This window comes from Geospiza fortis, unplaced genomic scaffold, assembly GCF_000277835.1.
Source record: "Geospiza fortis unplaced genomic scaffold, GeoFor_1.0 scaffold229, whole genome shotgun sequence".
Classification (NCBI taxonomy): domain Eukaryota; kingdom Metazoa; phylum Chordata; class Aves; order Passeriformes; family Thraupidae; genus Geospiza; species Geospiza fortis.
The window spans coordinates 113,828-185,916 of record NW_005054357.1 but is presented as its reverse complement, the minus strand read 5'-3'; positions in this window follow the sequence as shown (position 1 = coordinate 185,916).

Genomic DNA, 72,089 nt, shown 5'->3' with positions numbered 1-72,089 from the left:
TGAACTGACTGTGCCCTATATGTCTTTGGTGAAGCTGGTTGAGTTGTTGGCAGGTGTCTTGGAAACTCATTCCAATGTAACTGAACATAAGCCTTCCTAGACACTCCCTGTACTCTACAGTGTCCATTCAGCAGCTGAAATTAACTCCAGTTTCTGGCTTGGATTCCCTGCAGAGCTTTATAGTTTTTAGGCTTTCTCATTTCAAAGGACTGATAAATAAGACTTTTTTTGTTTGCATTAGACACTGTGCTTTGATAAGTGTTTTTGAATGTTTTTTTAATCTTTGCAATGAAAGGCCACTTGGCATTGCTGCTGATGAGCTCTAAGAAGAAGCCAAGAGTAATAAGTTTGGAGAAACCACTGGCTAGCTCAGTTCCTGAGGCTGCAGACATGTTGCCAGGCAGTGTGCTGTATGGTGTGTGAAATATTTGGGTGTTTTTGAGCATTTTCCCACTTAGCATAGAGGGCTGCACACAGCAGTCCTGCAGCCCGAGGCCCCAGGAGCTGCCCTGGGCTTGTGTTGGCCGGAGCTGCCTGGGGCTTGTTCCTCGTGTTTGGTGGCTGTGGCCTTTTGGGGCTGCTGTGGGACAGCCCTGGGGGCTGGAGGAGGCTGGAGTGTGCCTGCCTGGCTGTGCTGGGATCCAGTGGGAAGGCAGCAGGGTATGGTAAGAAATTTTGTGAAAATGACCTTCAGGTGGTTGAGATGGAGCAGGAAGAGCTGTTCCCCACTGGTTCCTCCTTGGGCCATTGGACATGGCCAGCAGGGATGGGGAATGCAGGAGGTTGTCTTTGCATAACACCCAGACCTCTGTAAGGCCTTATCTTACCAAACAGAATGGATTACAGCACCATCTAAAAGTTGTTCACTTGTACCCGTATTAAGATTTTCTTTAGAAACTCCTCTCTATTGAAGAATGTTGAGGAAATAAGCTACTCCCAGTGTTCACTCTTTGCATGTATCTAGTCTTTTGGTACAACAACCAGTTTAACTGCATTATTTAATCTTTAATCAATGACCTAATAATTTTCTAGTTTCTAAAGAGATGGTTCTTCCATGTTACTATTTTTTTTCCTTTTTTTTTTGTGAAATAAGCCTGCTATAGTATAAATTCTCAACTATTTTTTATTGAAATCTAATAGTTATCAGAAGTTATCAGTTCTACATTGTCCTTTCAAGCTTTTTTGTGAAATATTTGTGCCATACTTAACACTTCATCGTTCATTAAAACTTTTAATAATTATATGCATTTTTAAAGTATTTTTTATTTTATGTACTATCATGAAGGCATAGATTTGTGGGAGGAATTTTAGCATTTTGAACTAAATCTTTCTTAACCCCAAACCCCAAATGAGTTCTTGAAGGATTTAAGGATTTGGATTATCAGAATACAAAAGGATGAAAGACAGGGTGACAAATACTAAGGATAATAACAAAAAAGTGCCATTTTAGCTTTTTAATTCATGTCTGTTTTTAGGTACTTTATACATGCTGCTGTGAAACAGATACTACTTATTGTATAATAATAAGCATATTTAAAGAAAGGAAAAGAATAGCGTGAGTCTATCTGTTGAAACATTTAAAGGTGTACGCATTTCTGACTATTGGCATAAGAATTTTAAGTGAACTGCTGTGCTGGAAAATTACAAAATAGACAATAGTCAAAGTTTGTGTATTCCTTCTGAGACGTTCAACACCTATTTACAAATGCAGTTTGGCCAGAGCTCTGTCTTGGTGGAAAAATGTGGCCCAACGTGGGGCTACTGCAGTGGGAAGCTCTTGTTCAGTTCATGTATGAGTAAATTATGCAAGCCAGTTCTGTAAAGACAAGATTTCTACGTTGGGCTTGTCATCTGAAAACAAATGAGCAGAAAACAAACAAGGGTTTTCTGATTAACTGTCTGCACTTCAGTATATGCTCCATATTCCTTTGATTTGAAAAGCTTTGCAGTGACTGTGTTCTTACTCCCCAGTGAGCGGCAGACCTCCTGGTGTTTATGTGTTTGTTACTGTTTATGTTTTCTTTCTATTTTAGTTTGGACAGTGCATGTCAGTCTTTCTGCATTAGTAATTCCTTTCTCTAAGAATGAGAATCAGCATCTAAAGAAAAGGTGGAATGAAATTTAGTGCCTCGCATGCATGCCTGTATGCAGGCTGAGGAGATGGGCTGTCAGGAACCTGGTGGAGTTAGGAAAGAAGCGCAGAGTGCTGCAGCTGGGAAGGAGCAATCCCATGCCCCAGTACGTGCTGGGAGCTGTGACACTGGAGAGCAGCTCGGCACAAAAGGACCCGGCAGTCCCAAGGGCACCAAGCTGAACGTGAGTCTATGGCATGCACTTGCTGCAAAGGTGGGCAGTGTCCTGGGCTGTATTATGCAAAGGATTGCCAGCAGGCCAGGAAAGGAGATCCTTTTCCTCTGTTCAGCACTGGTGAGGCCACATCTGGAGCACTGCATCCAGTTCTGGGCTTTTCAGTACAAGAGAAAGGAACTGGACATACCGGAGCATCCTGAGAAGGGTCAGAAAGATGCTGAAGGGACTGGAGCACCTCACACATGAGGAGGGCTGATAAAAGCTGGCACTATTGACCCTAAAGGAGAGTAGACTCAGGGAGATCTTATCAATCTATGCAAATACCTGACAGGAGGGTGCAAATGCAAAGTGGTGCCTAGTAACAGGATTAGAGGAAATGGGCACAAAATGAAACATCTGATTCCATCTGAACGTTTGGAAACACTTTTTTTCACTGGTGAGGGTGACTGAACATTTGAGCAGGCTGCCCACGAGAGTGTGCAGAGTGTCCATCCATGCAGATACTGCCAAGCCCCCTGGACAGAGCTATGGACAGCCTGCTCTAGGTGACTCTGGACAGAGTCATTTGACTGCATGACCTCCAGAGGAGCCATGAGATTATGACATGTGAACCTGATATCAAGTCTGTTGCAGAATAAATGGTAGACAGTTTTTTTACTCTTATTTAATTTCTGGAAATAGGTAACAGTTTTGCTAAATGTTCTAATCAAATGTTATTTGGCATTCAAATTAAAAGTTGGTGATAAATTTCTGCAAGGATTATTAATGCTCAGCAAGTGTATCCTATTATGCTTCTGATTGTATAACATATTTTAGCTTTTAAACATGCTCTAAGTGCTGCAGAAACATGACTTTCTTCTATGAGTTTGCTGGTGTTTGAGCCTCCAGATGATAGCAATGATTCCAAGTCCCTCAGGGGCAGTTATGCAAGTCTTATTAGCTGTGAGCAGTAATAAATACTCTTAATGCATGCAACCAGCTGGAATCCTGAAAAAAATCATTCAGGGTATTCCTGCCATAAACTGATAAGAGTGATTGAAATTCCTTTATATACGTGTCAGGTTTAGTTTAAATAAATTGATAACGTGTTAGTCACAGCACTGGGAGTTCTCCACAGAATGGAGGACCCTTAAAAAATATATGGACTTTTACTCTGAGGTGGAAGCTGTTGTGATTACACTGCTATCAGGAGAGCAGCTGGCAGGAGTAGTTAACATGAACTCTAATAGAGGATATTTGCTGCAGCAGCACCTTCTTCTCTAGACCGTGCATGTAGTGTTTCCAGTCACCTTAAATTCCAGGATGCCCTCTCTGATATTTTAACTTGAAACAACTCAGAATTAGTCTAGTGGAGCTTAGAAACTGCACTGCAAGAGACAAAATTTGTAAACAAACTTCAGGGAAGTTCCAGTTGTTCTCTGTTTGTCAAGAACTACAACTGAGGCTTTCTTAATTTATGTATATAGCTAGAAAGATATAAAGGAGAAAATATGGTAGCAGTTTCAAGGCACATCAGCTTTCCAGCTGTTTTGAAGAGTCATGGAAGTAGTTTGCAAAAAATTGTGTGGAGCAGGGAGTAGTAGGTTTCAAGTTAGCTGCAAGTGTCTTCAGTTTTAATAATACAAAGCAAACCTGAAAGTCCCCTTGAGTTGCTATTTTGCTATTTTTTAGTTGCAATGAATACATTGCTCTTTCAATGTATTCACCCTCAGGATGCATTCAGTCAAGGCAAGATTTTTAGAACACTGAGCAAAATTATAGCACTTGGGCATTTATTTTCTCAAAAGGTTTCTGCTGGTTTTGACTTAAATTTTGGCGGTAAAGAGCGCATTATTAGAGCTTCACATTATGACTGATTAAATATTTATGTTAGAGTTTATGTACCTGCATAGAAGTAGCAATTGAAAACAGTCTTTCTCTGGCTTAGTCAGTACATGCCTACCAAGGGAGCATCCATGGGGAAGAAGGGGAGTTGCAGTTTCATCCACTAAGTAGAACTTTTTCCTTTATCACTTGATATTAGAACTAAAAGGGGTAAAGGACAGGACTTTTGCCGTTAGTGTAGGCTTGTATTGTCCTGAGCAGGGTCCCAAGAAGCAGAGTGGAATAAGAAAAAGTGTGAAGTTCCCACATGGGAGATGTTCCTCCAGCTCTGCTTAGGGACAGCTGAGACTGTCAAACCTTTAACCCTGGGCAATGTGGGAAAGGAGAGCACAGCATCAGAGAATTAGCTGATGCTAGGAAGTTTTTTGAATAATTTATCTGTATTAGTAATGAGACTTTTTAATATGCATATTGGCAAGGAAGTTGCTTCAAGTCCTGTAATGAGACTGCAGTTTGGACTATTTGGCTGAAAAAACACTGTTGAAGTACCAGCATGTTCCTGGGTGTATTTAAAGAATGCATTTTCTATTGCAAGGTTCTGAGTAACAAAGTGCAAAAGACATGTGACAACATACTGGGGAAAGTCATTCCTGACCTGCACTGAGTGAAGCTCAGTAGTTATGACTAACTCTTGCAGTGTTTCCAAAGGTATGTGGAATAGCTGGTCCATCCTTGAAAGGTCACCCTTCTCTGCCTTCATATGTATTTTTAATTTTTTATAGTTATTTTCCATTCAGATTGAAAAATAAAAGCTGTTATGCCATTTGTTTTAATTTTTGTAAAAAGGAAAAAAATACTGTGAGCAATTTCTAAGGAAAATAATTTGCAGCAGTTGACATATTTTGTGTCAATGAGTACTTTTAATGTTATTAGAAGTGGTTAGCTTATCTTAACAGTGGTAACCTACTCAGTAGGAATATGTACTACTGCCAAGTAACAAATGCATTGCTTTGCCACATTGCCAACTTTTAATTTCAAGCTTTCAGTGGGAACTAATCCCCCCTTTCCCAGTAGTGCAACCAAAGAAAAGTTATAAACATCTGTGTGAGAAATCTAATGTGAGGATGCTCAGGTCCTGATGCAGTGTGACATCAAAATATGTGCCTGTAGGATTGCACAGCAGCAATCACTTCGTGAAATTATGCTAATGTGATGTATTAAACTTTCAGGAACTGGTGTTTAGCTAAGCACTCAGCACTATTAAAAAAGACTTGAAACTAAGCAGTCAAGTACTGCATTAGCATCGGCTGGACAACTTGCAAACTCCGTCCTCTACTAATAGATTGCTGAGAGAGACTTGAAAAGTTTGTGAAGCTCATTATTACAAAAATGAATTGAAATTCTGTCAGTCCTTATCTCCTCTCCCTGTTCTCATCTGAGCAGCACCTTCCAATCATGGCTTCCAGTGTAGTTTGCAAATGACAGCAGAACAGCAGCAGCCATCTCTTAAACTGCTTTAACCTTTACAACAGTGTGTTTGTTTGGAGAAGGCAACCAATTCATTTCTCTGTTGCTCACAGAATATTAAGGTTGCAGTCAGAGGAAACAAAAGGAATGGCCAACGACTAGAATTTGAAAATTTTGAAAAGGTCAATATAGCATGGTTTAGGACTGTAAGTCTGTATGCTTGCTTCTCAGCAGGTGACAACTGACCAAATACCAATAAACTATATATACATTTTTAAATATCAATACAAAAAGTGTCTCAACAGTCAGCTTAAGTAGCACTATTTGTTAGGTTTTCAGTTGTTGACACCCAGAAGTTATTAAATTTAATAAAGTCATTTTGATTTCTTTACTGCTGTAGGGTTTACTGCCATTTCATTCTCTTTGCACATGCATGTTTTTATATAGCAAATGTGGTATTGTAGCAAACACTTTTGGGATTGCATTGATTCTAAGGGCAGCAAATCACCAGCAGGCTGCTTGCCCATCCAAATACTGGGCCTCAGCTAGACAAGTTGACCCATGTGAAATAAGCATTCAGTGTACACATTCAAATGAGAAATGCTTTTGAGGGAAAAAAATTCAAGAACAAATTGTCGTGAAATTGATGGACACAGAATCTGCTCTGAAGATATCCCTCTGCAGCAGGTGTCAGTTATATCTAATGGACACCTAATACCTCACAGTATGTGGAGCCTCTCTAGATAATGTGTCTGGCTATTGACCTGTTTATTAAGATCTCAATGTTTTTTGCTTTGTTATCCAAGCTCTTGCAACAGCGAAATATTTCCTTTTCTGTGCATGGTGGTCTATGAAAACTATTTACTTCCTTCATTGAGGCAGTTACCTTTCTTTTTGTTTAGACATGGTGCTCTTTCCTCCAGGTGAAAGCTGCCCTGGAACTATATGCATTTATTTTCTAATGATTAAAGTATGACCTCACCAGAGTTTAGCATTTAAAACTTTGAAGTCTTATGCTAAAGTTTGTCTTCCAGCCTTTTATTTTCCACAGACAGAAAAAGATGTCTTGAGGAGGCAGTTTGTTGCATTTCCCTGGGGTTGCTGTCTCTCTTCACTGGCGTGGAGGAGAGACTAAACCAGGAGCAATGAACTTCCTGGACCTTTTGGGATGGTTATAATCATATGAGAGTAGTTTCTGTAATGTAGTATGAAGATGGGAAAGTATGAAGGAAAGGAAGGTGGTGTTATGGACACCTTAAAGCTAATAGGCATAGAACAAGTTCGTAGACCCTTAATTGTTATTGCTCTAGATTCTTTTAAACCTAGTAGCCTGAAACAATTGTGAATTAGTGATTGTTACTCCTTTAGATATTCCATCTCTGAGAGAACAGAAACAATTATATACTATAATTAGTTCCATGTCACTTAATCAGTTTACAGCAGAACCTATCGTGGGAAAGAGATTATTGCTCCCTTCCAGTTAGCAAAGCAGTCCTCTGACAGTGTGAAGGTCTCTGATGCATAAAGAATTAATACATTCTTCTCAATGAACTCTATCCAACCCTGCTAAACTGCTGACTTGATTTTGAATGTGTGGCCTTTTACCTTCTTCAGTGTCTGCTCACTTCTGTGTTGAGATGAACAGGAACAAAGCCCTAATAAGAGAAGGTCATTAAATGCAGATGCTCTTCTATTTAAATACAAACATGTGAGACAATAGCCCAGCTCCCACCAGGAAAACCGTGTTGTCAGGGAAGAGGTTACCTTGGCAACAAGGTCACCCGGCAGGACCCTCGGTGCTGAGTGATGGGGCAGCACGGGATGGCAGAGCCTCCAAGATGATGAGAGAGCAGGAGGTCAATCCCTCACACTTCTCACTGCCTTGGCTCAGCTCAAACTGAGCTACTCCAGGAGTTTCATAAACCTGGCTTTCTGAATACAAATGGTCTGTGTGAATTCTCAAGGGCATGGAGGACTTTACACTCCAGAAATTATCATCAAAGACTTTTTTAAGAAGGAAAGACTATTTTTGAAGCTTGTTGATGGCTACTTGCTCATAGCACTGAACTGTATGCTCCCTGAGAAGGATCACAGACTTTAGGTGTGGACAGGGGAGATGCAGGATGCAGCCCAGGGTGCAGGACAGCTGAACCGACAGCGGTTCCAGTTCATGGCTGTTGGGGCTAGGCAGGTGTCTTGGATTGTCTGGCAACCTTAAGATGAGTTGAAGCATTGGTATTTGACAGTGAGCTCGTGACAGGCCAGCAGTGTGCTCAATCAATTTATCAGATTTCTCCAGAAGCTTAGAAAGAGTGAGGAAACCTTGAAAGCTTTTAAGGTTACTTGGGTGCTCAGTGTGCTGGATGGGTTCTAAGGCAAAGAAATGCAAAGGCTGTGGAGAAGTTGCTAAGCACAGCTGGTAGACTGAATGATTCCTCATCCTTACAGGATGGGTAAGAGAGATGGAGACAGAAGTCAGAGAGACCAGAGTGGGGTGTTTAAAGCTGCGTGGGCAAAAAAAAAATTAAAAGGATAGTTTCTATCTCAGGAACAAAGGAGTGGTTTATAAACAACAATTTGCACTACTCCAGCTTGCTCCTTTTTTTTCATGCTGTGAGAAAAATTAAATAGGGATACTAATAGACAACCTACTGAAAGCAGATAAATCAATTCAGGACTGTAATTAACAGGTGGATCTTAATCACTCCTTATGGTTCTCTTTTACCTGTTTGCATTTTCTTTACCAAGCCATTAGTTTTCTGTTGCTCTTTGATTGCTGGGCCCTGTAAGAAATTCACTGCCATCCTCAAGGCACTTTTCTCTTGGTGCAGGCTATTCAGTGAGGTAGACTCATTGTCTCGTCTCTTTGTAATTAGCATGCCTGCTAACCATGTCTGCAGTCTAAACTGCTCAGTTGGAAGCTAATGAGACAGCGTAGTGGTGTTATTCTGTATTCAGTGCTCAGGTCTGGGTCTGTTTTTCAGTCAAAGGATTGCCAGCTCTTTCCATTTTGAAGGCAACATTCTGCAGAAGTGTAAATGACACCACCTCCTCTCTCTCATCGTGCAAGACTGCATGTCTAACTGCAGTGACGGAGAGAGCCGAACTTGTGACTTTGTTAGTGAGGAAATGATGTTCTTGATACTTTTCTCAGTCCTCCTCACCCATCACCTCAGGCAAAACTAACCTACTCCTCCACGATCCTGTTGTTAAATGAAGATACAGCAGAAAGACACGGTGCTGATAACAGAAAAAGCCAACACTCTTTAGGTACTGCTAAATTATTCTATGCTGCTCTTAAATTTTAAGGTCTATTTCCTGTTTGTGCTGGAATTAGTGATGTAGCTAAAAAAACCCCACCTCCTGAGATCTACTTATTCTTAACTGGTGTGATGAATATTTCTTTCTCAAGGAAGGTAATGGTCATGATTGCAAAGACCTCAAACATGTTTGAAACTGTCTATTTTCACCCCTATGCTTTTACTTTTGCTACATTTTTGGGGAACAAAGGAATTATATCACAAAATTGATGTTGATTACTGTTCACTGAGGAGGGTTTAAACCATTCATGCCAAAAACGCTTGTATTTACCTATTTCCTTCACATTTGTTTGCTGAAAAAAAATAGCTGACTATTCAACTGCACTTGCTATGTGTGCAAATTGGATAGAAGCTCATGTTACTGTATGTGCATGGGCTGTTTGGGAAACTAGAAATCATTGAGGGCTACTCTGAAAGTCATAAAAAAAAGCGAATGTGAATACTGGAAGCTCTAGATGGGAAATTATTACTAAGGATGTAGGAGTTTAGGCTCAAGAGGTTAGAGGTTTTCCTTTCCATCTCGTGTATTCATACATGCTAATCAAGGCATAGGGCATAACCCAAGCTCTCAGACACATCTGTCATTTGTTCATTCTGAGAATTCAAGGAACACTGGTAAGCAAAGCAGCAGCAAGAACTATCCAAATGTGACAGCTGATTTTGTCTAAGTAGTGTCTTCAGCCTCAGTTTCTGTGGAGGAAAGGCTCGTGAACTGAAGAATTCGATCTCAGAAAGGGTAAGCTGTGACTGCAGATTCAGCAGCAGGTGTGCTACAATTAAAGAGAAGGCTGGTTCTTAAATGAGTAGAAATAGTCTGTTCTTTCTCCAAATGAGCTGCCACTGGTATCCCAGTTATAAAGATGGTAGTCTCTTAAATGGCATTTAACAAAATCACTAAAGCAAGAGAATAAGATAAAAATGTATTGCTAAAATACTAATTGATATTTTGTAAAGCTGTAACTTCCTTGCATAAGCACTTTTGTCAGATTCTAATTAAATACGTAGACATTCACTTGCAAATTTAATTTAATAACTTAACAACATCTATTGCTTCTCTAGTTTTAGTAATGGCTTGACTGTGGTCTGCAATATACTATTCATCCAGAGTACATAACTTTCTGATAATTGATTACTATGCTCTGTGCAGCCAGACTAAACAAAACATGGCATCAGGGGGTTTGTCTAAGTGCCCCAATAGCACCACTCACATAAAGGCTGATGGGCAAATCTGATTGTGAAGCTGCAGTCATCAACAGAACGCCCAGCTAGGCACCACCAGGCAGGCTGCCTGGTGAGAAATCCAAAATTGCAATAGCCAGTTTTCAATGAGGGCAAGGAAGAGTAATATCCTTTCAGTTAGAGGTATTTAGAGGCCTGAAATCTCCCGACTGTGGCACGCTTTTCTCTGAAGCCACTTGTGCAGGACCCAATTAGAAGTGCTGATGATCTTCCCACCCCCATTACTGGCTGTAACTGACCCTTGGATCATCTCTCCCTCCCTGGTGAGCCCAGGATATGTCAGGGGCAGCCAGCTCCCAGCTTGTGCCTTGTCTGTCAGTGCAGGTGAGGCTGCGCTGGCACTGGGTGTGTGCTGCAGCTTTTCTGCAGAGCTCTGCAGTTGGTGCCTCTGAACTGGCTCTGGGGCTTGGGCAGGGGTGTCAGGTGGGGCACTGGCCTCCAGGCACTGACACGAGCTGCCTGGTGGCAGTGAAATGTTTTTTTAGGATCCCAGCTTTGCTGTAGGTATGTTCATGTCTGTATGAGCAAATAGCATGAGGGACAGCTAAGAGAACAGCAATGTGAAGAAAGGAGCAGATACAGGGTTTTTTTAAGGTAATGCTATCAAAATGAATATATTTTGTTCTAACACGTTGGAAAAAATAAAATAAATGTTACCATGTAAAAGAATTTATAACTTTTTCCCTTTTGTATGCTAAGTCTGAGTTTTTGCATGCCTATCTCAAAGCTTCTTAATAGGTGGAGAAGTTGATATAAAGGCCCCAGTGCAGAATGCCTGAGAGGTGGGTAAATAAGTGTAAGCATTAATTTAAGTAAAAGTTGTGAGAACTGATTAAATGTCCACATTTATTGTGAGTTATGATTTCTGCGTATAGACTTTTTTGCTGGGTTTTAAATTATAAAATAATGGCCTTATATAGTAAAATAAGAATCTTTTAAAGAAGCAGATCAAAAACTTGTAGTAATGATTATGTAATAGCTGAAGAGGGATCTTAATATTTAGCCCATCTAAACCTTGTTGGGCTGTGTCTTAAGGAGCTTTCTATGCTATTTATAGAATATTTAAGTAACATAGGAAAGCAAAATATGCTACTTTGAAATGTCATGTTTTTCACCATGTTTATAATATTTTTTATTCTGTGGGAGCTTGGGTTGAGGGCAATAACATAAATATAAGTGGTAGCTGTTGACAGATGTGCATTTAAGTTTTGTAATTATATTCTCACAATACCTTTAGACTCTCTTCCTTGGCAAAGGTGACTTTTATACAAGACTGCTAATAATTTCTTTTTGAGGTTGCATACTAAACACAACAGTAGAATGCCTTTGTAAGCATATTTGCAAGGAAAAATGTCTGTAATTTTTCTTATTGCGTAATTACTGAAAACACTGGGAAGCTTCAAATGTGAGTTAGGTAACTTCATGTGGATTGAGAAAGATTGGATTGATTTGTCCCTTGAAAAAGAAAATATTGCTTTTACGTAGCTGTATAATATTTTTTTCATCTGCTGCTAGCTGTACTTTCACTCTTTGTTTTGTGTTGTTAACAGTCCCCATTTTCATGACTGTAACTGTGGCTGCTCCTTCAAGAGCCTCCCAGGCTGGGAGGAATCTCTTGCCTGTGACAATGAATTACTGTTCTGTCACTTGTGAGTGCTCTTTTCTCTGTTGTGAGCTGGTGCAGCACCTTCCTTCTCCATGTACACCATTAATCTTTTCCTGGTGAGAAGCAGGGTTGTGGCTGTTAGAGATCTCCTGCAGCTTTGTAGCTTTCCAAGGTTTCTGGGGCAGTCTAAATCCCCAGGATAGGGCTGCAGTATCCCTACAAGTCTGCCACTTGTCTTAAAGGCTCCCTGTTTAGACTCTGACCATGTGCTTAGTGGAAGACCTTTTCAAGATTATGTAGGTAATTTTTAGGAAGAGTGATATTTAGAATAAAGTCAAATTACTATATATTCAGTATCCATGCACGGATGTGTGCAGGGAATGTATTCCCTCTTGATTTGGGGTGATGATCTAGGGGGTGGTTTTTGGAGCTGTATCTAACTTTAACTTGAGCTGCTGTGGGAAGTGGTTCAGTCAATCTGTGTTTTTGTTTCCTCTGGCGGTCTCTTGGCTTTCTCCATTTGCAGTATCCAGCCTGGGGTAACTTCCTGCTTAGACACCTGAGACAACAAACACTTTTATGTCTTTTGGGCCAAACTAATTTTCTTATATCAAGTCTGAAGCAAAAATTACCTTAAATATCTGTGCTTTGTGAATGGCCATGATTTTGGTTTGATTCAGCTAATTACACAAAATAACTAAAGGTTACTGAATTCTTCTGATTGAATGTTAACTGCCTCATAATTTCTTTTTTTTTGTGGTATTAATTGGCTGCTTGTTTGTCCTGTAATTCACTGATAGAGAAATTGAAAGTTATTATTTTTCATTCTTCAGAATGTATTTGACTACTTTGCAGCAAGTTGTAGTTGTTTCAAAAGCACTAAGTGATTGTGTCAAAATTCAAGTGCTGTATCACTAACAGTTCTCAAAGAATCAGTTTACACTTCTGAAAGCAAGATCATTTGAAATCCTTTAGAAGCAACAAAGCAGTCCACTTGAGGATCTATAGCATTCTAAAACTTATAGAGAAAAACTCTGCATTGTCTTCTCTGCTGGAATGGAACTTTTCAGGGGCAGTAGAAGATTCACCATCCCTCAATAAAAACTTCATCACCCAAATTGTTTTTCTTTTAATTTTTCTGGATTTCTACAAGATGTCTTAGTGTCCTTAAAACTTCTGAAAGAGCAGACAGTGGCAATGTCCTGAATTCATGTAAATCAGCTGCAAGATCTTTTGGAGAGTCAGAACTGCAAATTATTGGTTCAAGAAGTTAAAGAAAATGTGCAAAATGTTTAAAATGAGGACAAATGCTCAGGGCATTGCATTTTTGCTGCTTCTTAGATACAGACTTTATGGCTGTTCACCTTGAATTTGGCAGTTCTGGAAGTAACCTGTGCTTCTGTGTATGTTTCTTTTAATGCCACGTAGCCAGAAAAGTTGTGCTGGGCTTGAGTCAGAAAACCCACTGGCTGTGTGGTTAAAGGACCAATTCCAGCATCCTTGCTGGCACTCTGAGATGCAGGGTACACAAAACCACTCAGCTGCCATGCTTCAAAGCTGGAAGTCTTGCTGCTTAAAGCAGTATGGGCACTGCAGTTGTAAATCTAAGCTAATTAAAATACCTACAAAATTCTGTCTTTAACCTTCCCAGGATTAACTCTAGGGCAATGTCCTCTTAGTTCTCTACCAAGAATGCTCTAATAAAACTCTTGTTGCTTATGTTAATTTTCCATCCATTTTGTGAAGAATTCATACTGTGTACAGAAGTTTGTCTTCTACCCTTTAGAAATATGGAAGAAAGAAAAAGATAATAGCTTTTTACACTAGATTAAGTATCGAAGGAGCCCTTTTCTTTTTTTTTCCTGTTTCAGACACTGACACATGTAATTCCAAGCAAACCTGAGAGATTAAGTCCCCTGTCAGTTGAAGAATAATTCATGCTTTATTTATGAGAAAATGCAAATATGCTAATAGAAGATTATTCATCTTGGGATGAATATTTGATCTCTGATGTACCTTAGGACAGGCAGAGCTTTTCATCTAGAGGAATTGCACTGAAGTAATGGTCAGAAGTTCAAAATTTAGTTATCCCCAGATGTATAAATGAAGCATTTTTAAATTTGCTTCATTTATGTCCAAAATAGCATTCCTGTTAGTTGTCCCACAGGTTGTATTTGACAACTATAGAAAACAAAGGTTTTTCTTGTTATGTTAGATATCTGTGCTTCAAAATACAGGTTTTAGGTGAAGGGCAAGTGGTTACCTTCACCCAAAACTAAGCGAAAGAACCTTTGCTAGGTGAGTACAGAATATACAAAATGCAACTCTGTGATGGATGCTCCTTTCCAAAGCTGAGCAATCAATGAAAGTGTACCTTGTACAGCTTCTCTTGTGCTTATTTGTACATTGGGTTAGGATTTCCTTGGGTCAGAAGAGATGGATTTTGGCTGTGAGCATGTTCTGTTGGCCTCCCAGCTGCTTGCATGCTGGTTGTGGTTCTTGCCAGTGCTGGAAACAAGACCCCATGTCTGTTAGTTCAAGGGCTGCTTTTGCACTCCTTATTCAAATAACAGAGCTTGATTTCTTAAAGCATGTCATACGACTTCTCTCCATTAGGTGTGTTTTACCAGGTTCCCCTGGTTTGAAGAGCTCTAACATAGGCTCTAGAATAGAAAACTTTTGGTTTCTCTGCTTGGTTTTTTGTTTCTGTGGATTTTTGTAGCTGTTTGTGAACTGCTATTCAAAGGATTTAGTTTTTGTTTCTCCCCAGTCTTTCTCCGTGGCCTCATGCATGGATATCAAAGAGGCTTCACACAGATGGTGTGGATTTCATGTGCTGTGTATGAATGACAGCTCTTCTATACCTTTCTGCTATCCCAGAATACTGTGTGCGAAAGGTCACAAGCTCGTGTATCATAAGGAAAGAAACAGAAGATACATTCAAGATAAATATATGTTCATATGTATTAATAAACTGCAGCTAGCTGACATTTGAATCCAAGCTGTTGTGCTCCTGAGAACTTAAACAGTTAAGCAATTACTTTATAGTGAATAATCTTTATGACGAATTTCTTCTCTTTTCCTCCTAACAAATCTATGAAAGCACAATGTCTCTTCTGAGATGTACTTATTGTTTTAATTGATCTTTTTTCATTCATTCTGGTGTTGGTTTTCAAGCCATGAATTGCTTGGAGATTATTAGTGTTTGAAATGCATTGATGCACCTCAATTGAGCTTTGACTTTGTTATATGGAAGGATAATTTTTTGATGTCCAGGTGGAGATGAAATTAGTTTTTGGTGTGACCCTGTTATTTATAAAACCAGTTTAAGTGGTTTATGTTCTCAGTGTGGGAGAAGTAGAAATGTGCACAAAAACATTTGGAACCACTGTAATTCATGGCAGAAACATTAAATATGCAGCACCTTTCTGCTTCACCTACTTGTTAATTGTTTCTAATTCTTTCCTTAAAATAAGTGTTTAAGGTTACTGGAGCAAAAGATTACTCTACATTTCTGTATAGCTTGCTATTTTTGGGGATATCCTTTGGCAAAAAACACATTGCTTGTTCCAGGAATTAATCTGGTACCTGAGAGACACAAAATAAACAGAACAAGAAATCAACTGTTTAGGAAATAATATCAAGGGATTCCTGTGAATTTTGTTTTGGTAACACTCTATACATTTTTCTATAAGGGAAAAAATTCTTATCCTTCAGTTTAAAGCCCTTCATGGATTCAAAAGTTGATTCAGTTCTAATGTTATGAAGTGTCCATTGCACACAGGAAAATCCCTGGGGAGGGCAGGAAGGGGAGGGGGAAGTAAATGAGAACAGGAGTGTATTGATTGCATGTGTGTAAATAAAACAAAAAATCCTGGCCAATAAACAGCAATAACAAAACCTCCATACTCAAAAAATGGCAAAAAGAATTTTAAGTACAAAAGATATATTGAATATAGGAGCAGCCCTTTCGCATTGCCCTTAGAATGCTGATGTGAAAGATGATGTAAGTATTTAATGCCAGATAAAAATAATTCAGAAGATGAAGTTAGTTTTATGGGCTGTTGTACTTCCCCCCCCATTCCCCTCTGCCTCCCTCGCTCACATGCAAACGTGCACAGTCTGCAGATCTTCAGAGCCCACAAAGTTCATCTATTCCCCTTTATGCTGAAAATGCTGACCAGAACTCAAAGGGGAATAGAGAGTTCAGGCAGGGAAGCTCCATCTGTGTCTCGCTGGTTTTCATCATGTAAAGCACAAAATATTATCCCAAATTTGAAGCCTGCATTCATACTGAGGAGTAAGAGATGAGATATGCAGAGATCTGCATCCAAATATCTGAACTTGCTTGCTGTTAGATATTTTTTGTTTCTTTAAAGGAAATGTTTGTGAATTTGCTTAGTTTTTAGGGGAAAAAATATGTCAACAGAGAAAAAAGTGGTTGCAGTTGGTTTTGCCATTTGTTAAGCTAATGGGATTTCTTTTGGTGGTATTCTTCATATGTATTCTCAGCATATCCCATTATAAAGTCCCATGGAACCATTTTAGTGTGTGCTGCAAATGTTTATTGCCAATATGATGAATTGTTTAACAACGCTCAGACAATCATAACAGATTTACTGAACAAGTTTAAATCTCTTATTTTAACAAAAGCCCTCCTGGAACTCTCAAAAGAAGTAAACAGACCTTAGAACCATTACAGGCTCATTAAAAAAAAAAAAAAAAAAGACTGCGCTTAGTGTGACTGATATTTTTATATTTGTCCCATGATAAAACTTGGAAATCATACAAGTGACCTATTTTTAAGATTTTTCTAGAGTTTTTTCCTAGTATTTCCATAACACATATTCTATAAAAAGTCCTAATAAAGCAAGGTTGATCATGCACGAGGAAATTTTTTCTAAATGTGGTCTGTGAAAGCTCACAGCTTTTAATTCATGCCTGTTTATATTGTTTCTTGTGATTGCATTGACACCTTTGGGATGGCAGGAGCATTGTGCTAATTCATCTGTTGGGGCTTGTAAGTAATTGGAATTATTTTCTAACTTCAGAATAAAATGACAAAGACTGTGTGAACCTTGGGAGCCATGGGCTGGATAATGGTGGGCTGAAGAGTGACTCTCCTCTCAGGCTGCAAGGGCTGCTGGCCAGCCATGAGCAGAATGCCCCAGGAGCTGATGTAGAGCCCAATTTTTTCCCCAGGAGTTGTAGCATCAAAGAATATTGGTTGCAAGAGACTCTGTCTGGAAGTCTGAGCTCCATCTTTAATGCTACCATCCAAGCTTGGAATCACTTTTGAATTGCTGCTCTTCTCAGACTGAGTGAGTTTAAGTGCCTCAAGCTCTCCTGGTAGTTCACGTGCTGGAAGTGCCTGCCCACAGTGGTGGTGCTTGCATGCTCCTTCCCAAGCTACTGAGCATTCTTATTGAATTAGGCCACCCAAAATTATGCCCTGTGCTACAGATCCGACTTCACCAGGGTTGAATAATGGCTGTAAACTGTGTTTTGAGAGGTTTAGGTAGAACTCTAGGGAGATTAAAATAAAACTTGCTAGAAGAGTAGTGCAGCCCAGGGAGAGATTACCCAGATGTTCAGGAGTCTGTGTACTTGGAGGTTCTCAAGAAAACTGAGAAGAGGCTGATCAGATTTAGTGGTGATTATGCTCTAGTTCATAGTGGGAGGTTAGACTAGATAACCTTTTGGGGTCCCTTCCAATAAGCATTTTCATGATGGCATCATTCATTCACTCTATGAGAGTTGATTTTGATTTTTAAATTCAAGGTTTCTACTTAGAATTTTTCTTTTTTCCATATTCTTAAGCAATACTCCAGAGAACTTAATGATAGAACTAAAAGATCTGTCTAAAAATGATGTTTCAAACTGATACTGTTAGGTAACTTCTGACAGAAAAAGATTTCTTGTTTGAAAACTTGTATCAGATTTTTAAAAATAACTCAGGATGTTGTCACCATTCATAATTCAAAGTCTTGTCTTGGGTGGGACAAATTTTACTAAAATAATCCATATTTTCTAGGACCACAAATCTGAAAACAGTTTTTGAGAAAGGTGGGTGCCAGTTCACAGGGTGCATACAGGCTTTGCTATGCTGGGGATGTGTTAAACTTTTCTGTAGTTTATTTTCTTTTTACAGTCCCAGTTGAAGTCTCAGTGTTTAGTTGTTATTGGTTTGTTTGTTTGTTTGGGTTTTTTTTTGTGTTTTTTTTTTTTTTTTTCTTTCTCAAAAGGAAGGACTAATTTCATTATAGTTGCAGGAAATCCCACATTGAAATCATTAGGCTTGCAGGGAATGGAAATTAAAGAAAAATTTGGTCTGGAATACTTTCAAATTCTCCCCATCCTCATAAATAAATGAATAAAAAGAAAACTTCAGAACTGTGCAGAAGTCTGTGTGTGTCTGCTTCTGCAGGAGCCAGCAGGGCTGGGGTTTTCCAGCTACCAAGGCAGAGAATTCAGTCACTGGGAAAAGTGCATGAACTGTGCCATGCCTTGGGCAGGGGGCTGGCCTGGAGTCCCTGCCAGCCTTGGCTCTTCTGCTGTGCTCCTGTGGAGTGAGCCAGGCAATCTGTTGTCTCTGTGGCCTCTTGGGGGTGAATTCCTACTGCTGTGTACCTTGGAGACAACAAACCTTAGGAGGTGAAAGATGAAAGTGGCCATTGAACTGTCTCACACCTTTTGAGTACGTTCTGCTTTACTGCACCAGGGAGGGGATTCTTGACCCTGCAAAGCAGAAGGAAGCAGCAGCTTTCCCTGGACTGTTTGTTGGGTAGGACTTGAAATACAGCACTGAGTGGGAAAGAGCAAAGTGAAGTGAGACTAAAGCAGGACTAGTGGTAGCATCTCAGGAGCAATTTAGATCAGGGTACCTGTTTCTCTTTAAAAAATAGAGCATCTTCCATACACCTTTTGGAAGTAAAGATACTGGGGGCCTTTTGTATGGGGAGTGATAATGCGAAATCTTAGCACGTTTTTGGATGGAACATGAGAAAAGACATACCAGGACTGCCAGCTTCTGGAAGAGGGAATTTGTGAAAATCAGCTAAATGGTGTTGCCTTGTTCCAAGCCTCCTCCAGCTGTGCATTGTGGGTGCTGGGAAAGCTGTAGGTGTAGAGAAAACTGCATATACCTTTTACAGATCACCTTCAATTTATACTTCTATTGTTTAGCTATGTTTCCTTATACATATTTTTTGGTTATAGTACATGAACTCGTATATGCTGCAGTTCCTTACCGTCTGTAACCATTTTCAGACTAATTTACACATACCCTTGGGGTTCCTTAGCACAACAAACCAGCCTGCCTAAAGATCTGCTTTTTGGGCCTACCTGTCTATAGAAAAAAGCAAGTTGTAGTCTGATTTTCTATGTAACAGTCACACAGTGTAAATGGAATGGGAATAATTTATTTTTCCTTTGCTGAACAAAAGATATTGTGTTTGTTCAGGAACTTCTTATTAAAAAAAAGCATATGCCAAGGAATATGTAGCAGTGAGATAACACATGCCTCAAGGAACTCTGTGAGGTACATACTTTTGAAAATATTTTATTTCTGTATTCCTTTTTGAAAAGAAGTGTCAAAATATGGAAAACCAACAGGGAGCTCTCACTAATGCACCAAACAGATTTTCTTTGCAACATATTTGCACATAGGACCTTCCAGTCAAAAAAGACATAATTAATTCCCTGGAACACTGGTTATAAGTTTCAGTAGTTTTGAAGGCAAAAAATCCAACAGGATAGAGGTAAAAATTGTAAAGAAGGATCCTTGTGTGTAAAGACTTGCACACAAAATCTGTTCCCATACATATGCTCCTATATATATTGGATTGCAGGAATGTGACCCAAATATGCATTGTCTTTATTGATCTGGGGACAAATTGCTTCAGAATTTTAGAAAAAATCTTTCACCCTGAAGTAATAGGGAAAACATCTGCATATATTAAGTATATCTTTATTCACTGTTTAGCTATTATGGAGTCATTTAATCTCATCCTTTGATGGACATTGGCAATAACTCCTGTCCTTGATGACCTTAAATTTGCATTCAGATGTTTCTTTGGCTAACCCTGAAATAACATTTTATATGGATCCAGGATTTTTTTCCTTCTTTTTTTCCTCCCTCATCACCAATATAATTTTGGTGCAAGCATGCAGCCATGTTTCCAGAGAAATCCTCTGGGATATCTTTGTTCCAAAGCAGTGACTACAAATCATTCACCTTGATCATGAATATCTCAGGTGCCTTGTAAAACAGGAAGGGCATAGACAGATGTAGATGTATATAGATAGCTATAGATGTATGGGTGGCTGTAGGTGTATCTAGATGTATATAGATACAGGCACTGATCCATGGTGCTCTTTGCTGTTCCTTAGCCCAGCTGGTGGCACTGGTGGCCCCTGGCCCTTGCTCTGTGTCTGGGCAGTGGCAGCTCAGCAGGAGCCCTGGAGCAGGAGCCTGTGCTGGCTGCTCCCAGCTGAGCTGTCGGCCCAGTGCCAGTGTTGTCCTTGTCCTGTCCAGCCTTGCCTGGCTGTGCTGCCTCCTCGCACCTTCAGACACTCGGTGGTGACCGAAGAAGCAGAAAATGCCTTTGGGTCTTTGAGACTGCCTGAAAGGATCCTACCAAGGTGTGCAGGAGGGAAAGCCACGGCTACAGATGATGGCAGTTTTCTTATTCAGATCTTACCCAGGACTTCCTTACAGCCAAGGAATACGTCATAAATAGTGTCTAACATACTTGGGCCTCCTCTGGAACATCTGAAATATTTTGTAATGCGGATGTTTAGGATTTTCTCTTCTACCTATCTCATTTTTTGGGGGGGTAATAGCTTTCTTGGTGTACTGATCTCAGACATAAGATAAAGAAGAAATGATATTGTAAAATAATTCTTAGACAACAAGAGAGAGTTTCTTAACAAGTCTGTTTTGCAAGGCTGACTTATTTTTTTCTCCTTTCCCTAAAAAATATTATTTATATCATTTTACAAAGCCCAGGTAGTTTTAAGCAACTTGACAGTTCTGATACATCATCGTCAATAAAATAGCTGCATTGCACTCCAGTTCTCAGGGCTTTTTTGCATTTTATTTCATGTAGCTATTTATAATTTTCTGGTTTATATTTTTTTTTGTGAAGCTGACCAAAGTGTGTGGATTTTCAGTTTGTTTGCTTGTTTGTTTTACCCCCAAGCCTGGACAGTTCAGCAGTTTGACCTTATATTTCAATGTAAGTTTTTTCTTTGTTTTGACTTACTCATCACCACAGCCCTTTGGCTCTAAAGGCAGCATCTTTAAAGAAAGAATTTATACAACTGGAGGTAAAGGCTTTTTAGAGATCTCTTCTGGTACAGCACTGAGAAAAGTATCTGCTTTTCACAAACCCCTACCTGCTCTGGTAGATTCTGTAAGGCAGCAATTACTGGTCTTATTTTACCCCAATGAAACACCATTTTGTAAGATAGAATAAGACCTGGTAAACAGCAGCTTTCTTCAGGGAAAAAAAAATAAAAAAAGAACATCTCTTACACTATTGCCAGTGAAGGAAAAATAACTCTTTCATTCCCAAAGTTATTTTGCAGGAGATGTCTGAGGAAACTTCTGAGATTGCAGGATGAAGCAGCTCACAGAATTGTATTTTTGTAAGTATGATTTCAAAGTAGAGAAAAGAACTCTTCCTTTCTTCAGACTTGGCTTAGAAAAAGGAGTTGCTGTAGCTGCTCTGCAGTGTGTTCTCCAAGGATGCATCCAGCAAACTCTGAAGTTATCCTCTAGCTCCTCCTGTGCCAGGAAACTGGGGTGCAAGGAGGTGAGAGGAGCATGAGGTGTAAGTCTATTTTTTTTCCAAAATACCCTAGACCATATAAATTTGCCTCTTTTGAGCCATCCCCATCTCCAACTACTATCCAGAGATGGGAAATCTAAGCTCAGTTGTTTCAGTTCTTGAAGGAAAACAGGAAGTAATGAGTTATCCTGCAGACAGTCTGGGTCTCCTGGACTTGGTTTACCTGGTAAGCTGCAGAAACTGAGCCTGGAATGGAGGTAAATTTCCAATCACCTCTGTCAGTTTCCAAGTGTGCTCCCTCTTGCCATGGTGCTCTGCCCTACTGCCTTGGCATGGACAGAGACATCGCTGATCCTTGAGGCGTGCTTTTAGGAAGAGCTGAACACTTGTGGGAAGTGTGGCATGAAACCACACTGATTAACTACAGCTACCTTTCCTCAGTTATGATCTGATTTGTATTAACAAAAAAAAGTGCAGCCAGTTCTGAAGCTTGTTGCTGATTAAAGTGCACAGTGGAGTTGAGGGGGAAGAGTTTCCATACTGGAGGTAGAACCTGTGCATGTAAGAAAAGCTCTCTTACTGGTGTTGAGTGTAATGGACAGAGGTGTGTGGTGAAATCTTCCCCATCATCTCCAGATTTCTAAGGCGGTTATGAAGGTTCCGTATAGCCTTTACTTTATGACAGAGATTCTTGAGTACCTTAAAAGATGAGAAATCCTTCTGAGTTAAATGATGTATTCAAAAGTTTAAATGTGGACGTGTTCAGGTTCAATAATATTTTCTTGACTGTGTACAACTAATAAATGCACGCAATATTCATACTGCTAATGTGTTAAGCAATATTTAACAATCTTGCCCTTTATTTGGTCTCTTTGTTTAAATCTTACGCCTGTTCAGCAGTTTAAATTATCTTTAAATAATGATTAAAATTCATATTTGGAAAACAGACTTAGGAAGAAAGCTTGAAAAGAGGAGGTAACTTTTTTTTGAGATTCTTATGCCTTCTTTTTTCTGTTGTTTTCATTTGCCTCTTATTTTCTTATTTCAAACTAGCTGGACCTGGTTCAAATACTCATGCTATATTGATGATATTTATGGATCAAAAGAAAATGATTTCCATGGCAACTGCTCCAGGTTTTGAGCAAATATCAGCTTTGAAAGTGCTTTTTCTCATTTTGGTTTTTATTTTGTGATTATTAGATTAACCCCAGGAGGAGTTTAGGTCTCGTTTATAAACAGATAACTTAATTTGAAGAAGAAAAGCAAATTTCAAAATAGAATGGAGTGTTCAAGATATCAGATCCAGCAGCAGAGTTCTATCAGATTCTTGCTTTGTCCTTGAGTGTTTAAGCTACTACAACTTCTAAAAAGCAATTTTTAGCATAGAATATGATGTTGTTTATAATCATGACATTTCATAGTTTCTGAATAAGTGTTCTGAAAGAGTTATTCATATTTATAGTGTCCCCTGGCTGTCCATTTGCTGGTGCTGCATACGGTGTGGGTGGATTGAGGGTGACAATGTAGCTGTGAGGTGAATTGAGGGATAAGTGCTCTGAATGGGGAGATTGCTCTGTAAGCACTGATGATAATAACTGAACCTGATTGTTGCTTGCATGTAGCAAAATGCTCTGGGACAAAGTTTTCCCAGTTTGAATGCCTGCTCTGCCTGCATGTTAGCTCCTGCCTCTTGCAAATCTCAACCCTGAAACAGCTGTTAATAGCCCTGTTGTCAGTGCACACAGCATTGGATTCTTCTAAACAGTTGGCATTTATTGCCTACTATTATAAAAATGCATCTAATTGAGACATTCATGAAGTACATACTGAATTTTGATAATTTAATTAATTGCCAAGAAGTTATCAATACTAAAAAATGATGGACCCATGACTTTAGAGAGGAAATTATTCATGCTAAGTCTCAGTTTTTACGACTGTGGCTCAGAACTGCTGCTGTGTGTGTGTGTGTTTATGCATTTACACACACGCACCTGCATGATTGTGGGAATACCCCAGTTGTTCAATGTAATATCAGTTCATTATTCCTTGGCAATGGTATCTCAAGGAATGGGGTAGGGAACTCCTAGGGCACAAGCGAATGTAATTATCCCACGAGTAAGTTTCAGCTATGTGTCACAATACATGGTCATGAGAAAGCAAAACTCAGGCTGCACAAGCATTTCCTCATTCTCTTGTATGTAGCGAAAAATGTATTTTAGAGAAAAAAAATAGGGCATTGGTTATGAGCAGCAGAACCTCCCCATGTGTTATTGGCAGGGTTAGAAATCTTAATTTTGGGCATAATAATAAAGCAGAGCCAAGGACAGGGGGTTTGATCTCTTCAAGGATCCAGTCTATAAATATGCTGCTTAGGTTGTGGGGAGCTACAATATTGGCTAATTTGGGTCACCAGCCTTTAAATACATGTGGTATATGCATGTGGTTTATAGGATATTAGGGGAAAATACTTAGAATACTTTTCTCCATATTTTTCTATATCACCACCCACACTGTCAGCTGCTGTCATATTTTTCTGGCTTTGATACTGTTATTCATTAAAGAAAATAACAGATTAAAGTAACTTTGGCTACTCAGCTTCTGTAGTCTTGAAGTTCCTCTGTTTGTGGTATCATGTGATGGGGAAGTCCTGGCTGCTAACACTAGTGTTCTCTGAAAAGCCAGACAGCAACAGGCCTTTCCAGTTTTGGTTTCTAATTTTATTTATTACTCTGTTCCTCAGAGAGCTAGAGCATGACTATATTTACAATGCATTTATTTTCTCATACTTACACAGAAGTGGAAATGGTAAAAAAATGCCATGAATTTTTCTCTATTCTCTTTTGCTTTGTGTGGATGAACCAGGCTGTTGTGTTCCTATGGGGGAGCCTCCGGTACTTACAGAGCATTTTGTCTTTGCTAGACCCAGATCCTGCTTTGAATGCAGTCAGGTTACACACACCACATTGTAGAAGCTCAAGCAGATTGCAGCTAAGAACTGAAAAAACTGACCCTAGTGTTTTGGTTATCACTGTTTTACTAAATTTCACATTAATTATGGTATTAGAACAAAAGATAATCAGAGGAAGCTGTCCAAGATTTTAACTGGAAGTGTGAAATCAAGATGACTAACGTCTCAGGTGTCTGCAGTCAAGCCCCACACTGCACTGAGTACCTTATGATTTTGACCCATCCATGCAAATATACTCTGATTTGGTGCATTCTCAGCAAAAGTTTTATAAACTCTAGTCAATCTATTAAAGATCAAGAGTTAAAAGGTTTTACTAGAATGAAGAGGCAAGAATTTTCTTTTTTGCAGATTCTTCACTGATAAGCATGTTTCAAGACTCTGAACAGGATAAAATAGATTGTGTTTCTTCATGTGACTATGTGAATACTTCTCATAGTTCTAGTTGTGAACTACTTCTGGCTTTTTTCAATAGGTTACTTTCTCATGCTTTGTAAAAACAAGAGCAGGTTTTATACAGCTTTTTTAGGATGTCTTCTTTAGAGATGTCTTTTTAATATTTGAGAATTGTAAGTAAAATTATGCATAGACATACCTGGTTGATTCAGTCTGTATATTTTGCATACTAATTTTATCCTACCAGAGCTATTTTATTCTACTGAATTACCTTTGATGTTTGTAGAAGTGCTGAAGTAAAACTGCTCTTTCCTATCTCAGGAGCTCAGTAACTTCCACAGGGATGCTCCATGGGGTGCCTGCACTTGTAGCTCCTTGTAGGATAAGGGAGAATTACACACCCATAGCACCTTGGTCATGTCAGGGATACCCTGGTACTCCTCTTTTTTCCAAAGTAAGCCTAATTTGTTTGTTTCCTTGCTACAGGGTAATGGTTTTGAATCTTTTTGAAAAGGTTCCCTTGTTCCCCAAATACATACAGATGTCTTGTTTTCTAAGACATCTGTAAACTAGTTGTTTCACCCCTTGCTAGCTTCTTGTTGAGAAACTGCCATTTGCTCACAATGGAAAATGTTAAGTCATTTTGGATTTGCCAGATGAGGAAAGGGAAGGGAGAAAGCCCCATAACAGAAATAACTTTTATGAGGGTGAGCCAAGACAGGCATTTAACTCCTCTTCATCATATGGTTTTATTATGTAATACCTTAAATACAGAAAAGGAAAGCAGGTGGCAGTCAAAGAGCAGGAGAGGACACCAGCCACTGGAGAGCAGGACCATGTTGTCCTTAGTGGAGATTATGAAGGAAGGAATACAGCCACAGATCTCATACGATTAACAGAGGAGTACAGGGCTCACCCAAATTTGAGATTGTTAAGAGCAGATAGTAGGTTCACACCTTATGGCATCTTCTTTCCCCTGCTCTATATCTCTCTCTCCATGTTGTTTCAAATACATTTTCCTGTGTGGCCCAAGGCCTTCTGTGATTTCTTTCTCCCAGGTATTGGCTTTTCTATTACTTTTTGCTTTCTCTTTTGTTTTAGGTTTAATGTCATCTAGATGTTAGTGTAAAATAGGCTGAGATGGCTGTGTTTTTATGAGTCATAAATTGTTACTTGTCCTGTTTATGGCAGTGATGAGGGTATGACAGTAGGTATGTTAGACAATTATAGACAAAATTGTTTGGATTCTTGTTGGTTCTGGCAATGTACAGGTTTAAATTGCTATCAGTAGGTCATATGAACTAATAGTTCAGAATTTAAAAATAAATAATATTAAAAGAACATTACTTAGAGTTCTGGAATTACCTGGAGAATCTGACTGTGGAGGTGCTGTTTCACATTGACAATATGTTCTCATTTACAGCCCGACAAGTCTCCAAGTTACCATGTTTTCAAAAAGGCAATATTTTACTGGCTTTAGATATTTCTATGTGTTAGATTGAGGTTAGCTTCATGTGAGATAGCCAATTGTTTGAGCTCTTGTGATGAGGAGCTAAGGACAACACAGTTTGTTTAGTTATAATAGCAGCAGTGATACAAGAAACATCAGCTCATGGAAGTCAGTGTCAGGTCTGCATTTTCAACACATGCCCTGGAATCTCTGCTGTCTGTCTTTGCATTTACTCTGTGTTTGTGCTATTGAAAATCCCTTTACATCACTGTGTTGTTTTACTGGTAAGGTTGCAATGAGGCCAAAGGACTTAATTCTCCAGGCTGTTAAGCACTTTTACTGTTGTGCTATATACCCTCAAATTCGATTGCTTTTGAAGTTTCTATTTTTTTCTAGTTTTGAAGATTCTGTTGCTTTATTGAAGTACTCAATGCCATGTGAGATCCTACCATTCTAGAAAGAAATGCACTCAAAGTGTTTTTCAGTTCTCTGATAAAAGTCTCTATGGCCCGTGGAAGTGCCAGGTACAATTATTATTGATATTCAGGCACCATACCAGTAGCATCTGCTACTGCATTTCACATTCCTGAAAAATGTAGACAAATGGTTCTCTGTCACCAGAGAACAGAAGGTTTTTACGGTCTCTATCATCACACACTTTTTACCTGTTACTTGGCTCTTTGTCAAAAATAATACTCCCAGCTTCATTCTGAGACCTTGATAGGTGGAAGATTTTATTTAAGAGCTAAACCTAGAAACAATGATTTTACAAAGATGACATTCCTATTCACTTTTCCTTCTCCTAAAGCACAAAGTCTCCATGAATAATTATCCTAGTAATAGTTTTCAGTTTTGACATAGCTGGAGGTTGTTGAAATTTATTTGAACTTTTTGCAAGAAGTAGCCATGTTTGAAAATTTTAAATTAACTTTCTCAATATGATCTAGACATGGAAATTGTGTCATGCTGTCTTTTGTAATACAGGTGAAGACAGTAGTCACCTTGTCAGGTCCAGCTGTGAAGCCAATTTTTTTGCAGACCGAACACTGATAAAAGGGACTTTGCAACTCAGTTATTTCACTCACAGGAAAATTGAGCCACTGCCCCAGACTCTTTCTCTGGTCAGTGGAGACGGGAAGCAAGTCCACAGGGCACTTCATCCCCTACAAAAAGACCTTTTCTAGGATGGAGTGCACTCCTCTTCCTAGAGGAGTTTTCCATGTTGAAATATAATCAGAGTTGGCTCTTAGCCTAAAATCATGTATTAACTCAACCAAATTATATGTTTTTGGCACCCTAGTGGAAGTGGATTCTAACTAGCCTTTATCTCTGAATTGTTACTCAAGCAAACCTTTAAGGGAATTGTTCCTGATTAATGGTTGCAGGACCAAGATCTGTAAGAATCTTTGTAGGAGAGAGTGTGATCTCTGCTGCTTTAATGAGTTTTAGTTCTGAGATTCATTATAGCTGAGCTGGCCTTATGAGTGCCCCTGAAAAATGAGTTCTCTCTGAGTGTGCTGCCAGCATGGAGCTGGATAGGTATTTGTGTGGGGCTCCTGAAAAGATACTTCTCTTTTTTTTTCCCTCAAAGTGGACTCCACTTTTGTTTCTTTCAGCATGACTCTTGGTCTTCCTTTTGTAAAATGTGTGAGAAACAGGGCTAGAAAAATGTGATTATATTTTTGGCTATGTAAATCAGAGTAACTTCACTGAGTGAAAACACTGTTCTACTGTTTCATTAAAAGATAAAAGGCATGATTGAGGTCTTTCTTTACACTTCTATGTATCATTCTCCAGCTCAGGAGACTTGTTCTTGTAGCAATACTGTAAATAGGGAATCCTCTGCACATCTACTTTCTTCTGTTGATAGAGCTGAAGTAGGCTTGCCAAGAGGATGTACAAATAATTTGTTAGAAATGTTGGATGTTTGAATAGAAGGTAACTGAGAGTTTAATCCAAATTTAGAATTTATCTGTACTGTAAGTGTAGTCAATTTATTAGAAGTATGTGTGAAAATTAGAAAAAGGAAAAAGACAATTTTCTTAGAAAATGGTGGGGAATTTTGTTCTTTAAGGTGCTGACCTTTTCAAAGTAGCAACAAATCTTCATGGCATGGCAAGTTCTTAGATCTCCTGAGTTTTATTCTCTTTTTACTATTTCCTTTTCTTTTAATAGGTGTTTTGGATCTTAGCAATAGGGTCTCAAATGTTAGTTTTCATTTCAGAAGCAGTTGGTCTGGAATGAGAAAGACGAGAGGGGTCACTCTAATTCCTTTATTCCTCTTGTACTCTCCTGTACTCCCTCTCTCTTTTCTTCCCCTCCCCACCTAGTTGTTTCCTTCTTCAGAATCACAGAAGGACTAGGTTGGAAGAGACCTTCAAGATCGAGTCCAACCCATGCCCTAACACCTTAACTAAACCATAGCAGCAAGTGCCATGTCCAGACTTTTTTTGAACACATCCAGGGATGGTGACTCCACCACCTCCCCCGGCAGACCATTCCAATATTTTATCCTTCTTTCTGTGAAAAACTTCTTCCTAATATCCACCCTATATTTCCCCTGTTGCGGTTTAAGACTGTGTCCTCTCGTTCTGTCAGTTGCTGCCTGGAGAGAGGGGCCAATCCCACCTGAGCACAGCCACCTTTCAGGGAGCTGTAGAGAGTAATAAGGTCACCCCTGAGTCTCCTTTTCTCCAGGCTGAACACCCCCAGCTCCCTCAGTTGCTCTTCACAGGGCTTGTGTTCCAAGCCCCTCACCAGCCTCCTCCACTAGAATTGCCATTCTCTCTGAAAGAACACTGACAAGGAACTTGCTGATCATCTTTCTGCAGTACATAGCCTGTTGGAGATGTCTCTGATTCAGGCTTTATACCATGAAGCACAGTGGGGATTTTCAATCTCTAAGGGCTTGCTGTCTGCTGAAAGCAAACAATGTGTTTGTGTGCACCTTGTTTTTTTTTTTTGTTTTTTTTTTTTTTTTTTTTTGGTATCATTTTTTTTTGGTGGTTTTTTTTTTTTTGTATTTGTTATTACAGCGTGCTTTTTAGCACAATGTGTTACTGTTACAGCTGTGTGAACTTGACTTTTTGAAATTCTCTTTTATTTTTAAACATCCTGTCATGAACAACTTCATCCTCCATCACTTAGTCATGTAAGGATGTTTTGGGTTTTTCAGCCTCATTTAACATCAGCTTAGCACTTAGTTTGTACAGGATCTGTACTCCTCTATCAGGAGACAATCGATCTCTCCTGTCTCAATGATGTTTTGCTGAGATTTGAAATTTGGATTTACACTTGAGTAAAAATGTCAGCTGCTGAGGGCTGGGAGAGACTTGGGTCCTGCAGCTTTCTAGATGGAGCCTTTCTAGGTTTCTAGAGCCTTTATAAAGTTGCCTACTGCAATAATCACGTTCACATGGTGCTTTAAATAGAAATTAGATATTTACTTTCTTACTCCCATCCTCTTGGTTGTCTTTTATGTCCAGGGAGGCTGTGTGGCCAAACTCACTTTGCAAAGCAGTACAGTTAATTTCCCTTAAAAGAGTGAATGGAAAAGATTATTCTTTTCCCTTGACAGCTGCCTATAACAATGTCTTTCGTAAGGTTCCCTTTATTTTTCACAGAAAACAAAGACTCAGTGCTCAGAGCATCTCAATCACAAGATGTAGATGTAGTGTTTTGAATGGGATCTTAGCTCTGTCCAGTTCTATTTATTGCAGTGGTTTCTAGCTGCTTCCCTCAAAACTATTCTAGGTGAGAGTGGCATAGTTAAGAAGCACCTGTGTGTGTAAAACTAGAATTTGTAGTGCTGTTTGCAATTTCTTGGCCAAGAGACTTGTAGGAATATCTTTGTATGTACACATGAACAGAAACACACACATGCATGCCCAGTCTCTGCTCCCAACTGTCACTCCTTAAACTTGGGTTCTTTCTGTCCTCCTTTGTTGCTGTGTTAGAAATGTCTGTTCTTCAGCAAACTGTCAGGAGTGTCATTTTATAAGCTAATTGGAGACTACAGAAAGGAAAAAAAAAAAAATCTTTAAACATTGATGGACCTAGATGGTCAAACTTCAAGTCTTTCTACCTGTATTAGTCTAACAGATGACTTCATTTTTCTGGACAGAAAATTAAATGCTTCTTCACCCACATAATTTACTAAATTGACAGAGACACCAGAGGGACAGTGTGTATTACCTAGTTAAGAGATGCTGAACAGAAAGAATTACTTTGAAAGGTGTTTCAAACAAAATAATGATGACATACCAGCAAACCTCAAATTGTTCATGGGAAGGAATTATCTGGATCCCTTTATTTTAATACTTATTTTTTAAAATCATGTTATCTCTCTGCTATCAGTGCTATACATAAACCAGGTATCTTGTGAAGGATGCTGGCTAACTGACTTACAGGAACACTCTGAACTCAGGTTTGACTAGACTTTCATCAGTATTACTATTTATTCAGATTGTTGTTGTCCTAGTCTTACACTTTGCAAATACAAAATTTGATATAAATGAGAGAAATCCCTGAACATTTAATTTTGTCTTCTGATTTTAAAATACAAGATATTTATAGAAGTACTTCAAAAGAACTATTATTTCTCTCCTTCCACCTCACCTGTAGTAATAGTATGTAATTTAGTGTTAATCTAGGGAAATCTTGAAGCTGTCTGATTTTTCAGAGAGCAAGTGGCCTTCTTTTGGCACAAATGTGATATCCATGCATCGCCATCAGTCTCGAAAAGTCTTAATCATTATTTAGAGTAGCAAGCAATTTGCAGTGTTCATACAGTTGTAGCATAAAAACCTGTAAAATCAGGTATGGTTCACAAGATGTGAGCTGTGAAAATGAGCAGTATGATATGAAAGAATAAAAATCCTTGTATTTCGCAGTTCATCTGTCTTCTAATGAGCAATTCAATTAAGTCTGGCCTTGTTAAGTAGGTGCTTGAAAAATAAGTCAAGTGATGCAGTAATTAGGAACAGAGAAAAGCAAATCCCTCCCTCTTTTAAATGAGAATCAAAATATTTGTGGAGAAGTTACTATTGTGGAGCTTTTTATACATATTCTAAAATCCTCAGGTAGCTAAATTGAGGAAAAACCCAGAGTGCAAAAATACAGGGTTGTAAGCCTTGAGAAGGCATTAAATGCAAATCCATCAGTATCTCAGTTTCAAGACTCCACAGGGGAATGATTTAAAGAATATGTAAGTTTATAATAGGAACAAATTATACTTCTTCCAGATTGTAAGCAAATTGAGCATAAAAGGTGAATAATGGCATTTCACACTGGGTATTTGTTTCCAATTAATGCAGAAAACTTAGCCAGCTCTAAAGTAATAGATGATATTTAAGTTAGACATTAATAATGAAACTGATTTCTGGACAGTGCATCTGATCATGAGAGCATTTGCTTTATTTAATTGACAGCTTACTGGTTTGCCCCACACATTTGGTTTTGCTCGTGGTCAACAATTTTTTCTCTAGGACAGCACCATTAAGTTAAAGAGCAAGAGCAGAATGCAAGAGGCAGCGCCTACAGTGTTTGACAGAGTGGCATTTGGTTCAGCTTGAGCAGTGTCACAGGAGCTGAGAGCTCATTTACCGTTGCCATTTGGAATTTGTAAGGCAATCTGTAAAGAACAGCTTCTGTCCAAGTAACTTGTCTGTTTTGTAAAATTCCACTTTCTTCACCAGTGAGAGACTTGGTCTTTAGTTTATCTGCCTTTGTCTTTCTCACTGTCACTAGTGTCTGCTGTGGAACACTCTCAGTCGAATTTATACCTGTGGAGCCTGTCCCTGTCACAGCTTTACTGAGCATCACCTTTAAAAACCTTGAAAAGGCTGTCTTGTGTCCCAGCAAAGAGTTACCTGGTGGAAAAAAGAAAATTAGCAGGTCTTGATATTGGACTGTTCCAGAGACTCCCTCTGTCAGCTCCTGCTGTGCATTGACCGATTTATAAGAACAAATTATGTGTTTAAATGTGTTGATTAACATACTGGGTGCACAATCTGGCAATTCCAGTGATTTCTCTGCAGCAGGAACTGCCTAGAATTGACCAGATTGAACATAAATAATACAAATTAGTCAGTAGAAACTGTTTTTTGCAGGAATGGGGAACCAAAAAAAAAAAAAAAAAACCAACTGCAAAACTCACCCAATGCACAACAGCTTTCAAAGACAGAAAGTAAAGTTTTGTTGTTGAAGCCTTTGGGAATCACTGTGTCAGTAATTTCAATGAGACAGAAAAGCTTGTTTCATGTAGATGAGAAACAGCTCAAGCAGCTTGACTTGTTTCCTCTGTGAAGTGTTTCAGATTACTTACATTTTTATGGGCGTTCTCTTTTCCAAATGTATCTTGCACTACCACTGTGATGGTTGACTTCTGATCCTTTGGGAAGAAAATTGCATAAAGTCTCTTATTATTAACATCTAATTGATATTTTATTCATATCATTTATTTTAATTGCAGGGCTTGAATGGCATTTAAGCAGCCATTGTTCTCCCCATGCTGTGTGTTATCAGGTACATGGGCATGCTACATTACAGTGAGTTCATTTAAAGGAAGATGATTCCGAACAGGGAAAGAATGTTTGCAGAATAATTTGGTACAGTGGGATTGCCAAATGGATTGTGAGGTGGTTTGGGTGTTTCTAATCATATGAAGTCAATGTAATGTCATTAAGATGCTTAGGATAATCTGTACTAGAGACTTAATAAGGAAATCATGTATGGTGTGGGACTTAGACATAACACAGTCCCTGACTGCTGTGCTAAAGTGTTTTGACACTACACTGAAGCATCAAATCTATTTGATTCTTGCTCTTTCTTCTGAAATTATTACAAAATACTATTAGTGATTATTGTACTCTGAGCACTTTGTTGCTAGGCACTGCCTTGAGCCTGGTGGTAAATTCCCCATATATCATCAGCTAGATGAGATTTTTATTTTTTTGGAAAACATAGTCCAATTTGTAAAGCAGAATTACTCTGTAGAGTAACTCTGTAGTGATCAAAAATTGGAAGCATCACCATTATTGGCTGTGCTTTTCTGTTTTCTTTGTGGACAGATCTTCAGTTTCCTTTTCTACTGGGAAAGAAGAAAACTGCTTAAAAGATAAGAACTTGATTGTAAGGTTCAGATTTGATTGCAAAACTACTTAAAACAGCAACATAATGGCAGTGACAGAAATGCCAGCAGCAGTGATAGAATAGCTGAGGAAAAGTGAATAAATAGTTGCTACTCTCCTGTTTCTTTTTGAGATTGAATTAATGATGGCATCATCATGCTTCTCAGGAACAAAAGGTGGAAGTTCTGTGTTTCACTGTGATGCTGATAACCCAAAAATAGTAAAGGGAGTGGAGTGTCCTGGAGTTGCTGTAAATGGCTCACCTGTGCAGGTGAGGTGGGCAGCAGGTAAATAGCATCCTGCTGTCCCTGGCAAACTTCTGTGGTCACATGCAAGTGGTTTGTGTGTTTGTGAGTGAGCTATCCTTGGGCACAGTAATCACCCCTAGGCTTTGCACTTTGTAACCATACCTCTCTGAAAGAGGGTGGTGCTGAAATGACACCTTATCTTTGGATTTTAACACCCAGTTTGTGCATCGTGCCTGAGGTTGATTTTTCCCTCTGGCAGCTGGTGAGGCATCTGACCAGAATGCCTTTTTCTGTCAACCCATCCTTTTGTTTTTTAACTTCCATGAGCAAAATATGCTGACATTATGAAAATGATAAAATTTTTCGCATGAGTTATTACTGGAAGGTGATAATTGTTTTATCAATACCAGACACAGTCAATTGCATTTCAAATGCCTTCAGAGCACATTATCTGATCACTCTGTCAGGCAGCTTTGGTTAGTGTGTGTGTGTTATTAGCAGCAGATGTGTAATCATGAATAACTTCCTTTGCTCAGGAGTGTCTGAGCTTTGAGCTCAGCTCCCAGTGTGAACCAGGTTGTGGTTTGGGAAAATGTGTAGGAAAATTACTGGGGAGGAGGACTTCCCTATGGTCCACAGCTGACACTGCAGCCAGTTCTGGAGGTTGTCTGAAAAAGTGTCCCTCCAACAATAAAATGGGAAGGTTGTCAAATAGCTGAGGAAATGCTGACATTTCTGTCACTCCTCCTGCTCATTCAGATTTGTGTATTTGGCAGAACTGAGTGGTTTTCTTTGTTTCCCAGTAAAATCTTGATACTCCTTGACTGTTTCTGAAGGCTTGCCCCAGCATGGGTGATGTGCAGAGACCCTTTTCTAAAGGTTCCCACTGGCTGATGTATTGGCTTCTAAAAAATGTCTGTCTCTGGTCAGTTCTTGGTTGTTAGAGTAGCAAGTATGCTAATGAAAGTGAAGTCTCCCATCCTTTGGCCAAAAATTATGCTTTTTGAGGGCAATAACCCTCAAAAATTTATTACTCTGCTAACTGTCTGTATGTGTATACAAAAAGAAAGTCTCTTGTAAGGTAGTGAATACTTCATGCGGTGGGGTGACAATGAGCATGCTCTTGTCTAGACAAATACTCTTCTGTGGTGCTTCAAAGAGCAACAATGTAAAGTAACCCGTTCAAAGTATATGTGAAAATTTAAAGCCAGTTAGGAAGCTTAAGGAATGAATTTTTAATAGAATTAAGTACTGAGAGCATACTTAACAAAACTAACCTTTTGCCCTAGCACAAAATAGCAGTGTCAGATAAGATCACTAGAGGTAGTGGAAGACAGTGCCCAAAGTAATACAGGATTTTGCATTGTAAGGTAAATGGTTGGTTTGGGCTTGTGGTGGTTGTGTCATTGATTTGGTGCCTGCCCAGAGTGACAGAATCCAAGCTGGCAAACAGCACTGCTGCTCTAACAGCCGGGCAGGAGAGGCTCTCTCACCTTCTCTGCTGTGCTTGAGAGCTGCAAAGCCATCTGCCCTGGACCATCAGAGTGCAGGCTTAAAAGAAAACTACTTTTTGTTTGTTTTATTAATAAAGCAGGCTTTATTAATCTGCCACAGTTAAATGCAGATGCTTCCAGACTTACCTGCAGTGCTGTGTTTCATCAACCACGTAGCAGCAAACACATGTGAGGAGCCATAGACTGGTGGTGTGTACTTGTCTCTGAGTGACTGCACTTAGAACTCTGATGTGCCCGCACCTGACTCTTTGCTTAAGCAGTGCTCACTGCACTGTTGAGGGATGTTTGTTTTCTTTTAGACTACTTTACAAACCTTAATTAAATGCCTGTAAATTGTGATTATTTAAACTTCAGCCAGAAGATTTAGGCACAGATGGAATTTGAGCTCTTTGGGCATACTAAATTTATTTAAAGTTTTGGTTTTATTTTTCTGTATTTCTTGCACTCAAAAAGTGGAAGACTGTCTCTGAAAAAAAAAAGGAACAATCTAAAGTGCAGTCTGGTAAAATTAAGGCTGTCTGAAACTAAGGATAGAGCATGGCAAAGCCATTAATTTTCTGTGTCTAGTGATTCCAGTGTTCTTAGTGATTTTTAGGTGAAATCTGAAAATAATATGGTGTTGTATTTGCAATAGATATCGTAGCCTTTTCTTTTCATCAAAAAAGGAAAATAGACAGCAACTCATCATCTAAAATTTGTGTGGCATAGATAGAGGAAGTTTGACCTGATTAGGTTATATTTTATACTTTATGACTCAAGAACATCAGCAGCTATCAGCCTCTTGTTTTCAAAGTTTCAGCTCTCTCAATTTAAAAATTAAGACCCATGTGAAAAAAAACATAAGTTTCATTTTAGTTATTTATATAAATCAGAGCTCCTAACAATCACTTGCAACCCAGGGTCATTTCCAAACAACTTATTGTGTGAGTCATGAAATTCTTTCTTTTTGAATTATTTCAGATTTCTTTCAGAAAATTAAGGAAGATGTACTCTCTAAATTAAGTTTACATAGAGAGTTTGGAGATTTTTCCAGGGGAAATATCACAGTAGTTTCATAGCAGAGCTCCATGCATAATACCTACTTTTAGTGCATGTATCTATTAATTTTATAGACTTCTAGCTATTATTTTGAGGAATATACAGTAAAATGTGACTATGTCTCTATGGATTGCATTTCTGCTTTTCACATTAGATTAACTTTTCAACATTAGCATGGATACATCTTTATGCTTTTGTTCCTTTACTTACTGTGTCCACACAATTAAAAAAACAAAAAAAAAAAAACCAAAAAAAAAAAAACCAAAAACAACTCAACGAAACCAATAACACTTAACTGCAATCTGAATACAAGAACTAAAAGAACTAAAAGATGTGCTGTGCTTCAGTAATGGCTGGAATTTTAACTGATTAGATTCCATGTATTTAATGAAAAATAGAGAAGGTGGATACCATGACACTGGTCACTTCAGCTGTTTCACCAAATAATTACCATGACAAAATCAGAGGTTTTAAACAACATAGGAAATATGTTCCTGGGTCATCTCAGTGCACTCCTGTGCCCCAGTGTGCTGTCCCCAGAAGTGCCATCAGAAAAGGTTATTCAGTGTTTTGTTCTGGATGCTTTCTGCAGCCTATTTCCTCATAGTCTTGCAGCATCCAGTAAATAGCTTTAGCAGACTGAAAATTTGAACAACATTCCTAATGTTTGAAAACCAAAACTCACCTCCCAGCTACTTTCCTGTGCTTGCTCTTGTTTGTTTTTTTAATTTTTTTTTTATTTTTTGATGTTTCATGGTCCTTTGCTGTCATGTAGAGATGCTCCCTGTTCTCAGGGAGGGAGAAGACAACAGCACTGGGGCTGTGTACCCTGGCTGAGAGTTATGGGGTGCAGTTCAGCTCTCAGTTTGTGTGTTTGTCTCAGCATCATGGGGCTAATAGAAATTAGCTTTACTGATAAAGTATTTAGACATTACTTTTACTTAGAAACTCTATAATAACAGGGACAAAGAAATGCAAATGGTATCTCATTCTTTTCCAATATTTCAAGTAAATGGATCAGTATTCCAAAGACATGAAAACATTAAGCTGTCATTATATTGAAGTGTAACCAGGTCCTTCACATTGGAAACATTTAATATATTTGAATGGGTACAGATACAGATAAAGCTGTAACAGAGAAAAATGCGATATGAGGAGATAGAAATAGGAAAATGACATTAAATATTGAAAATTAAAAGAGGAGAATTAAATATGGAGAAAATCCCCTTTAAAGAACTGCCTGTTCTTAAGCAGATGGGAAAAAAATTGGAGAAAGACAACTTAGCTGGCTCCAAAATATCAACTCACATCCTCCTTTCTGTCATGAATAAGGAATATTTTATTCATTTTTTTCTAGGAAAGCTACCTAAAAATATGTAATGCTTAGGCTTGAATATATAGTTAGGAAGTACCATTCTGTGGAGCCTTTCATGGACTGGGTGCTCTTAATGAGTCCATGCAGTGCTGGTGGGGTGACAGTGCTGGCAGGATGAACTCTGTGTCTGGCTGAAGGCCTGAAATAGTCTGGTGTTTTAGCTGTGCAGTGGGAATATGGGAGAAAAAGGAAGTGACTGATAAGCAGCCAGATAATAGACTGATGATCACAATGCCAGAAATCCATCAAAAAGAAAGCAAAAGTTTGCACTAGGCATGTGTGGTCTCGAATGAGAAGCAGCGCAGGAAATATCTAAACATGACAGGAAAAGAAGCATGAATTGATCACATTGTGCTTTTAACGACTGGAGTACACCTGCATGCTCTACTTCCAAGCAAAATTAACTGATTTAAAGATGTGTTTCAGTTCAATTGTAGAATATACAGGAGAAGTTTTAGTTAATGAAGAATTTGTGATTAAAGAATTGATTACGTTATATAGACGTGAGGTGTGGGCTGGATTCTTTACATTTCTATACTGTGTAGTTAATTTCCCCTGAGAGCAACTGAATGACTTCTCCAAAGTCATACAAAGTAACCTTCTTTCTGTCACAATTAACACTTGGTTTAAGCATGACGCTGCTTTGGTCTGAAGTAATAGCTGACTTTCAGAAGTTAAAAGATGACTATAGATTTGATAATATTTTGATTTCTACATTCATAACAATCAATTTCTGTTCCTCTACCTCTCCCAGGGACTGCTGTTTTGATGTTTTGGGATTTGGCAAAGAGAAACAGGAAACTGAATAATGGTGTGTACCCATTTTTGTGAGGCTGCAGTTCCTCCAGCCCTCATTGAGAAGCACCACCAAAGCTGAGGTTAGGTCAGGCTGCTCAGGAACACTTGAGGTAGGAAAACTCCAAGGTGGGTCAACATCACCTCCCTTGGCACCTGGTTCACTGTTTGTCAGAAAGATGTTTCTTAGTTGTTAAGCAGCCTAAGGAGGACATTACAGGTTCTCACAGCGTATTCCAGTAGTTTTCATTTTGTGGCTCTCTCAAGGACTTCCTGGGTAACAAGAATCATTTAAATGTTCGGAGTATTTTATGTTGTTTGCCCTTTTTATTAAATGTCTTCCCTAAACAGGTGTATCCCTACCCTGTCTATCTTAAGCAATTGGAAATCAGCTCATGCCTGCCTCTTTTTCACTGGTTTAGTTGGAGGGTTGGAACAAACAACCTTTGGTGAAATAGGATTTTCAGACTTTTATTAAAACTTTGTAGTTATGCAAGCTAAGAGAGGGATAATCAAATTTCATACTTAATGCCAATATGCTGATCATGACAGGAGTTGAGGAGAAAGTTTTCTTTGGATTTAGGCACGAAAGATCTTGCTGCTCTTCAGTTTCTGTGTAGACTTCATGGAAAGGTTAGGTTGCTAATAGATGAAAGCTACTGGATTTGAAGGATCTCATTACCAAATCCTGGACACTCTTCCTCAAGTCCTCTGCTTGTTCACAGCAATACGATGGAGTTTCCTGAGCTTCACAGAGGTCACTTTTACATTCTTTGGAAGTGAAGGAAGTTCAGAGTATGCTTTTAATGAGCAGTGCTGCAGTAAGACAGGTGTAGAAAGGAATGCTCAACACATGTCAGATACTGCTGTGTTTTCCAAGCAGACATCTCCAGGAGAGGGGAAGGAGGTGATCAAGGCACCCTTCTGCCTCCACAGTGGGCAATGAACTTGCTCCATTCTTAGTGTGGAAAAAAGGGTTCCTATGACCCCTAGCATCACTGCATGTCATGAATTGTGCGTTGGAATTTGAATTACAATCTTGAAACCAGTGACGTTCTCCAAAAGGGGAAGTGGCAGATCAATATTGATTGAGAATTCAGAATTCCATCACAGACAGTGATGTCATCTCACTAGGTGGTGCTACAGAATCATTTTGCCTAGAGAGAGCAAAAATGTGCTTTGTGTGATGATTAATGGCTACTATATTTCTGAGAAAAAGCTGAATTAGATGCTAGACTTCTTAGCTGAGGAAGTTATGGGGTTTATACTTAAAACTTTTGAATACATAGAATCTGAACTGTAATAAATTATTTTAGCTGAGAAAGAGTTTAAGAAATATAAGATGCCTATTTTCAATCTCAGATTAAGGAATAAGGTAAAAGATAAAAAATAAGAACAACAAAGAGAAGGCAGAAAAGGGTGAAACCATGCTTGCTATGAGCAAATATTTTCAAGGTTTTGATGGCACTCATTGTGGTGTATCACCATGATGGAGACTGACTTTTTGAAATATTTTGCTTTGGAAATACTGTTGATTTGAATTACGTCTTGCTGTTTTGCTCTTTCCTGAATATTAATGGTCAAATTTAAGAATGAGGTTTTTTTAATAGACATTTAACTTACAAAATATTCATTCATATTCTTATAAAATATGGGATGCAGAGAGCTCATTTACAAACTGGTAGCAGAGTCTGAAGAATCATTGTCCAAATCTGAAGTAGCTTCAGTACATGATGAGCATAGAAGACATATTCCCCACTGTTATTCCAAGTTCCTACCCTTATAGTTCCCAAGGGGCAGTACAACTCCCCTTGCTCTTGCCCTGAAATGACAAGGAGGAAATCTTCTGTTGCAATACAAGATTAAATGACAGGACTTTAGTTTAATCCAGATCTCTGCAAAATCAAGGGACCTAGTGCAACACATGAGCTAAAAATCAAGTACAGAAACAGGGAAAAAGTGCTTAGCAATATTATTGGCTTCAGTGAGCACGAGCCCATCAGTAATGCCACCTGGGTATGTCAGATGGATCAAACACCAAGTCAAAATATTTTGAATATAGGTCATAAGTATTCATGGCTACCTGCAGAACCTCAAAGTTCATGGACAGAATTAGGCAAAATGAGCTAAAGAGGTTGAATACTGAGAATAACACCTAAAGCTTTCATTGCAAATCCTCAAGGAGCTGGTATATTTTAGTCTCCAATCTGAATACAGCTACGGTCATAATGAGACAGTTTATCCCTTTGAGGACTGCTGCTGTGAATGCTTGGCATGCAGAACAGTCTCAGCTTTGGGTCAGCCATGACTGATTTCTATGAACCCAAAAGCTGTCTGAGGTTTCTCTGATTTAAACATGCAAACCACCCAGTGTGTTGCCAGGAGTGATTGGTATGCTGTCCTGTGTTCTCTCCTGAGAGCTCCATAAGAACATTAAGTATAGCAGAGCAGAACTAGGCAAATAATGGATTTTTTTGCTTGACTGCTGAAACAAAAGGAAAGTAAAAAGAAATTAAGATAAATAAATCAATCTGACACAGGTTTGTGGGGTTTTTTTAGAGGCACTTTGAATAATATGACTTGGAGGGAGAAATAGAACTACTTGGCAGAGTATTCTTTTTAACTCTTTAATTTTTATAAAATTAAATTTGACATAATGCTATTTGAAAGTGAAAAGTTGTGAAGTTTTATCTTGGAAGTATGTAAAATTGCTGGTATTTTCCACTATTTTTTGTTTGAAAATGGATGACATGCTTCATATAAACACGTGACATTTTTATAGACAATTCTTGCCCTTGCAAGGAGCTGCTGCTCTGTCTTGTAATGAATATGATATTCATTAATGGAACTAGAGCAGAATTCAGAATGGGAAATGGGCTATTTGAGGCAGAATTGCCAAATGGCTAGCAGTGTTCTTTCCTGCTTCATCATCCTGCTCTTATGGCTCATGCACATTGATGCATGACATGATTTCTGTGATGAGAGAAACATAGAAGTAATTTGTGTAAATGGTGTAATCTTATTGTTTAGTATATAGCTTTTTTCTCTTAAATACTCCTCTTTAAAACCAGAATAGTTTTTATTGAATAGTTTAATGTTGCACTTAGTGTTATTGATGTTGTCATAAATCATAACTATTTTGAGTTAAATATGAGGGTTTTGTTTATTTCAGTGAATATGATGTTCCATTTTAATAATCTTTTCACAAATAATCTTGCTTGTTTTTTTTCTGGGTGAATGAAGAACAACTATTCTCAGGGGAAACTGTTTTGATCTCTAGGATGTCTGGCATATTGTGCTTAAATATTTGTTTATGAACAGAATTTAGTGGAAGTACTGGAATTTAGCTAAACATTAAGATAAAGCTGCCCTAATTTTCAATTCCATTGTAAGGCAGAAAATCAGTAGAATTGGATAGAAGCCTTTATGAAGTTTAGTCACCAGGGCTAAAAGACTGGTACTCAGTGGTCCCAGTATTGGCCTTTTTAGAGATCCTGGTTCAGCCTGTACAGCTGCTCTGATGGAATATATCCTCTGCTGAAGGGGAGAAGATGATCCCAGCAGGATAATAACCTGGGCTGGTGACAGCTCATGTTACCAGAGGTCTGTCGGGTTTGGTCTGGTCTCTGCTGTGCTGGCTCAGGGAACCCAGAGAGATCCAGCTCCTGCTCCAGGCTGCTGCTGCTGGCAGTGTCCCCAGGCCAGCACAGGAGCCGTTCCCTGGATAAGTGCACCTGGATAGGTTCAGCCCTTCACTTCAGGGGCAGGTGCTTTGCTGGCTGCAGAGGAGCAGAGAGCCCAGCAGAGCAGGGAAACCGAGTCTGGGGCTGGGCCAGCCCATGTTTGTGCCCTCTGTGTGCCAGAGATGGTGACACTGACCCAAGCTAGGAACTTCACAGCAGATTCCAGTCTGAAGGGGAATCTTATGCCTTCAAAGCCCTCTCAAATCACAATTTCTTTTCTCCACAGCCAAAGCATCAAGCTAATGATGCCAAAGGAGGAAGATTTAGCTTAGTTGCTATGGCAAAACTAGAGAGGACACAAAGCTGATAGAAAAAGTGTGTCATCCTCAGTGGCTACTCCATCTCTCTCCTTTTGTTCCCCCAGCCCAGGAAAAATTTGGAAAAGAGAAGAAGGGGCTATATATATGCTCTATCTATGTTACATATACACATTACTACACATTTTTGTTGTATGATGTAATATATACATACTAGCATTTAATGCAAATTAATAGACCTCTAAAGAATTAATATTCGCTATGAGATTTACTCATAATGAATTCCCATTTGGCAGCCTCCTGCAGTGCTTAATATTACATCTGCTTAATAAGCAGGATGAAAATTCTGCAAACCATATCCAGATTATTTGCTAAACCTTGGAGCAAGTGGCTGTGAAAATAAATATATTACCAGAAAGGAATACTGTAGTACAACATCTGCATTTTTGTATTATAGTTTGTTTGACTTGGCTTGTTGTCTGCTTTAAGAAAAAAACAACAACCACCAAAAAAAAAAAAACCCAAAAAAACCCACCACCCACCCCAAAAAACAACAACAACAAAAAACCCAAACAAACCCCTAAAAGTTTGTTTTTCAGTAAATGAAGTACTTAATGTCACTTTTTGTGTGTAATGAAAGTTCTTGCCAGACTTTTTTAATTAACTTTTTGCCTTGCTTCAAATTTCTGGTAAAAATTGAGCTTCAACAGGACTGTTAATTTATGCTTTGCTGCTTAACAAATCTGAAATCATATTTTATATGTTTTCTATCCTTAAAAGAGCAAATCTATGTGACAATTTACAAGTCTTTTATTTACTGAGTGTCTTGTTGCTTAGCTCACAGGCTTGTATTGCAAAACTTAAGGCAAACAAGTAAAACTCAGGTAGTGTCTTATAGGACAAGTTAATTATATAAATATGTCTTCAGAAACAGATTTTAGTTTTTCCATCCCCAGTAAATTTTGTTAAAAATTATTTAACTGGAGAAATTATTTGATCTTGCTCACTTGTGCCATCACTTATATCTAAACTGAAGATATTATGTTTTTAAAGCTATTGCTACTGAGCTGGGAACTCACTTTAGTTGTGACTAGTAGGGGCATTTTCCTTAAAAATAGTAATTGCATAGGCTTGCTACCTTGTGAGCATGTAGATTGTCTTGCAGTAATCAGAAAAGGATGAGAAACTTTTGGGTCAGGGTCAGGTGGTCACCAAAAGTGAATGAGTAGCGTGGACTGACTAGCTAAATGAGAAGGGAATGCTAAATAAGAGAATTATGACGTTGGAATAAAGTTAAGCAAAAATAACTGAGATGTGATTATATAATACACATGTATTAATTCATTTTATGTTTCTGATTTCTCTGGTTTTGAACAAGAAAATCTGAGAGGAATTTCAACAACAGAAAAATAAAATTGATGGAGATTATAAGTTGTATGGACACAAGTTATTAGGACAAGTAAATCCATATTAGAAGCAATGTAGCTGCGATAAAGTAAATAAATATTGTAATTTTTAACAAGATGAACTGACAAGTAATTTACAAGTAATTTGTGCCTTTAGTAGAAAAAGCAGTCAAGCATAAACTCTTTTCTTTCTCATGCAGAGTAAAATGCTTATTCTGACAATTACAGCCTCCAAGTGTCTATTGCTCTGTGTCTTTCATCTTCTGGACTTTGATATTCCCTCAGTGAATTATCAAAAAGGCAGTGACTTTTACAATATGGCAATTGTATTGCTTTACATATTTTTGATAAAGAAAATTTTTAAAAATTATCCTAAAGTTCACTAATATACAGAAATACAGCTGCCTTTTATGTCTTGTTCATAGCCACTGAATGTAGAAATGGTGAACAGCGGCAGTGGTTTCATTAGTCATTCACTGGAGGCCTCTGGTCTTGTGGTTGAGTTTCACAGACAAGAGGTGTTAGTCTTCATGTTTAGAAACCTTCTTGAGGCCTTGTCATAAGCATAATGTATGTCACTTGGGGCAAGGAATGAAATATATATATATATATATAAAGATTTATAAAATGAGTGAACTGCTATAAAAATGATAAGCATTATTTGTCGAAAGCCTGGCTGTACTGCATGCACAGTAGAAAAAGGTATTTCTTCCTTAAAGTTGGTTTTATAAAGATAATTTTCAGGAATCTATTTTGGAAGGTTCTTGGCATCTCTTCAACTTCCATTGCAGCATGCAGAGCTGTAGGTGCTCTGAGCACCTTTCAAGAGGCACTGCCTTGTCTTAAGGGGTTCTTGGGGGTTGTGTTAATTTTTGGGAAGGTTGTTTTTCGATGCATGTGTAGGTTTTTTGCTGCATAGATTTGGTTGTTTGTTTCTTCTTTGGTTTTTTGTTCATTTTTATGGGGAGTTTATGTGTTCTGTTGTTGGTTTGGTTTGTGTTTTTGCTTTGGTTATGTGTTGGGGTTTTTTAGCAGTGGGTGGGAGGGGGAGGCTGACTTGTTTGTTTGTTTGAACATGCCACTGTTCCTGAATGCAAGACAGTGTGTGCTAAACAGAACACTGCAGTCCTGATGCCTGCTGTGGCTTTCCATCACACTTGTTTATAGGAGTGTCACCTGAATTTGACCATGACTCATTATGCACATTCCATTTGTGTGTGTAAATTGGCAAGTAAGGTTACAGGTTTTAAAAGATCAGGTGATGACTCAAAGTTTATTCCAAGCCTGATATCCTCCTAAAATTAAATCCTATGTGCTGCAGGACATGGAGAATTTGACAGACTGATTTGATCCATGTGGTAGCTTAGAAACTGTAAATGTGAAATATTTTGTACATGACATTGGAGAAAAGAGAATGGGTGGGATGAAATCCATTGATGCCATCAACAGTTCTTCATAGTTTAAAATAGTTATTAACTTAATAATTTATCTAACCATAGTATTTCTTTATTTCTCTTTTTCTCTGAGATTTTCTAGTGTCAGTTATGATATGCTGGCTATTTTGTTTTTCTTAATTTTATGTAGTGATATACCCTTTCTAAAGGTGAAATTCCAAAAAATAATTTGGGACATCCTCTCTCCCTCACCTCAATAACGTGGCCTTAGGGGAGGCACTATGAATAAGTCATAATTTACTTTACAAATATTCAAATTTCTCAGTATAACTGGCCTTCTACTTTCTATTCAGCCCCATGGAGCCTGTGATATCACATTTCCTTGTGCAGCCTTCTAGTGAATAGTCTTTGTGTCAATCCCATTCCATTAGTGGGGCTGGTTAAGGGCATGGTTATGAAACATTCCAACTTGTTTATTTGACCAACTCCAGAGTTAAAGTCAACACATGGTTGATTAGAGGCACACTGAAATTTTTTATCAGACTACCATTGCTGTCATTGTACAATATCTACTATGGAAGCATCATCAAAAGATAAATTGACCTTAGAAGGAAACAGTAATATCTATATTGATATGAAAACTGGTGATCTTTATTGGCAAAAATAAAATATACAATTCTTTATTTTTCACTAAAACAAGTCAATATTTCCTTCCTTACATTTAGCAAACAGCAGATTAATATTTTAACATAGCTATTTTTGAACAGTTTTCTGTATAACTTGAAGGCACACTCGGATTTCTTTCCTGGTTTTAAAGAATGACAGCAAAAGCACCTTTATCTGACATTTAGGATGATTAAATTTTGAAAAATCACTTGGCATATTCAGCATGACTCCACAGGGTACTTTTGCTTTATAAGGCAATGGATCATGTTAGCTTAACTTATATTTAAGATTTGCTGGCCTGATATTATTGTGTTAGGCAGTATTGCTGAAATGGAAACATAAAATTTTGCTGCCAGGAGATCAAGTCTGTGCCTGCCCTACACTATAAATTAGTTCCATAAAGTTTTAAAATGCAATATTTGCTCTAACCCAACTAGTGCTGTAAGCCAACAAATTGTGTTTAAATATATAAAATTAAATCCCAGATCAAAAATGTATACATTGCTTTATTGCCATCTCAGAAGCTGTACAAGATACTCTGCTACTTTAAAATGGAAATCAACTTCAATTGAATATAAATAGAGATAATATGTAGAGATATGATATAATATAGAGATATAAATAAATTTCACTCTTTTTAATCCATGACACTGATGTAGAAACAGATTTTGGAGTATCAAACTTTTTCACTTCTGTTCCTAAATGGTAATGTGTTTGTTGTGTCTGACTGAGTTGAGTCTGAGCATCAGTGCTAGAAAAATATAAAAGTCTTCTTTTAAGAAGTCATGGATCTAAAATTTAATTTCATTAATCATCTGAAAAAAACCCCTGTATTAATTTTTCTACATTTCTGTGCTTCAATATTTAAGCAATGCTATTTTCTGCCCTTGGGCTGGGATTGTGGTGAGGATGCTCTGCACAGCCCTGTGGTACAGCCTCCTTTCTGACTTCACCCTTCACCTTCTGGGGAGTGGAGGCAGAAAGCCAGCACGGAGGTTCCCACAGATCCCCTTGGCATGCCTGCTTGAGCCATTTGAACTTCCCTAATTTTCTTTTCTCCAGAGCAGGGTCCTGTTGTGCCACTTGATTGAGCAGAAATAGCTTCTGTTAACATGCAACCTCTGTGGGTCATGGAAAATCCTTTTTTCATCAAAAGAGAGAAGTAAGTTTGTCTCAAAGCTGGGAAACAGGCACTTGTCTTTGTCCTGGGAAACAGACTTGCTGAGTTAAGAGAATGCTGGGTTTGCAGCTTTTCTAATCACAAAGATGTACCTCTCACAATAGATTTGTGGAAGAGAGAAGCCAGCGATTCCTTTGATTGCAGTGGAGCAGCAAAAGACAAGAAGAGCAGAAGTTAAAGCTGGTCTGTTTTCTGTTGCCTTTTTGCTCCATGCTCATACACATTTAATATATTTGAGATTACAGACCATTGTTTGTAGTCCTTAGGCCTTATTAATAGTATCCTGTTAAGAATTTTGTTGTTTAAGTGTTAATTTAGGGGAACAGCTCCCACCTTGGTGTGGCAGTCTGGGAGGGGGTTCTGAGTTTCTGCAGAGCACATGGGGGCTGAGGAGCGCAGGGAACAGCTCCCTCACCTACAGCAGTGGCTGTGTTGGGAGGCTTGCTCACATGTTGGTAGTTGAAGGACTCTGAACAAATTGTACTGAAGCCTTAAGGCTCTCAGGTGAGGTGCAGCAGGGATTTTTGCACCATGCCTGCAAAACTGACCCACAGCTCTCAGATGCCTGTAAGGGCTCCCAACAGAGATGCTGACACAGGTTTGAATGAGAAGGTTTTCCCTCATTGGGGTGGGTCAGGTCTCCAGGTGCAGCAGAAGCCTATTTACAATCTAACCAAATTCTGTGGTCATTATTTGAGCTAACAGAGTGGGTGTAAGGCTTTTCAAATCTGTGTTAATGCCTGTGGTTTGCCACATTTGGCTGGGAAAGGCAGGCCCAGGGAATGCTCCTGGGGTGTCTGATGTGCACTGCTGAGGCCAATGGCTCAGTGGAAATGAGCTGCAGCTCGGGCACTGACCTCTCTCTGACCCTTTCCTTCCAAGTGCTTTCTGCACTACACAGTGCTTGGCTTGATAAATGAGCCAGAGGTTTACAGAGCACCAATAAATTAATGCCTGCTTTGCGTTATGGCTGTTTACAAATCAATTTGAAAATCACAGTTTCACTGCTGATCTCTTCAGTGGTTTGCTCCCTTTGCCAAGTTGTTCTGGGAAAGATGGAAAATTTTGAGCTGAAGATAAAATATCAGATTTAAGAAAGGATCAACTTGGCGCAGTGTTTTAGTAAAAGAAACTTGGTAAGCCATGCAAATATTTCAAAGAAGCTGAGCATTAATTCAAGTGATAAATTGTTGAAAAAATATATCTGATTTCTTGTAACTTCTCTTACTATTAGTTAATTAAATATCCTAATGTACCAACAGATATTTTTGAAAGCTTATTCATAGAAATAATTGAAAATAAATTACAGTTTCACAAAAGGACATCTATTAAGACAGACACTATTCAAAACTGCAATCCCCTTCTCCCAGACTCACATTTAGTGCCTGTACAAACAGAGACATGAATGCTGCTAATACTGCCTGTTCTGAGAGTTTCAATTTTAGTTTCTGTTTTCATTTTAGTTTCCGAGTCTGTATGAAAACTGGATCATATTTTAAAGCATATTTCAACTCAGGAAAAATACCTGATGTAATTAGGTATGCCTCTGGAGGCCATGAATCTGAATTGAATGCTGAGTACCACACAGTTCTTGTGACAAAATCAAGATGGCTACAGATGCTGAGCATGTCTTGTGCATTGTAGCTATCCTAAATATCCGGCTTGGCTCCACTAAATGGAGCTGGTAACTGTTCAGACTGGGTTTCCTGGTGTTTCCCATGGTAATAAATGTGTTTGGGTGTTGTTTCAGCAACAGTTAGAGAGCCCTTCATGCTTTAGACTTCATGCGGTACATCCAATATAGAAGAGAGAATTTTCTCTCCATATATAAGGCAGCTGCAGATTGTTCAGTGCTCCTCTGAGCAAGGATGTTGTTCTGGCCAGGATGTGCAACAGAAATAATTTAATTCACACATAACCTGGGTGTGCAGAGAAAATCACTCTAGGACTCATGAATTTTGCTAGATTTTTCAGGTACTTATACAGTCAAAACCCATAGAAATTCATGGTTCAATGTTCATTGGGCCCAGGTTATGCAGTTCTTAGTGTTTGGTTTCCTGTTGGTCGTAGATTTCTTTACCTCTCATGCTAATTCTTATCTCTTATCAGTCTCTTCTGGACCAGGAGTCTTGGACCATGTCAGAGGAGCTGTTTGGAGTTGATGGTCATTACCTTTTGTGTATCTCCTGTGCTCCTTCCAGTCTGTTGAGATGTTGAGCACATCATGCCTTGCCTGATGAAACAGCCCTTTGAAAAGAAACTCAAAACTCCTTTCCCCTGTGGCAAAGGGGAACGAGACTAACTAAAGTTACAAAAAAATTTAAATTTTGTATTGCTTAGCAAAAATCTGGAGGTCTGGGATTCTGGTGGGGCTGTGGGAGTCCTGTGGGGACCCCATCCCTGTCTGGGGCTGCCACTGCCAGGTGCCCTCAGTCCTGGCACAGGAGCTAAGGGGTCACACAGGCAAGTTTCCTTAATGTCTTAAACACCAAGGAATAGCTCAGTTACATAGACTAAAATATCTAGTAACAAATTAGAGGAAGCACTGCATAACCCTGTAAAACTGCTCTTTACCCAGCCACCTTTTGTCTTTTCTGTTCAACTTGTCAACCATATCTTTTTAGGAGTTGTTAAAACCAGGTTTAAACGCAGAGAGGCAAAGGAAATGAAGTGTTTGTGAATAAAATGGAAAGTACTTAGAAGGTTCCAAATAGTCCCTAAAAAACGGGATAAAACCCAAGTGAGATTAAATGTTGATGCCAAAAAATGGACATATTTTTAGTTAATGCCAAGAGAGACAATGAGAAAGAAAGAGAAAAGTAGAGAAAAGATAGAAAAAGCTATGGTTGCTTTAAAAATCGTGGCAGAGGTCTTCACCACACCTGCTGCAGGGGGCCTCAGGATGTCCTGCAACCCCTCACTTTCCCCTCCATGTTTTGCACCAGTTTTTGCCTTCCTTTTTATGGGCCTCAAGGTGGGTTACTCACAGTCCATCTTGGATGTGATTTTCAGCTGTTCAAAAGTGATTGTGATAAGCAAACATAATGACTAAGAACAGAAAGTGCTGCCAGATATCTCAGGTCTTTTTATATACACATATATATCTAATTATAACTTATCACAGAGTATTCTGATTGGAAGGGTGCCCTCAAGGATCACTGAGTCCAGCTCTGAAGCAAATGTCCCATAAAGGTATCGGATCCACAAGCTTGGCATTATTAGCACCATGTTCTCACCAACTGAGATAAACTGAAAAGCCTTTAATAGACTGTTTAAAATCCCTTGCATTTGGGACACCAGAGCTCAAGGAATTGTGTGAGGAAAAACCCTTTAGTTCATACCATGTTTTTGAAAAGGTAATATACATAGAGGAAGCTCTATTGAAAAACACTGGTGACTTGAGAAATCAGTAGCCTCTTGTGTTTTCATGTCAGGTGTTTTTGCTTCAGTGTATGATCTACTACTGTCTGCTTTGCAATGCATTCAGTATTATGTGTTGTGGCACTGGAAATGACAGTGCAGTTATTTGTCATGAGAATTTGAATCATAAGGAAACAATTTTGCAGTCTTCAGTGTGAACAATAAATGACAGGCAGACGGGGTTTTTTCATTCTTCCATTTTATCATGCTTCAAGTGTCTATTTCTATTTAAAAATTGAGTATATGTTTGTGGAATGAATTAATAATGTTTGGGGAACTAGAGTTCCATGTGCTATATCATACTCATTGTATTAGCAAATTCATCTAAATATTTGATATTTCTTTTTAGGAAAGAAAGTTCTCTGACAAATGTCTAAAGCATCCAAGAAGCCTATGCTGTGGTGCTCCCTTTGGAAAAACAAGCAAACAAACCCCAAAAGAGCCCAAACAAACTAAACCCAGAAACCAAATCACATTTTCCCTTTTGATTGAGGCTTTTGCAACTTCTCTGCAGTGCCTCACTGGGCTAATGCAGGAGTATTGTGTTTCTGAACTGAGCATAAAGTCATTGGGGGGCAAGTCATGAGACTACAGAATCTTCATAGGGGATGAAAACGAGAATCCCTAAATATTTTGCAAAATTTTTTTTTTTTTTGCTCATGTTCATATTTGGAGGGAAGGCGAGACTTAGCATTGGCACACAGTGTAAGATTTGTTTAAGAGTTGGGCTGACTATGAAATGTAGATGTTGTTTTAACTTTTCTTAAATGTGTAGAATTTAATAAGTATTTACCAGGGAAGGACATTTTAGTTCAGTGTTGTCTTTACCATGAAAATGGATAGGAATAAGTTTTGAACCAGGTTAAGCAGGGAAGTAATCAGCTCAGTTATTCGTGTCTGCATTTTCTAAAGTTTCACACTGATGATACTTCTGTTCTGTCCTTCAGTCCTGACTTTTGATTAAGACCCTCTGCGGAAATAATAGTAATGCAGACAAAGATTGTGTTCCTAAATGTTTGTTGCAGTTTCTTACCTGCATTGTTATAATCCCTGCCTATGAAGGTGCTTCTGCTATTTTTTCCTTTGGTGTCCTTCAGGAGGGCTCATAACTTTAGTCTTTGTTGTAAACTCTTCTGAGTGCTGTTTTCAGCTTGGGTCCAGCATGGGTGATGCATGTGCTGGTGCCAAGCCCAGCAGTGAAAAGTGCTGCAAGGAGAAGTGTGCTCTGTCTGTGCTGTAGTCTTCAATGGCAATTTTTATGGCTGTCACTGAGCTTGCAGAGAATTAAAATGTCCACAGCTTTCAGGCAAACCCTATGTAGAAACTTGAATTGTAACTTTAGGCTAATATATTAATTTTCCTTGTTTCTTATGTTATTCACAGTGGTTCTATCAATTTTTATGATGCTTTTGTTACTGCAGCACAACTCCAGGAAACCCATTTCTTATTGAGCTCTTTAAGTAACTGACAAAACAATTAAGTCAAACTGAAATAGTTGTGTATAAATGAATCTAATAGCCACTGTAACAGCAGTTCTGATTTGATAAAAGAAAGAACTATAGAATAAAGGCAGAATGATTTTTTTTAAAGATATATTTTTAAATTATATCCTGTTACAGTGAGGCAGGAGCAAAAATCAGTTATATCACAGAATGATATTGAAGCATAGAAGCTGATTAAAAGGAAACAAAATATGACTGATAATTCATATTGACAAGAGGTTTCAAGGGATCTATCACAGTGTTCTGAGTAAAGCACATAGTATTTAAATATCACTATGAGAATAGATTACAGTATTACATCAACAGTTTCTAAAGGTCTGAGTGACAATGAAATTGAGATGTAAGGCAAAACAAAATGTCAGGTTCAAGTAACAAGGAGCAACTACAGCACCCCTGAGAAGCAGCTGGTTCAGTGTCAAATGAATAACCCAACTAGTGGAAAACAAACTGGGGAAAACTACCTAGAAAGTAACAAATTTCATCCTGCATCAGAAGTTTTTTCTGTGTATTGCTCTTTCCAGTTGTCTATTTCACATCTGAATAGGGCACTCTGTTCATTTTCTTTTTTTGTCCAAAGCTCTTTAAACATATATTTAAGTTTGCATCAGTATATTTTTTGGCACTGACTCCTCTCTTTTTTATTTATTTCACAAACCACTTTTGATTTCATTTCTCTCTCCCCTTCCATAATAGCATATTTTTTTTTATCACACAAGGTGTGAGAGTAAATTCTCGCATCTGCAGCTGTGTGCTGGTATTTATCTTAAGGAAAGCAAGCAAAGAACTCGGGTAACACGTGATCCAGAGAATAAATGTTTGTGGCCGTGTTGAGTTTGGAGGAAGGTGAATGGGCATAACTGTGGTTTGCAGCATAAATGTGTCTGACTGGGGCAAGCACGTTTTACAGCACTGTACAAAGTGGGGTTAACAAAGCACATCACTGTGACCAACACTTATTAGATTGTTGCTAACTTGTTGCTCTTTCCTTGATAGCGTTTGGAAGGCAAAAGCTTCTCAGCCAGCATGTTCCTATCTCAGTGCAAGCTGTGCTACTTGCTGAGAGTACAAGGAGAATATCTGCACATATGAAAAATAAGGTCCTGAGGATTTTGTGCAGTATTTGATCCACAGAATCCACAGGAAACTTAAAACAAATAAACTTTGTCATAGGAATTAGTTACTGTCAAGAAAATATCAATAACCTAACATAAACTTGGAATCCGTAGTCTTCTCTTTTCACTTTGACTAGTGGCTTGAAATTAATAATGATTTCATTATCTTATTTATGTTAATATATCTTTCATTTTCCTGCTAGCAACACATGAGACTATATAATAAATATCTAGGATATAAATGTAATCCCTTTTTGCTTTGTTTTCATTTAATAGAATAGCGCTATATGATTAGAGATATACCATTTTCAAGAAAATTATCTGCAGGTGATTAATTTTGGTAGTAGAGCAATCTCTTGTTCCCATTGGAGTTCACCTAAGGGGGGCAGCTTTTATAATGGATTAGGTGACCAGTTGAGTTAATTCTATGGCTTTACATGTTCAGAGTATCACAAATCAGATTAAAAAGTGGAAGTATTAAATATTTTAGTTGTAAAACCATTGCAAGCTTTATTAAGATCCTAAATAGAAATTCAAAAGGAGTTATAGGTTCAGAAGATAAAAGTTTAATTTTGGCTTATTCTCTTTGAAAACAGTGAATTTTGAAACTATGTATTGAGCCATAAGGTTTTCAAAAGCTGCTCATATTTACTCTAGGACAATATTCTGAACACCAGAAACATCTCAATGCTGCTCCAAATGCCTTAAATTTATAAAGTCTTGTAATTTGTTTATGAAGACAGCTTACCTGCATTGATTTGTTGAATATTCAGCATCAGAAAATCCTTTGCCATTTTGTTTAGCCTGCATAATAATGACTTTTGCTTGCCTGGTAGGGGCTTTGAAGTAATTATAAAAGGATAAACCTTTATTGGTAATCTATATCTTTGGCAGAGTTCTGTTGATTTTAACTGAAAAACAATGACAAAAAGGATATTAGCTTCAGTGAACCAAATATTTGCAATTAAATCAGAGGATTGGGGAAAGGCTTAGCTCTAATGAGGTGAATAGTATGGATTACAGGATCTACATTTTGTCCAATTAACTTCAGAATCTTTGTATTTAGACAAAATAATGCTTAGGGTAGATAATGGCTAATAATTGTCAATCTTAGGCGAAATACTGTTTTGACAGAATGCATCAGTGGAATGAATGTTCATTGGAGCTGTTGGATAAATTAGGAATTCACTGTTGGTCCTGCAGCCCAGACTGTGGGAAGCCTTTACCCTGACCCACGAGGGGTGGCTGCAGCTCAGTCACACCCAATGTGAGTGAAAACAACTCTGCAAGAGATCTCACACTCCTCATTTGTAACTCTGGCAGTGCAAGGCATGCAAGAAACTGTGGAACTTTTCTTTGGTCCTTTATTTGTTGGACACTAATCTGCTACGTGAAAAGACTGACCTCTTAATTTGAGTCTAACAGTAACTGCCATGTGAACAGGATATTTGTGACAAACTCTTTTCTCCTTGATAGGTTGCTCCTTAGAGATGCTGATTCTCTTTTCTTCCTTCATCCTCTGTGCAAAATAATGTTGTGGGAGTTTTTTTGTTTGTCTGTTTGTTTTCTAAAGGGGTAAATTCTCACAAGGTCTGATGTTCTTTTTAATAATTCAGTCTTCTCAAAGCATTAATTTTTATTGTGCACAATAACATATATCTATCTGCAAGAGAAAGCTTCTGCAGTAGCTAAACTTTGTGAAGGTAAAGTCTGTTGTTGAAGCTACATGCATTTTCTTTTTCCTCTGTGAAAACCCTGAAATTTTGCACTTATCTACTAAAATGCCATATGACTGAAATTAGGGAGTGGTTACAAAGAAGCTGAAGGAATGCAGGTAACTGGAATCTAAACCAAGGAAAACAATCTTTCAACACCTTCTGCTAGTTATTGTAGATTGAATAATTTGCCAATTTTTGATCTCTCTTTAGATGTTTTTAGACATCCTTTAAAGATAGTCTTAATTGAATGTGCATATATGCAGATGGTGGTACTATGATATGGTGTTTCTCTTGCTATCTTGAGAATTCTAATATAAATGAGTATTTTTTTCAGTTGCAAAACTAATGTACAAGAGAATAATTGTTTAAGCAAACTTCTCATAAATCATAGTAATTTTAAAAAAGGAAAAAACCCCCCACTCTTTGCTCTAGATCTGGAAGATGCTTGAATATTTTAAAGTAATAATAAAAGAACTACACATACACTTGATTTAGGCAGAATCATAGTGACACAGAGGCAACTTCACCCAGTATTACTTTCTTTGAAGAGCTCACCTAGTCTGCCCAAGATATGAAAAGAAATTTTGAATAGTGTTCTATCCAGTGAAAATCCCTAATAATTTTATGTATGATTATAACAGAATAGCAATTAACAATTAAATAGACTGAAATTTATGTTACTTTATGGTGTTTGGATTGTGGATTCTTAGTTTTTTAGGGGAGAGTGTGTGTTAAAATTTCATGCCTAAGATTGATTTTGTTTGTAGAAATTGACTTTCTTAGATTGGAAATGGTTGCCTGAAGGAAGCTGGATTTGTTTTCAGCAGCACACAGAATATAATAATGAAAATACAACCAAGAGTTAATGAATGTTCAATGTATTAAAGAGATCAAAGAATAGCATGGTGAAATGAATTTTTCGGATAATGTTTTTTTCTGTTTTCTTGGCTGATTACTTGTGAAGGTAGTTAACACACAAAGGATGAACCATTGCATAATTAATTTATAACTGTAATACTGCAAATACTCTAAACAAAACTGTAAAATTAGAATATTAATGTATGCAGTGTTGGTTATGTAAAATGATTTTTTTTTCCCAAACCATGTAATTATTTAATGCACTATTTAGCTGTGACTAACTCTAACTCTGAGTGATTTAAAGTGTTTATAAATACTTGTCTGTGATTTATTTATTTTTATAATTGTATTAAGTTGAGATTATTTTAGGGACCCTGTTTAGATCTTGGTAAATTCTTTTTTATTTATTTGATATCATCCCAATGGTAGCATGGAATGAGAGTAAAAAAACCAGGTGAATTGTTTTTTCTGTTAAAAACAATTAATTTAAACTTTTCTAGTTTTACATACATATCTTAGGCATGCTGCAGCAGTATTGCGCTGGTGTGTTTCAGTGGTGCTTTTAACAGTTGTCTCAAAACTTGGGCTAAAGCACCAAATAGTCATGATGTTGTTAAATAAACAAATTTAAATCTATATCAATATTAAGCCAAACAAGAGCTTTGTGCTTAGGCAGAATACTTTGAACTGCAGCACCTCTGCAAAGTACACTTTAGTGGCTGCTTTTTTCTCCAGTCCCATAAACAATGTCTCAACTTTTAAACTTGCAAAGACTTGTTTTGACGAGGGGTTTCTGTTGCGTTCTTCAGGATCCAATTAACCTGATAAAGGTATCCTGAAAGAGAACTCCCAAACGGCTAGGCAAAATTTGAATTAATTATTAAGGCCTGTCTAATTAGATAGCACCATTTCTATTTTGACTTGTCTTTTCAATGTTTGCAATGTAAATGTTCCAAATTGCTTTCTATACATCAGTCATAAATATTAAGATCATCATTTGAGACCTAGTCTCAGTTTATTCTCTTCAAAAGGATTGCAAAGTGCTGAAATATTTTCCTTATCCTAGCAGAACACAAACCAAAAAATAGCAGGACTTTTTTCAATAAGGTGTGAAGGAAAAGACTCTGAGGGATTTTAAACACCCCCTAAATAATTCCAGTACCTGTAATGTTGCAGAATGTACTATGTATGACTTTCTTTAGCAAATTAGGTTTTATTTTTGATCTAGAAATAGGATGATGCATACAAATTACATCCAATAGTAATTAATTACTTGGGGATATTCTTAAAAAAATCAATATTAAATTTTGAAATACCTCAGAGAATAAGGGAATATTTGCCATGCTTTTGGCTATAGCTCTGGTCTTGTGAGCTTCATTAAAACTATTGTTAATACAATGATCATAAATGTGAATGGCAATGCAAATGATATCCTTTTATTGTGGAAAGGACACTGTTCCTGTTGTCAATAGCTTGAAAGCTGGTTAATCTCCACCTTCCCACCCCTGGGAGAAGGGTGAGACATCATTCTCCAGCTGAGGCTTTTTATGCTGATGAGCTGAGGGAAGTAATCAGAGGACCATCAAAGATCAGGGGTTTTGCTGTGAAGAGAGGAGTCCAGCAAATTCAGACAAGGAAACAGATGTACTGAGCTCAGTGAAATGGGGTATTTTTAATCGAATCCCGTTTATTGGTGACTTCTCTGCTGTGAGGTTTATCTCTGGTTCCTGCTCTTTTCACACTTAGGCAGCATTTTCATCTGTTCAGGTTTTGAGGAGCAACAAGCTGCCATCCCTGAAACTGAATATATGGGATAACTTATACAGATAGATATTTGCACATCTGAAAATAAACACACCACACATGTATATTGCTGTCAGGGAGCTGGAGATTGTTGTGATGGGAGGTTCAGGAAACTGACAAATTGGGCAAGTTGTGAATTTGTTCAAAATCTTTCTACTAGTCACTTTTTCATATTAAAAAAAGTAAGTAGATTAATTTCTTCCTTTTAAAGCTTGATATCTGCAACAGGTTACAAGCCAGCAAGATTCAGAAAATAAAATGAAGTGATTCTAGAGAGAAAAGTTAACCAAATGACAAATATTGCTCTTGGATATGGTCAAAGTGAATCTCATCATGGGAATATAAAACTGAGAAGGTAGTGGCATCTTCCCAACATATACCAGGTGCTACCATGAGCCAAAATCATTATTCAAAGGATTCCCACCCACATCTTTAGGAACTTTTGAAGGTTTGAGTTTGTAAGCACAGAATGTGTCAGAGGCAGAGACATCCTCTAGTTTTCTCTCTCTGAAGGGGAAATTACATCCTCAAGCACTTTTAGCAAAGCAAGATTAATTAGTAGACCACCTTTTGAAGAAAAGGGGGGGTTAAAATAGACAGCAGTAGTTCTAATATTCAGGTTAGCATTCAAGCATATTATAAATGTACATGCATAGTTCTGGAATTTAATTATGTATGCAAGCCCACAAAGCTTCTTTATTCTTTCGTGAAGCTGAGGATAAAGAGTTTGGTATTCAATTTTTTAAAACAAAAATATATTGTTGATGATGGTGCTCTGTTACACTTATTCTCAAACAGTTGCTTCTTCTCCCTGAAAGGGCACAGAATGGCTCCTTTAACAATGAAAAACTCATTTACTGAACACTTGCATCATGCTATGTGAACCAATTAATGCCTTGTATGGAACCCTATCCTAAATGTCTGGTTTCTGTAATGTCAAGCAGAAGCGGCACTTCATTCTACCTTAGATTTTGCAATATAGCTTTTTTTTTTTTGAGTACAACAAAACTTTGGTTTCTTTATTAACTTTATAAATCTAATTTTGTACTTATTCATTGTTTGTATCTCAAGGTTTTTTTTTTATTTGATATTTGAAATGCTGGTTCAGTTTTCATAAAAGTCAAGTGGAAATGTGACCTGAACTTCAAGAGGGCGGCGAGTCAACTCTTAAACAAGTAAAGCGTTAAGCAAATATGTATTTAAAATGCCATACAAATTCCATCTGTTTTACTATTGTGAAGATTTTTTCCCCTGTGGGTAAATATTATTTTATATAACATTAATTTAAGCCAATTAAAATACAATTTGAGTGTTCTAGCAGACTTAAAGCAAGAATTTACATTTCCTTATTAAACTAAAGCCTAAGAAGTCACCTTGACACTCAGGATTTATTTTTTCTTTTTCTCAAGCTGCAGTTTTATTTAGTCATGTCTGCACATGTACATAAAATTTTGTAACAAGGTACATGTGTTCTTTCAAGGTTAATTTTTATTTTGCTGCCTGAGCCTATCAGGTCTAAACAAAACATTTTTCCAGCACTTAGAGCATCTCTTCAGATCCCCACAAAAAAGCTCTCTTCAATTTAGAATAGATTCTGGAAGTATTTGTGGGGTTTCTTGGTATTTTAAAAAAAACATTATCCATGTATTCTTCTCCATTGTGAATGTGTCTGAGCTAGGCCAGAGATCAGGGAACTCTGTTTGCAGTAGGATTTTGGTGCAGTTATCCACCTGCCACTTCTGTAGGACTTGACAACAGCCACTTGTGATGGAGTATGAACACTAGTAGGTGAATGGTTTTCAGATAGGTAGTTTAGTTAGGTTTGGAGGAAAAACATATGGTAGAGGTTGCTCTGGACCCTTCCTTGATGAATAACTGTGATTCTCACTATTTTTAGAACTGGTTTCACAGGGTGAGTTTGATTGACACATTGTCAGGTCCTGCATATTTCACAGCTACTGAGGAGGAGAAAAATGAGAAAATACTTGCAGACTTCAAGAACTCTCACTGTGGTTCTTGGCTGATTTTACAGTTCTAAATACCATGGTCAGCCAGGGTGGGAAGGTGGATTGATTGCCCGCTCCATGCTTGCACAACAGTAAATTTGACAGAGAGACTTTGGTGTCTTCTTCCCAAGCGTGCACCATACAGTGCCCCTGAACCCAGGAATGGGCACGGGAGTGTCTGGGGATTCATGTTTATGGGCACATAAATGCAGGTCTGCCATGGACCCTACCTCCATGTCCATGTCATCCTCCAGCTCTGCTATCAAACCAATTCCCTGATGATCAAAATTGCTTCTGTTGTAGCTGGACCTATGCTCATGACCAACTTTGAGCAGCTCTAAGAGCTGGATGGCTGAAGCTCCATTCTGAATGTTACTGACTTTATAATACTGCTGCTGGGCATTTGAAATACTATGGGTGGCTGTAGCAATGATCTTCAGTGATTTTATTTCCTTCCCTTATTCTTATTTTAAATTTAATGCTTAGGCTCTTTCTCAGTTTCGTCCCCACAGCACTTCTCATGCCAATCTCACTCTTGGCTGTTAAATGAGCAGCTCTAATTGCCACTGGTCAGTAATTACCACAAATTGAGTTATAAACCAATTGGAGATTTCTTTTCTGAAGTATCTTTACAAATGCTAAAAAACAAATCTCTCTAACATCCATGTTGTGATCAAGAGAAACCATTTTAATGACCAGTAAATCTCCTTTCCTTGTTAATAAAATATCTTCCATTACAAAACAATGAACCAACAGTCACACCTCAAAGATGTGGTCATGTTGTAGAAGATGAAGATTTGCAGTGATAGTTGACAGTAAAAGTAGAAGTAGTATTTTTTCTGGCGCTTGTTGACCTCTCTTTATTTGCCCTACTGGGACATGCTCCTTATGCTTTCTTGCAGCCAACATCTGAAACAGCTCAGACTGTAGAAAATCTCATTGATTGACTCTCTAAGGAAGGAGTGATCAGATCACCTCAGTGGCTGGGTTTGTGTTTTCTGGGTGGGTCTGTGCTGGCATTTCAGTTTACACCCAGTACTGCTCTCTGCAGTGGATTTCTTTTCTGTTCCCAGTGTAGGGCAGCCCTGGGGCATTCTGAAAGGAATTTCTTCCCAGTGCCATTAGCCCAGAAGGTGAGAGCAGGATGTGCCAGCAGGGGCAGCTCCTGTCAGCAGCAGATCTGTTGGAAGTGTTACTGTTGGGCTCTGGTTGCTCAGCAGCAATAATCCCAATCTCCAGGTCAGCTCCCATTACACAGCACTACTTGGCAATGCAGACATGACTCCATGAAGTTCCATTTTTTGTTTTAAGCTGTTGTCAGCTGCAAATGAAGATAGACTGTAAGTCAATTCTGCTATTGTGTCAGTGAAGATAACCATGAAATAAAGGCTTCCTGGGGGAAGGAGAAGCCCTAACTGTTACTATGACAGAGCTTCATATTTTTATTATAGTATTTTCTTTGTTGGAAATTGCATGCAAGGATATTTATATGCATCACATGATACATTCTCCATGTAGCTGTGTGACTTCATTTGTGGTCTCTTCCACCTCATGAATGGTGTGTGCACACCATGTGCAATGGGAAATAGCAGTAACTAATGGGCATTTTTATAGAATAGCAGAATAAATAGGTACATAAAACTTTGCTCAGTGGTTACTGTTGCCTTTCAGCTGTACTGACTCACTGGGGTGCACTTCCAAAGAGAAATGTGGGATCCAGAAGTAAGCACACAAAATATTTCTATGTTTGTAAAATTACCAAGGCATTGTTGTGTTGTTTTGGTGTGCTATTTTTCATTTGTTTTTGCAGTTAGTTTGTTTCTTTGGAATGTTTTTGTTCAGTTTCATTTAGTCTTCTTTCTGGAATTCTGTTTAACTTGCTTCACTGCCAAAGTTCCTTCTTCCTCTCCAGAATAAAAATATTCTTAATTTGCAGACTCTTACTTTCTACCTTATTTTGAGATCTGAGGTTTTCAGTGTCCTTCTTTCTAAATCCCATATTTACCTGGATGGCATAATTAAACAAAACAAAAACCAAGAATCTCAGAGTCCAGTGTTTGGCAAAAATTTTCTATGTAGCTAGAGGTGTAGAGGAAAAATCTGCATTTTCTATTTTTGCAGATTAAATACTCAATGCATAATTACCTCAATTTGCAAAGAAAGGGATAGTGTTAAGCACATTTTCCTTTGATTCTAGTCCAAGATTGATAGAAAAGGAAAAGTTATTAACAAGAAATATAATGCACAATAGTTAAAAATATTTGCTTAAGAAATTCAATATCCCAAAATGTCATCGTTGTCTCTGCAAATGAACATAACTCTTTGAATAAAATCTGCTGCTGTGCTCTGGGCATGTCCTACATGCTGTGTCTCCAGAACCACCTGGAGGCACGGGTACAGATAGCTTCATCAGAGGATGGATTGCAGTAGAAAAAATTAATATAAAACTCACAGTAGAAATCACTTGGTATGAAAGTGCTAGATGCTTCTGGGAGCATCATAAGAAAGACATTTTCCATGCCTTTAAGTGCATGATCCAAAAATGTCATTTTAAGGCAGTTCTGCTCTTTAGAGTGGCTGTCACATAATCCAGTTAAATATTTGAGCTTTGTGAAGGTCTTTGTGCTGTCGTCTATTATATATTTATATTAGTCCTTGCTTCTATTTTTTTTTTTAATTTCCTTTCTGGATTACTCTTTGGCTAGTTGTGCTACTGCTTCTAGAACAAAATCTCCTGTATAGTTTTGAGATTTGGTTTCAGTAGAAACAAATGAGAAACGTTGGCTTGTACTTGTGTTCTTTGGGCAAAAGCTCCCTTGAAACACGTGTGGAGTACCACAGAAAAACAGTAAGTGCAGCCTGTATTTTAAAACACCAGGAGACTGAAAAAAAAGAATGAATGTTCTGTGAATGTATCCCAACTAAATGCTACATAAGAACTGATTTACCTCTAATAAAATCTGCACTTTGAGCTCAGAAGAAGGAAGAGTTAGAGTGGGACTGTAGAGGGAACATGTTAAGATTGTATGTACTGTGATGTCTGGTATTTTCCAGGAGAAAAAGAAAGTCACACTTAAATAGGATTGAGAGATAAAAGAGAAAAATTATTTAAAAATGGAATGTATAGCTGTTTATATTTTTACTTCATTCACTGTCTGTTTTGGTCACTTGTAAGGGGCACATTGCACTGACAATAATTGAAGAAGACTGTTGTTGCTACAAATGGCTGTTTGCAGCGCAGCAACAGCACTGACACTGTGCTTGACATGCACGTGCTGATTCTGTGCTGCTTGCTCCAGAGCCAGCCATAAACAGGGAGATAGGTCTGCAAGCAGAAGCTGACATGGTAAAAATGTAGCTGGGTGTTAATTGAGAGAAAAACCTCCTGATATGGAAGCGTTTTGGGCGATCATTGTGATGCAGCAAATGCAACAAGTGAATAGGACACGTGCAGTGGTGTTCATGCAGGACTGTACATGGTTTCTCACTTTTAAGAAGGAATTACTATTTGTTTGGTTTAAAAACTTTGACTTTTTTGCTAAATTATTTTTTTAAGAGTCTGCAATTAACATTTAATAATGATATTTAAGTTTTGTACAAATACAACCAAATATATCTGGCTGTACTTACTGTAGTTTACTTATTAGGGACTTTCAGTGTTGGTCTTTGGAATTTGTTTGTTTTGAATGATATGGACTAGAAGAAAAAATGCTTCTTACTTGGTATCAGTGTAGCTCATGATGTCTCACTTCTAATCTTTTTACATTCTCAAGCCTGATGGGAAATTGTGGAGTTTGATGTTGATATTCCTTTGAAAATGTTCAACAATATTCAAAAAAGAACCTAGCTATCCATGACCCACAGATCTACTTATAAGAAAAGGTGTTGGGTTTTTTGGCCTATATGCTTTTCCTTTTAATTGCTTGTGGTAATGAGGCATTATACTCACCATCACATTAAGATGTATCCATTTCTCTCAGGGCTAAAATATCAGCTTTGTGGAAGTTGTTATTGCTGGGTGTTTTTTGTTTACAGGTTTTCAATTAATAACTGCTTGACTATCAGGAGTTTTGCTTAGGTGAGTTGATGACAGCAGAAAGTTGCAGAGTTCTAGTGAAGTGCCAATTATAAACATAATTTGACTTCTTAACAATGACAATATCAAATTGTTTCAGAGCTTCCCTTCTGTTCAGTCATTATTTATCAACCTTATTTTGGATTCAGACAAACAAATGTACTCAACATTTTTCATGCAAAAACAGTAAACACTTCTAAGACTAAGCTGCTGCCCAGAGAAGACTTTTAGTTTATTCAAGGACTGTGGGTGCAGTGTGCCCCCCATGAAGCAATTATATAACTCTCCCCTTACCTTCCATACACATCTTGCTGGGTCTGACTGGGGTGTTTTTTGTGTTTGTGCTTTTTGGTTTTGTTTTCTTTTTCTAAGCTACCATTTGCACCCCTGGATAATTATAGGACCTGGGTAACTACCACCAAAGGGTATAACTCAATTTAAAGAAAAAAATATGTTCAGGCTCCTACGTTGCAGATGGTCGTGCTGGGCTCCTGAAGGCCTCTGCGGCATTATGTGGGCTATTCTAGAATGGGAGCCAAACATTGTTACTGATTTGAGACTTAAATGATTATTTAAATTTAGACTGAGGAAGAGATTAATTTCTCTTTAAAGTATGCTGTCAGAATTAATGCAGGTTCATTCTTTTCTCTGGTGTGCTTTCTTGTTGGAGGAGACCATCTGTTTGTCTAGGGAAGCCACAAAATAATATTCGATGTGAGATTTGCACTGAAACCCTGACATCTAGCAACTGCAGTTAGGAAAATTATCTAAATGTGCCTAATTCATTTATATTTTAATTCCAATCCATCAGTGTCAGATAAAATAAGTTATTTTTTCTTCTATTCCTGGGTGGCACCTATAATAGCTTAATGTTGTCTGAACAGTAAAATCGTAAGTTTTGAAGTCTTGCTGCAAGCCAGGGGCTTTTGACAAGGGCTGCCCAGATGAAAGCTTTTTTTTGAAATTATTAAACTTCTTTATATTTCTGTAGTTAATGATTATATTTAATTTCTTTAAAATGATTCGCCTATCACAGCTGTTGGAAACCATATGTGAAGAGAATGTGAATTAATGATAAAGCAAAAGCAGGTAAAAAGTTCTGGATGTCAGGATAGTGATGAGACTTGACAAGAAAAAGATTGTTTTGGCTGATCTGATTGAGACAGTTTCCTTTTTATGTTGCAAAATTGGAAAAATACATGGAAAATTACCTAAGCAGCTGTGTGCTGTTCCAGGTCATCTAATTTGGCTCATCCCATTAAATTGGTGATTGCACCATTCTTTCAAAAAGTACTTAGGTTGCTTACTTCTTTTCTAGGCATTTATATGGCACCCCTAGACTTTATCTTAAGCACTTCTTAAGGATTTATAAAATGAAAGCTTTTGTGATTTTCAGAAAAGATGTCTTTGCTAGTGTCAGGGAGGTGCTTTTAGGATGATCCAAGTTGTCTCTTTGTTTTCTGATATTTGAGTCTGGTTAAAATGTCCTTCACATGTTCCTAAGATTAATAACTGGACAAGTCATGACATCATACTGTTTTCCTCAGGTGTTTGTGATGATTTCTTTTAAATAAAATAGATTTATTTTTTATTTATTTTATTTATTTCCTTTCAGGCTTCTATTCCACTAACCTCAGTGGTTTCATATTTTTAACTCCTCTTTTAGGTGTGGCATTCCTAAATCCACTGGTCGTGTGAGTCTGTTGGTTGGCCCTGCCAAACAGCAACAGAGACTTGTGCTCAAAGGCTGTGGCCTGGGATGAAACATCAGGGTCTGAGGCCAGGTCTCTAGAAATAGCAAACTGCAGGGATTATCTTCCTCTTGTACTATTCTCATATTTCCAAACAATTTTGTCTAAGATATACCAGAGAATATACTGTGTACTTCTTCATAGCCTCTCACATAAAAAGTGACAAAAATACAAAGTCCGTAGTCCATTTACTATAAAAGTTCATATTTTAAATGTTTTTTCATGTAACAAAGTGAAAATTGACCCTTTTATTGCCACATAAATGGCAAACTATTTCTGGAATGTAACCCTTCTTAAAGCTCCCCTTTGAATTCCGAATTCCAATTATTTTTACTAATCAAGGCTGGCCTCCTTAAAAGGGCATTGATGTCATTATCTGCCTAAACACATACGAAGATGTGGGATGGAGTGATTTTATAATTCACAAAGCTGCTTGAACATATTTGAAACAGCCTCACCTTTTTGGGCAAAGCTGGGTTATGATTTAGGCCTTCAGCAGTTTGCAAGGAGTCACAAATAAACAGGAGTGAAGTAATAAACAGGGGAAAAAAGAATTCTACCTTGTTTCATGTCTGCTTTTGATCTGCTATTGACAGAACAAAGGCATGTATTGTAACTATATCCTCTTTTAGACAGGAAATGAAAATATGACAGCTACATCACAGATTAATTCAAGAACTTTTAATCAGTGAAATATTTTTGTTGCTTTTGCCTCAGACTCAGGTGTTTTCTTCATAATGCCAAAGGCTTTACACAAATTTATTTTTATAAAATATTCGGTGACAAATCCTTTAATCTGAAAGTTTAATTTTAATTTTTTAGAGGAAAGTTTATACCACTTCATTAATTTGCACTAAGCAAACCCAGAGGTGCTGACTTCTGTTTTACAAGAGAAAACTGAAATATATTTTATCTGTTGGTATGCTAAGCTTCTTTTCTTCCCTTGTCTCTTTACTGAAAGTAATACAGCTATTCTTGCTATAAAATATCTTTGTGTTACTGGGGAGCAAGTGTGGCAAGAAGCTTTGTTCTGAAGTTCTGAAAATGAGATTGATTTTCAGTAACTGGCTAATTTGCTAGGAGCATACTAAAGCTCTTCAAATAGATATGGTTAACCTAGAAAAAAGAATATGATGAATTCACAGGGTTTTGGTTTTAATTTTCTGGCTTTTGTGTGCATGTGCAAAGATTTCTTTTCTGTGAATGTAAGCACAGCTGACAGCAAGATTTGAGAGGCAGACTAGTAGGTATTGTGCCATGCCATGGTCTGCTGGTCATCCTGGTCAGTGCAGCTGACTCTTCCTTCTGTGAAAGAGGAGAGGTCTGGTGCTCATTTGGGCTCCCTCTGAGATGAACTTGGGAGTGTGTCAGGACACACAGCTGGTTTGTGTTTAGAAGGACCAAAAGTTGGCTTTGATTTTGTTTGCTATTCCACCAAGGGATAGCAAAGTTTGTAGTTTCTTGAGTATTCTGACAGCTGCCTCTCAAATGTTTTTCTACACTGTTATCTTCATGAATGAGAGGAGCTTTCTGTAAAAAGCAAGACAGCTGTTACTCTCCTTTAAGACTGCAAAGAAATTCTACAGTGCCACAGCAGTCTGACAAACAACACCAGCAGAAACAGAACTGGATTGCTGAGAGAGGAGTCTGTAGTGAGGTGCTGTTCCCCATCAGCCATCAGGACTTTATCCTCTGCTACACAGAGTAAAGCCTACTTGCTACTTAAATCCCATTATTCAGTAACATTCATTCTAGCACAAAATACCAAATTCTCCAGAATTTTCCTTTAAAAATGTCCACCTTATTTTGTCATCAAATTGGAGAGTGCCTTTTGTGTGGTTGAATCCAGAGCTGTGACAGAAGCAAAGGTATTTTGGAAAATGGACAGAGATTGACTGTTCACTGTACATGAAGGATGCTAGATACATCTATTGTCATTTATTTCCCTCCTAATAATAATAATTTTTATCAGCTGTCCATTTGTAGTGGTCATTTTTGCAAGCAAAAAACTCATTTATAATTTGTTCATTAGAAAATTGGTTTTATTCTTTTAGGTCAGAAAGAAAATATAATCATCCTTTCCGAAAGAAATTGTCCTATCCATGTCTTGATCTGCTTTTATGTACTGTTGGCAAAACAAAAGCACGTGAAATAATTATTTCTTCTGTTAAACATCAAAACATCAGTCTCCGCTATATCATGCATATAAATTGGAGAATAGCTAATTTCCCAGTCCCATCATTTCACTCTCTGAAAAGAAATACTATTATTCATTCCATTATCTGCTGCTTGTTTCTACAGGTTCAAGAGCCAAACCTCAGAATATGATGGTTCAATTTAACTAGTCCTAGGTTTGTGTCTGGGCTGTTTCTGGGTTCTTTTGTGTTAGTTTTCTCCCAGTTCAGTGTATATTTCATCTGCCTGCACTCCATATTATTATAAGTTAAGTGATCCACACTGTAGTGAATTATTAAATTTTAAAAAGTCAGTAACCTAAGTGGCTTTATTTATACCCAGTAAGCTTCTTTTCTTTGTCTAGTTTTGCCAAGAGAAATACCTATATTGTGTCTAGAAAAGCTTTTCAAATGCTGTGCTATTCACCAGATACTTAGGGACAGTACATTTAGAACTGGAGTGGATAATGTGTATGCTTTCTATCCCTTCAGTCAGTGGTCAAGGCAGGAAGTAGCTGTGATAGTGAAAACCAGGGATTTGTAAAATGCTCAAAGATGAAGAAAGAAGAACGACGCTTCTTTCCTTGCTGTTTCAGAATCCATTTGCTTTTGTATATACAGCAAGGGAGTGAGTTTCCTAAACTGAGAAGTGTTTTACTCTAGAAGTGAGGCAGCATGAGAATCTATTGGTAGATTCAGCTTGTATTATTTACATTTTTTCTGCACTCAGAGGAAACATCCTAGACCACCCATTGGAAAAAAACTCATGGATGTCTCAAGGGAAGGAGTGTCCTGTATACATATACCAACTCAGGAAAGCTTGTTTCACTCTGTGTCTCTGTAACTCTCACTTTGTTTATACTTTTTTTATCAACCTGTTGTGAATTTCAGAAAATCTTGGTAGGAGACCATTATGTGTCATTAATCTTCTTTTCACTCTACTTTTCTCCCAATATGTTCTGCTACATCTTATCTAAAGTGAAGCTTAAATCTAAGCTTTGTAACAGAGTGTGAGATTTATGATACCATCTTTTTCACAGCATCACAAAGGGTAGAATGTAGGAAAAAGTGTCTGCAGAAATGGCTATCACTTAAGTAGATAAAAGGTGGGGATAATGAAGTGTTAAGTACTGTATTTCTTTGAGATAAAATAAATCAGCCAAGGTCCTGTTGAAAAATTTGGGCAAAATTACATGAGTCAACCTTGATAGCACAAGCCAGTCTGTTGCTTCTACCACTAAGCCTACATATGTAACTGGAGATCTGAATTTTGTACTTTCTGCCTCTATATCAAGTCTAGTAGAATATTCTGCAATGGGATGTGAACTTTATTTTCTACAGATGATGATTAAAAACCAGTGCATGTTGACTCTTTCACCTCTGCCTTGGTATCTCACTCCCACTGAGTGCCTAAATACCGCCACTTGTTTCTTGCTCTCTGAGGACCAGTGTGTTGCTAAAGAAGTTCTGTGTACTTTCATAATGTAAGATTATTTTTTTCAGTACAAGTCAGAGCTCAGAAAGTATTCTTCTCTTCACTTTCCAGGCTCGTTTTTAGTGTTCAGCGATGATAACAGTAAAATCTTTTTATTGGTTGGATTTATCCAAGTTTGGGTCTTTTAAAAATTATTTTACTTCTATCTAAATTAGCCAAAACTGTCAGGTAGGCAAGCAGAACCTGCTGCTAAGCAACAAAGTTGCATTACCTGGAGAATAATATTACACTGCACTGAATACTGACAGAATTGGCAAATGGTCTCAGAGGAGGGAGATGAGTCCCCATTCTGTTACAAACCTGCAAATACAGATGGTAACAGGGATTAGCAGTCTAGAGGTTTTCTGGCTTAAAAACTTACAGATTGTGTCTTTTTAAAACATGCATTTCAGTTGAAGTCAGGCTCATCATTGCCTATAATCTATTAAGCGTTATGAAATCTACAGATAAGCAATTTTGAGGAGCACAGGTACAATCTATCAGGCTGTGAACATCTAGTTTTGGCTTCATAGCATTAGGAAAATTCTTTAGAGAAGCCAAACTTGTAAATGTTGCAATTTCCTAAAAGCTGAATTAAAGTCTTTTTAGTTTAGCATCCAGTAATGTGTAAGTCAAAAGTAAAGACCATTTACAATGATAAAATTATCCAGCTATGGATAGCGGGTTATTGTTCTGCAGTAGGTGGAATATCACTGAAGAGGAAATCTGAAAATGTATTTTTCTGAGATTCATTCTGGTAATAGTCCATTTTATGTATTTCAATATATACCACTTTGTAACACATCATATGCGTTTTCATCTTTATAGATGAGATTTCTTTAGTTTTGATGTTGGGCTGGATAAACCTCAGATCCATGTCTTTGCTTTCATGAGTGCCTGTGTGATTCCACATTGTCTTTCTGCAGCCTGGTGTAATTGTACTGGTTAATTGCTCATATTACCCTCAAAGTAATAATCATAATCTTTCCCTTAGATGTCTTGGTGTGGTCTAAATCTCTCTTTTTGGCCTTTTCACCAAAGGCATAGGGACCAGCTGATTTATTTCCCACAGGAAGAATCATTTAAAAGAACCATGTGAAAGGAAGATACAGAAAGTTGAAGTGGAATTGAGCATCACGAAACAACTGTGCTAAATACTAAACAAATTAATAAATACTTATAGTTACCTTGCTATGTCATTTCATGCACAGTCTATGCACAGTCTATGCACAGTGAAGGATGCCTCATTCCTGTCATGCTGTGTAAGACACAGAAACAACCAGTTCTATACCTACTTGAAAATATTTAGTCTCTTTTTCTGAAAAAATAAGTTTAGCGTCTTCCTACTTAGTTCATTTCCCTGCTGCAGAATGATCTGTCGAGGCAGCAGATCCATCAATCTCTCCTGCATTTGGGCAGCCCTTCACATCTGGCCACCATGGCCAACACGTGGGAATGGGCTTTGCAAACCTGCAGGGCCCAGGGCCACAGTGCTCTCCATGCCACAAGCCACCCTAGGTGCTCTCAATGCAATCTGTAGAGGGATTCAGAAAATTATAACCTCCTCATAAATGAGTGCTGGGAAGCAGCACCCAGGTGTGTTGTGTTTTCCCACATTCCTCACTGTTTTCACAAGGCTGAATTGGAGCTTTGTGCAGAAGGTGTCCTGGAAGCATCAGCCATCAGTCCGTGCCTCAGCAGTGGCAGCCAAGCTGTAGTTTATCTGACATGGCTTGGTGACTTTCCTCTCAATTCCAAAGTAAATGGCTTTCTCACATCATTCAAATGCACAACCAGGGTATCAGTGGCTGCCACTTTTCAGCCTAGCAGCACAAAAAGGACATAAAATGCCACTTGCCCTGAACATCGTTCTTTATGTGCTTCTCTCAGATGCCCAGCAGTGAGTTTGCTGTCTCCCCCTTGGCTCTCTGGTGAATCAAACTCAGAAGCATCCTGACTAGCTGAAGAGGAGCTGAGCAGGAATAATATTCATTATAAGCAGGTCACGTGGCGTTTAAACCTCCTCTGATGATGCAGCCAAAGCCATCAGTGTACTAATTCTCCCACAGGAGTGGATGCAAATTCTCCTGGTTTAAATGAACCAGCCTTGAAAGCATTGGTTTCAAAGAATTTTAATATGAAGCTTTTCTAAACAGAACTGAAACTCTTTTAGTAAAAAATGTGGGTATTATTAGTCTTCTCCCAAGTATTCAAAGCATTCTGTAACATTGGGCTCAGCAGTTCATAGGACTTTACAGACATTTACTGGTCAGCTGAGCAAAGAATCTTTTTTCTGTATTGTTGGTCTTGCCCAGCTGTATTTGTTCACTGTCACAACACCTTTGTTCAGTTTGATTAAGGTAGATTTGGCTCACTCTGCGCAGATGTGCTGATAAAGTGTATGTATAAAACATGATGTGAAGTAAGGCCTCAGTTTGTCTGGTTGCAGCCATTGTAGTTTTATTTCATTGATGTATTTACCGTCTTGAATTTAGTCCCCTCTTTAAGCAGGGGTTTAAGTTGCAGTTAACCATTTTTCCTGTCAGCTATTAAATAAGAGTCATTCCCCACCAAAAACTCATTGTTACAATCTTCATCATGAAAGCAGTCCCAAAACTTGTTTTTCAACCATTTTTGAATGTAGAGTGTTCTTGCTGTGGAGCACTATCGGTATTTCAACCAATTTGTTTTCCTCTGTAAGGATTTTTTGCATTTAGTTTTGATTTTTGACCTTTTTCAAAGTTGTTGTTCATGTTGAGATGATGATTCTGATAGATAGTGACATTTTCTAAGTTGGTGAATTTTATTGAAACAAACATTAATATTTTTTTTCTTTTATTGGTCCCACAATACACTCTTCAGATGGGCATTGCAGGCAGTTGCTTCCAAGCATGAAGAAATATTTCAAAACTAGCAAAATCATTCTGCTTTCAAACAAATTAACATCTCAGCTTTCCAGTGACAAGTTTCTAAAGATGATCATGTGAACAGTACTGCATTCAGTAATTTATTCAGGCCGTCCAACTTCATCCTTCTGTGTTTTCACAGATGATTCAATATTGACAGCATGGACAGCAAT